Source organism: Alosa sapidissima, chromosome 14, assembly GCF_018492685.1.
Source record: "Alosa sapidissima isolate fAloSap1 chromosome 14, fAloSap1.pri, whole genome shotgun sequence".
NCBI classification, from domain to species: domain Eukaryota; kingdom Metazoa; phylum Chordata; class Actinopteri; order Clupeiformes; family Clupeidae; genus Alosa; species Alosa sapidissima.
This window is the reverse complement of record NC_055970.1, coordinates 31,868,694-31,940,782: the sequence shown is the minus strand read 5'-3', so window position 1 is coordinate 31,940,782 and position 72,089 is coordinate 31,868,694. Positions and strand designations below refer to the sequence as shown.

The following is a 72,089-nucleotide window of genomic DNA, read 5'->3' as shown; positions in this document are numbered from 1 at the left end:
CTAAAGTTCGCTCTAAATATCTACGTGTATCGATTATGCTAACCGTTAGCATCTCTATGGGATTTCTCATATACATTAGCTATAAGCTAACGCATTAGTTTCTATTCTGTAACTTGGAATGCTAGCCTACATGATTTCTCTTAAACAAAACATCGAAGGGAATAACTGAGATGTACTCTGTTGGTCTGCTTAGTTTTATAGTGAATCCTAAGTAAAAGTTTTTGAAACGAACTTCAGCTTCAGACTTTCTCTTGAGAAACTGTTTGGCCTAGTCATCTTCTCTAATGTAGCTGGCTAGACCATGTCATTGCCACACACACAAGTGGGGGCAAAATTGCCCCCACTTTGTCCCCACTTGTGTGTGTGGCAATGACATGACACATCTCCAATTTTGCCCCCACTTGTGTGTGTGGCAATGACATGGTCTAGCCAGCTACATTAGAGAAGATGGACACATTTCCAATTTTGCCCCCACTTGTGTGTGTGGCAATGACATGGTCTAGCCAGCTACATTAGAGAAGATGACTAGGCCAAACAGTTTCTCAAGAGAAAGTCTGAAGCTGAAGTTCCTTTCAAAGGGACAAAAAACAATGGTAACTTTTCAGTAAAGCTAAATATGCCAGGTTTTCCCAAACTTTATCCCCCTAGTTGTTGGTTTATATGTGCAATTATTTTTGAGGTTAAAATAATTCCATAACACAACTCCTGATAATGGTCAATGTGAAATATCATTTTTGCTCAGATTATCCACGTCTGTTCCGTGCTATTTGCCTCCAGGGTCACTCCGCTCCAGTTTGGGTCCATTGCCTTCTATTGAGGATGACACAGCTTCAGACAGACATGAGACAGGAGTTCTGCCCACAGCCAGGTCACACAGACAGCACATTGTGTTCCCTTTGGTTGATTTGGTTAAAAAGTCACAGGTTAGGTTATGGTTATTATTGTATTGATGCTATTCATAAATAATGAGCTGTAAAGTAACTCAGGCTTTTACAATTTTTTTTAAAGGATATCGACTAATTATCGTTATCGTCAAAATCACAAAAAATATCGAGATATTATTTTTTGTCCATATCGCCCACCCCTACTGCAGTGCCTACTGCGCCATCTAGATACATACTCTAGTTTGTCTGCTGATGTTGTGTTGTCCCACTGTGTGAGCTCTTGATCTGGTGTCAGTGTAGCTAATCTAAGTGAGAGGCAGGCCATTACTGCGTAAACGAACAAGCTCCCAGATGCTTGTGGCGTGTGTGACGCAGCTGTCCCTGCTGCCTCCGCACCTGCTGGTATCTCCATGATTCGCTCATTGTCACATGTTTGAAAGACGAGGTGTTTGTCAAGCAGCGAAGCTCAGACATACTGTCCCCAGTAAATTGCAAATGTGCCACATGTAGAAGAGCTTCTGGAGAAACGATTGTCATCTACTCGGTTTCATTTCGCAAATGAAGGTGGTGTCCTGTCTGCCATAGGTTAGATCTGAAAGTACGTCAGCCTTTTACAAACAGGACATCATGAAGGTTTCATCATCATCTTCTACTTGTGCTTAATAAAGTAAATAACTTCACATAGCACAATCTAAAAGCTAATATGTGTCCCTTCAAAACAAAAGAAAAGAAAATGAAGGCATTTTATTAGTTCTTAGTGTTGAATTGTATTTAAAGGTGTAATCACATAGGATAGTGGTCAGCAAAACTACTGACATATTTATCACATCAAAGACCTTCTATAAGGGCCCTTTGGTGCCAGAAAGGTTCATGGAGGGAGGCATAATTTCATCTAGTGAGTGTCTGCGTGAGTCCCTCGTCTTCCCCCTGGTGGGCATGAGAATGCTGAGCCAGAGGGTGCATTAAGACTCGTACAGCTTACTGGAAAGAACAGGAGTGGCTTTAAAACAGTGTACTACTGTGTAGCTTGGGGAGTGGGTGTCTGGGTTTTTCATCCTGTGTGTTTTTATTTCTAATCAATTTTAATGTTCATATGACGTTCTTCATCTACTGAGCTAAGCTGTAGGCTGTTAATACAAATCCACAATAACAATAATAACTCTTAGGAGTCATTAAACAATGCAGCCATTATGCCCACAAGCAATTATAGCATTCTCCACTTCAAATGAAAGTGAAGAGAGCGAAATGGTCATAAATGGGCTTGTACTTGTAGCTGTACACAGCTTAAAAAATGAAATAATAAAAAAGCGACATTTTCATTTGACTGAAGAAAAGAAGCCAGTGGTTTTGGTACACTGCCAAAGATGTCAGAAAGATCTCCTATTGTTTGTGATAGGTACTCAAGAACACAATGTGCTGTCTGTGTGACCTGGCTGTGGGCAGAACTCCTGTCTCATGTCTGTCTGAAGCTGTGTCATCCTCAATAGAAGGCAATGGACCCAAACTGGAGCGGAGTGACCCTGGAGGCAAATAGCATGGAACAGACGTGGATAATCTGAGCAAAAATGATATTTCACATTGACCATTATCAGGAGTTGTGTTATGGAATTATTTTAACCTCAAAAATAATTGCACATATAAACCAACAACTAGGGGGATAAAGTTTGGGAAAACCTGGCATATTTAGCTTTACTAAAAAGTTACCATTGTTTTTTGTATCTAATGGATCACATCTTATGGATCGTTTGTAAAGCCTTAACAACTTAATTGATATTTTAATTATAAAACATTCAGAAACTCTGTATAAGCCTAATTGTTGTGAAGTAGTCCACTTTGTCAATACCAGTCTACATGTTTCAGAGAACATTACCAGCCATCCCTTAAAGAGGCCTTAGCCCAAGACATCTACCATCACACACGTCAACAATAATTAATGATGGACCAAAGATTTGTAATCCTGTAAGTTTAGTCATTTATGGATATTTTTTATTTGTATATTTATAATGGATAATGTACATGATGTGCCAGAGCAAAGCTACAGGTACAGATGGCATAAGCCCAGCCATGCGGGATTCAGCACCAAATATTCAACAGCCTGTGTCAGGAGAAGGTTCCAGTAAAGATCCTTGATTACTGATCCTGCCCCCCTTCAACCCTCACTGGTTCCAGTGCTGTGGAAGACAGTGGAAATATCCAGCAGCCGTGTGTTCTCTACCAACAAGCATTCACACTGCAATACACTCATAAAAACCCTGATGACAACAGTAAATAAAATTAAAATAAAAAAGAGTCCCAAAACAAGCTACTATCATTAGTAGTAAATAATTAATGCACTTCAAACAGGTCCGTTATGTAGTCTTATGGCGGCTGGAACAAATGGCCTCCTGAACCTCTCAGTCCTGCAGCTCATGGAGAGGAGTCGGTCTCTGCAGCTCATGGAGAGGAGAGGAGTCGGTCTCTGCGGCTCATGGAGAGGAGTCGGTCTCTGCAGCTCATGGAGAGGAGTCGGTCTCTGCGGCTCATGGAGAGGAGTCGGTCTCTGCAGCTCATGGAGAGGAGAGGAGTCGGTCTCTGCAGCTGCTTTGCTGGGTAACCACAGTGTCATGCAGCGGGTGGCTCCTAATACTGAGGATGGATTTCATCATGCTCCTCATTCTTACATCCACCAAATCTCCTACAGAGTCCACCCTCCTCCCCAACACTGACACACACTTCCTGACCAGTTTGTCAAGTCGGTTCCCCTCCCTGGCTGTCATACAGCTGCCCCAGCACACCACAGCAAAGAACACTGCACTGGCCACAACCGACTGATAAAAAAAGGTACAGCATCTCATTACAGACTTGACATGCACTGACCAGTCCAGTTTATGGTCCAGGTGAACTCCCAGGTATTTGTACGTCTGGACCACCTCAATGACCTCCCCCTCAATTACCACAGGTAGATGATGTGTCTTACGCCTCCCTAAAGTCCTCTATCATTTCCTTGGTATTGGATGTATTGAGGTTAAGACCATTGCACCTACTCCAAGTTGCAAACTCTGAAATAACCCTCCTGTACTCCTCCTCGTCTCCTCTCCTTACACAAGTAGCCACAACTGTGTCATCAGAATATTTTTGTATGTGACATGATGATGTGAGAAGTCTGATGTGTATAGGGTGAAGAGGAAAGGGGGTAGTACAGTTCCCTGGGGGACCCCAATGCTTGTTTTCACGATGTCTGAGACCGTGTTCCCCATCATTGATTACCTGATGGACAGACTACAGTTTGTATGGCCTTTCCTCTTTACATTATACACCTCAGACTTCCAGCACAACTCTGCAACCTGTCATCTGCAGAAATACTCTGGTGACTCTACAGTTGTGTTAACTGGTGAACAGCTTTGTGGCTTGGTGTGGAAACAACCACCTTCTCTTAAATGAGGCCAAAACAATGGAAATGGTAGTGGACTTCAGGAGGGCCAAGACAACGTTGGAACACTGTTTCCATTTTGGGGGAAGAGGTGGAGGTAGTAGAAAAAACTACAGATACCTCGGTGTATACCTTGACAACGACTGGTAATGGAACACCTAGGCTGTCTACAGGAAGGGACAGAGTAGACTATACTTCTTGAGAAAACTTAGGTCTTTTAATGTGTGCAGCAGAATGTTGAGTATGTTTACCAGTCAGCTGTTTCTAGTGCAATATTCTTTGCAGCCATCTGTTGGGACAGCAGCATCAGAGCAAACGACACCAAAAAAAAAACAAGCTGATAAAAAGAGCTGGCTCTGGGCTTGGATGTAACCTACATTGGAGTCCCTAGAGTTGGTGGTTGAGAGAAGGATGTTGCAAAAGCTGCTTAGCATTATGGACAACATCTCTACTACTGGTGAGACAAGTAATTTCTGCCAACTGCTCTTACAATTCACAATGACTTCCCTATGTGTCAGGAGACATATATAGAGTCATATTCTGAGACAATTCAAAACTAATGAATTGCTGCTGTAACACCATAATTCCCTTTCGGGATGAATAAAGTTGAAGTATTATGGGGCAAAATGAAACATTTTTCAAAAACTGTAAGCATCCATATAAAAAGTCTACACGACTCCAACACTTCTTGTGTCAATTGTTGTAAAAATTTTAATGGGTGGGCCAGCCTGCCAGAGACACAAACAAGAGCAATCCAGGGTGTAGCGGAACTAATTCATTCATGAATCAAATTATGCAAACACACCCCCCGTTGATGATGAGTCTCCCATTATTTCCGCGTCCATTTGTTTTTGTCGATAGCGATCATCTCTGAGGAGGGGAGGGCACAAAACTAGGCCAGTCAGATTGGAATGGATGGGAGTGCTACAGGAAGCTGTGTAGGGGTGAGCAGGAAGGAGACGGCGGGAGGCGAGCGATAACGCATTTACCTCCCTCATTACGCCCTGAAACGCCAAAGCCTCGTATCGGCGACACCTCTTTGAAGGATGATCCGCCAGGAAAATTAAATGAAAATCTGTGGACTGTCGTTCTTGGATCTTGCACAAAGCTTTTCTGAGATGATGCAGTTGATCCACGATGTGTTTTGCATTTGGAGTCGCTGTGAATACCCAGATAGCCGACTAGTTATTGGATTTGGCCAAGATCTGTATTACCTGATTAATTACAGGAAATGAACATCACATTAATTAGTATGCTGAGTTAAGTATAAGTATATATACTCTTTTGATCCCGTGAGGGAAATTTGGTCTCTGCATTTATCCCAATCCATGAATTAGTGAAACACACTCAGACACAGTGAGCACACAGTGAGGTGAAGCACACACTAATCCCGGCGCAGTGAGCTGCCTGCAACAACAGCGGTGCTCGGGGAGCAGTGAGGGGTTAGGTGCCTTGCTCAAGGGCACCTCGGCCGTGCCTACTAGTCGGGGTTCGAACCGGCAACCCTCCGGATACAGAAGAAGTCAGAAGCGCTAACCAGTAGGCCACGACTGCCCCTAAGTTACGAGTTATGATGTGGTAAGACAGTTTGGTGACAGGATGATAGCACAGCTTCAACTAACAAATTTGGCGTGCTGATTACGAATAAAGATACATGCTGTATTATCCTCCACATTTCAGTGATGATTTTGTGTTATTTTGTGTTTCTGAGCTTTTGAAGGCAGGGACCTCCTTTCCACACGTGCCAATATTCCTATTCTGTGTCAGTATACGTACGTCAGGATAGGAATTACAAACCCAAAGTCAGAGGCAATTCAGCTGCAAATGAGCTACTTGTTCGTGAACTAGCGAGGGGCATGTTGAAGATAAGGGTTTAGCTTTAATGTTTAGAAAGCTTAGCACCTCCTCTGCACTGTAATGGCATTGGAGTTATTATTAGACTAATAAGCTACACAATCAGCTAGTGCCTGAGGTACCCGTACATGGCATCTGAATCAGCAGACTCAGCCTTTCTCAGCTGTTCTTATCGGGGGAGCAGCGAATAGGAATGTTTCAGGTAGAATGCTTCAGTGCATTGACTAGTGGCCATTCATTCAGACTGACTCCATTTTCACATCAGCCTCTCTCTGCAGCACAGGTCTCTCCATACCTCCGTTCACTCTCACAAGGCCAATCTGAGACATATACTGTATCATCACTGTCTGTCACAGCATACATCAACAGGCCATTAGGGTCCATTTGTACGCAGGCCAGAAGAGGGTTAACTCAAAGAATGGAAATACTTGGGCCAACCAAAGCAATCATTTGTCCTTTCTATGGAGATGTATGGTACAGAATACATTACGGTCAGGCAGTAGGCCTATATCACTATGGTATGAAAAGATGCTACCAACATGCAGCAGCAAATACAAGCAGGAATATCAACAAGTTCCTATCTAGGTGAATATGGAGAGCTGAAAAACAGCCTCAGTTTGCACACATGGACACAAATGCTTTTTGAGTTGGTTAGTTAGTGAGTGTGTGTGTGTGTGTGTGTGTGTGTGTGTGTATTCCTGTGCCTGCCTGACAAAATGTTGTGTGAGATTCCATTCTCATCAATTCCAGCTTATTGCTGTGCTGCCTTTTCCTTTCTCTGGCAGCTAAGCCCACAGTCCTGACAGAAATTGTCAGTCACCTGAAATGTCATGTTGCTGCATATTTCTGTGAGTTGAATAAGAAATGCTATTTATATAATTTAATTCCTATGTGTCGACCCAAACCTCATCCTCTTCCATAGCAATACGTATACTGCCCTAAGTGGTGCTGGACAATATTGAAAACATATGTCTAAATTAAATAAAAAATCTGCAAAAAACATTCTCCAAGATAAGCACCAAAGACTGTACATAAAATCCATATGTTCGCTGATAAGTACAGTTGCACAGCAGAGGAAGGGCAATCAGTAGGGTACAGAGAATGCAATGAAGGTATGCCAAAGTAATTGCTCGCCGTTATCTTCACTACATAATAAGAATTTAAATATTCTTTTATGACAGAATAATGCATTTCTAGATGTAGCGAGGCAAAGCTTTGAATATTTTATGCAGCCTGGGCACTAGCAACAGGGCTCACATCAACTGAAAAAGACCACTGTGTTTGTATATGGTAAACTCCCTAAAAGCAAATACAGTACTTATATACTGGGCACACAGGGGCATTTTAAGAGGAAATCTGTGCCCCATGTAACCTCTGGCTTAAAAACGGAACACATTTTCACTATCATCATTGACAGGCTAAGCATTTCTACATTAGTGACCTTTACAAAGGAAAGGGACGAGGCACCCACTAATGTCTTCAGTTTAAATCTTCTCATTAAATCGCCTTCATGTCTTTGTTATCATAGATATCTTAAAAAAAAAAAGCTTCTCATGCCTCAGAGATGTCCATTACATAGAATAGTGTTGTCATAGGATTCTGTCTATGGTGATTGTTTTTTTGTTTGTTTTTTGTCTTCAATCACCATGATAGATCCAAGTCAATCAATCCAGATCAATATATTATAAATATATATTGGATCCGGACTTAAGTTCTACTTAAGTTATACCTCTACTGCACACATGAAAAAATGTTAGTGTTTTTTAACATATAAAATGGACTCAAATTAACATATTTATAATTTAATTTTTTTATTAATATTATTTTTTAGGGGGTACTTTTGGGTACGTTGCCATTTGGCAACATTGTGCGACAACGCCTAATGTATTGTCTTCCAAAATTGCAGGAATTTCATAAATGATTACAGACCCCTCTTTTAGAAATGATATTGTTTTATTATTAAAATGTTAAAATGTTATCAAGAGCTTCATCAAAAGCATTATTTTAATAACACCATTTAGAAAACATCTGATGCAAATTCATAAGAACTGTTGTCAAACGGTAAGAGGTAGTAACAGGTATAGTTACATCATAACAGCAAATACATTCACAAAGCATGCATACATTGACATTACATGTGTAAGAATCACTTGAAATCTATTCCAGGTTTGTGTATCATAAAATATAACACACAAAACAACAAACAAACAAAACAACAGCAGCATTCACAAAACATCTGATGCAAACTGTTGTCAAAATGTAACAAATGTAATGTTGTACAAATGTAACAATGTAACAAAATGTAGTATTAGATAGATATTTATAACATGGAAAACACATTTAAAAAGCATATGTACATTTACACTGAAATTCTCATTCTCATGTGTCTTGTCTGTTACTCAATGTGAAATACCTTGAAACAGTTGTTCTCTCCGTTACAGCAGAGGTGCACCTTAGAGCAAACCACTCTGATGATGCCCTTGCAGCCAGGATTCTAGCATCTTCCTTTCGGTGCACCCATCTCTGGCCAGTGATCAAGGCGGTCAAGACGGATGTTGCTTGGTGGAAGGGGGGCCGTAGGTCCTCTGTGCTGCTTCTCCTCAATGCGGATCTCCAGACTCTGTGAGGGCCTCCCTTTTCGTTTCGTGGTTCCTTTGTTCACCTGTGTAAGGCAAAGTGCCACATTGACTTTGAAGTCAAGTAAGCTCAGCTGCATTTTCTGTGGAATTCCCACGGCATCAGAATCCCTGCGGTAGAGCAACCATGCCTGCACCACTGTAAGATCCAAGAAGTGGAATACAATCCAGTGATACCACTTCTTGGATCTGATCTTGGTACGGTACAGGGCAATGAGGGAGTCTAGTAAGTCAACACCCCCCATGCTCTTGTTGTAGACGGTGACAATGTTTGGCCGTGGCACTGTCACCATCTCCTTTGCCTTCTTGTCCCATCTCTGCACTGGGGAAGTAGGGTTTGCAGCAGCAAAGGTGCTGAGGAGGATCACAGAACTATTGTCATACCACTTTACGGCTTTCAGTGTGACGCCATCATGTTTTGCTTCCATTTCCTCAAATGTTTCCCGACCTTTAGCCTTCATCTCTTTGTCATCTGTGAAGACGCAACCGGCTGTTCTTTCTCACAGATTTCTCAAGTGTAACCTGTAGGTCAACCCCACAAAACCAATTGTCATAGAACAGTTTGTGCGACATGTTGGGAGGGATGACTAAGGCCAGTCTTAACACTACATTTCCACTTGCACCGATGTCAGGCATTCCATCAGCAGCAGGAACAGCACCAGTATAAAATTCAAAATTGTGGACAATTCCATGTTGATCAGCCAACACAAAGACTTTGTATCCCCATCGCTTGGGCTTTTTGGGGTTGTACGTTTTCAGCCCACTTCTACCCTTAAAGGGGACAATTTGTTCATCAACACAGAGCATTTCATTCATTGGGATGTCCTGGAAGCTCCTCAAAAGTGCGTTTAAGAAAGGCCTCACCTTGAACAGTCTATCAAATCCAGGTTGGCCCTCAGCAACTTGGTTACTGTTATCGGCGAAGTGTAAGAACCTTTTAATCGCCTCCCAGCGGGACAGGGACATGACATCTGCCACTTTATCAACATGGGTATCTTTGCCCCAGTACATACGGGTGTACGGTAAGCCATAAACAGACATGTAAAGGCATATGCCAAAGAATTGCTGAATCTCCCCTACTGAGGCATTTAGTGGCTTGTTGGGATCTTCTTGTACAGCATATAGATTCGTCGGTGTTGCCATATCTTCAAAAACGTCTCTACCAAGAAGGCGTTCAAAGTACTCAATTGGCTCACGTACCATCGTTGGACACGGTAGGGCACCTTTCCATTTAGGTACGGGCAGGATGGTTCACCTCTTTTGCCACTTCAGGTTCTGGATCTTTTCCACCTGAGGTGGTGCCTCCTCCTGAACTTCAACTGAAATACATGAAAAGAGGCAAAAGATGATACACTGTAACCTTTTTTACCCTAGTGTGCATGAACAATTGGCATTTCAAATGAAATACTAGATACAGCTCCTATCAAGTATAGAATGGTAGAACATGTGTGTGTGTGTGTGTCTGTTTGTCTGAATGGGGACTGCACAATGACTTGTGTATGTGCTTTTTTGTTAACCATACAGATTTTGGAATGACAACAACCTCAAATTGTTGACCTACCTTACACTCTTCCCAACATCAGCTTAACACCACACAAATAACATGTAACCTGAATGCTGAATATACCCGAATAGAACAAGATCCATACCTGTCTCTTTGTCCTCTGACTCAACTAGGCCTAGTTCTGTCTGCCTCTCAATCTCCTCCTCGCTGATCCCTAACTCATCCACACTTTCATGGGAAGGTATAGCCACCTGTACCCTGTACATTTCAGCCCTCCTCTTAGCCTTGCCATACAATACTGCCGTGTTCATTTTCTAAACAAAGTAAGTGTATATTTTACTATTAAACTTTATAAAAATAAACAAAAAACATAAATAAATGAGCAAAATACAACCATCCAACCATATCAGTCCACCTATACATCTAAATGTCTCATTCAAACTGCTAAAAAAAGCTCAAAAAAGCTACTACTCTGCTTTTGCATTATGAGCAAATATGGTTCCATTACCGCACAATGTTACCATATGGCAACATACCTATTTTATTGAATAAAAAGGTAATAATCCTATCAAAACAATGTGACAATGATTAAAAAAAGATAAGAACTTACCCCAGATGCATGAAGTTATTTTTAAATTCTGCAGAAATATGAAATATTGAGGAAAATCTTCACATATTCAGGAGCAGCGACTGTAGTCAAAAGTGTGGGGAAAGACTGACAGTACAAGGCAGCATAGTGTCATGTGATGTAATCAAAGCATATCATTGGTTGCCACCAGATTCTACCATGAATTTAAGACCAATCATAGCTCATGTTTATTTTCAAATTTAAAGAAATGGTAAAAGAAAGGGTATGTTGCCATATGGCAACACCATGCAGTAGAGGGTTAAGATAAGTGATCGAACAGGCTTGTCCTTCAATTTAGAGGAAGCAATATTGCTCCATGCTCTGCAATGCAGTGGGAATCTATTCTCCCCGGCAGGCGTCTCCTTTCTATTGGGAAGCCTGTGATGACCTCTTCGTTCTGACGTGATGCTGGCAGAGCTCTGCATTATGTGACATGTTGATGTGTGGGAGGCCAGGGAAGGTCGTTCTTTCCACAACAGGAAACGTGAAAGTGGAATCTTTTGTCATATTAACACTTTATTTATCTGCCTCACCTAACAGAACTCGAGGGCTGATGGGGGCTCTTTCAGGTTTAAATCAGGTGTGTGTGCATTTGTCTACATGTGTGTCTGAAAGTGTTTGTGAATGAGCATGTGTGTGAGAGAAGCAGGGAAGAGTGAAAGAGAGAATCATGGCAATTTCCCAGAACGGGTGCATTGTGTGACAGAGTAATAAACAGGTTCGTGAGCATGAAAACAATTCTTTGTTTAGGTCAGTCTAAAAAATATATATTTTTTAAAGCAGATGATCACTGTACAATGATTGTATTTCACCAAAAAATGAAGGGATTAAGAAGGTGTTTTATGACTAGACATAAAAAGTGAGTAAAAATTCTCAGGCCCCATGCATCATTAAAGGGAGTGTGTGTGTGTGTTTGTGTGTGTATGGTGATGTACTGTATATGTTCGTTTAAAACCCAATCTGCACCAAACATTCACAGCAAAATGGAAGTGTGGAGGAGAGTGGCTCCAGCCCTGGGAAATGAGATATTGGAAGAGTGCGCTACCAGAGAGACTCTAGAACATATTTCAACACAAGATGATGAAGCTGGGGATAGAGAAAGAGCAGAATATACAGCCTATCTCCACACATGGATTACCATGCCTCTTGACTATAAATGTAATTTTTGGTTCCAGACTAGTGTTAATTTCGTCAGACGAGACGAGAGGAAAAATGTTCGTCAACAACCTTTTTTTCCATGACTAAGACGAGATGATGACGAGACTGCACTAATGTTCTGAAACACTGACTAAGACTATCTTAAGATGCATTATTGTTGACGAAAAAAGACGAGACTAAAATGTTTTGCTTGAAATAAAAACTAAGATAAAATTTCTCTTCCATTTTCGTCTACAAAATGAGAAGACAGAATAGCTGTTACCTTTTCAAAATATTCCGAATGAGTTCATGGTTCATGCGCAGCAGCTTTCCTGTAGGCTAGTCTACATGCTGTTGCTGCAACCCTGTGGCTGCAGCAGGAAACTACATGGAACAAGAACACCGGAGATTTCTGCCAGAGTTAGGCTTTATGCCACAATGCTACATACCCAGAAGTTGAAGCTTCTCTCATACATATACAAATTAACATCCCCCAGAATGTCCATACGAAAATTTTCAGCAAGTAATGTCAACTATTTAACTAGCTACACTGATGATGCAAAGTTTGCTAGCAAGTAAGCTAATATGGAAAGTTCGCTAGCAAGTTAGCTAAGATTGAGAGTTTGTGTTGCGTTTGGGCGCATATCGCCATCTAGCGTGGCGGAGTAAAACATTCATACTTGGGTCCAAGACAGTGTTTCTCAAACTTTTTCAGATGAAGGACCACTTAACTAATCAATAAAAAAGAAACGCACAGACCACCTAGCTAAAAAAAAAAATAGACCTAGCAGTATATTAGCCTACACAATACTCACTGAACCACCTTGCTTATTGTCTTTGCACTTAGTTTAATTGTGTCAGAGGATTCATATGATTTAAACTGGCATATCTGACATAGACAGTGTTGTAGAACAGTTTGAATTTACATACAAGTTGGTTCAATATTGCAAACAACTCATCTATATTATATTTTACCACGTCTGCTCGTGGACCACTTGGGATAGCTTGCGGACCACCAGTGGTCCCCGGACCACACTTTGTGAAACACTGGTCTATAAAGATCATGACAGTGGTCCAGTCAAATCTTTTACTGTCTATGGCCAAATCCCAGCCGAGCTATAACTGTAGCTCGACTTACCTGTGCATGTACTGACTGACAAAAAAATCAGAATGAGTAATTATAACAGTCGAGTAGCCCTGTGGACACATAATATTGTTAGAAAATTGAGATGTGTGAAACACTATTTGACTGAAATGGTTATCAGAAATAATTTGTTATAAAAAAAGACTAAAATGTTTTGACTAAAACTGATTAAGACTAAGATAGCTTTAGTTTTCTTTTGACTAAAACTAGACTAAAATGACGAGACTTTTAGTTGACTAAAACTTGACTAACAAAAATTATATTTGAATGACTAAATATGACAAAGACTAAAAAGGAAATTTCGTCACAAGACTAAGACTAAGACTAAATTAAAAATAGGTGACAAAATTAACACTATTCCAGACCAGCCGTTTTTCTCACAACCACCCTTTGAGAATTTATCAATAAAAAGCAAGCAGCTGTCTGATCTTATTTGCTAATCAAATATTGAACAAGGTAGAGGATAAATAGAGATTAGAATGCAATGAAAGTGACATGAATGAAAACTGAGAAGACAGTTTTGAGAAAATGATCAGTGTTTAAAGGAACACGCCACCCAATGTCAATAGTAATATATGTTCTTACCTTAACTTTCACGAGTTGAGTCATACCTCTCCCGTGTCGGTACGTGCACTCAAACGCTCTGGTGCGCGGCTGGACTGTGTTAGCATGTTGTTATGCTAGCGGGCTTTGCCGTAACTAGCCGTAGAAGTAATCAAAAACATCCACGTTTTCCCGACTTAAATACAGTTGCACGAGTAGTTGATAGAAATGTCTACGGCCACGCAACATGAAACGTGGCGATTTTCCAAGCGAATAAACAGGAGAACTACAATGTGTGGCACAATAGCACTTGGGAGTACTTCGACCTAGCGTAGTAGTAGGATAGAAACATCAGAGATGGCAAAAGTACCTAATTCCCATACTCAAGTATAAGTACAAATACTTGTGTTAAAAAATACTCTGGTAAAAGTAGAAGTACTGATTTAATTTCTTTACTCAAGTAAAAGTAACAAAGTACAGGCTTGGAAATTTACTTAAAGTATAAAAGTAAAAGTAGTCTTGTGAATGACAACCATTTTTTATGCAAAAGTACCTGGACCACACAAATATTACTAGAGTGCAAGAGTCTCTCTTTTTAAATCTTCCCATAACCTGTTGGGCCATTTCTAGGCTTTCCCCCCCAACATTGCACTGCCTACTTCAGAGGGCAGTGTGTTCTTTTGGCTTACCACCAATCAAATGCTGGACATCTTTAGAAAACTAAGATCCTGTAGTTTCTTAGGAAGCACTGGCACAGAGTTACAGAGCCTAGAATATATTTTTTTGTTTTTCTGCCGGATAACAAGCATCTCTGAACTGACCACATTTCAGCCCTCTAGGTCACTTGATATGATTTTAGAAACACAACTGAGCCTTAGGACCAGGTCTTGCGAAGCTGTGTGCAAAAGTAGATCAATATAGAATGAAAAATGAGTACTTTAGACCATACTAACTAATATGCCCTATGCACAACTAATATTGGATAAAACAACATGAATATTTAATTCCTATGGATTCCTGTGAATATTTCAAGACCAGGAATGTAGTGGTAAAATAAGAGGTGGGTAAACTATGAGTTCTGTGATCACGGTAAGGTGGACTGCGCCATGCGGTATGAGATTTTTAGAAAAGGCATTCAGAACATGTTTGATGATGGTGGAGGCTATTGCCCAATGTGTATAACAATACAAGTGGCATTAAGCGGTTCATAGAGTGTTGATGAGTGTACATATTGTTATTGTGGATAATACAGTGTGATTTTTAAATGTTAACAGTTGTAATTGGTGAATAAACTCTTTTGAGAGGTGGATAAACTCTAATAAGAGGTGGATAAATGCTTACTTGCGTTTAGCCTCCACTATATCCCTCTTCAAGACCCAAATGCTGCATATTGCTAAGGATGTAGGCTACACTGCAGTTAGAAGTTAGGGAAGCACCAAAGGCGAGGAGAGGAGGAGGGCATTAGCCTACTAACGTTAACGTTACTGCCATCAATCTGCAATGATTTGCCGCGAATGAATGCCGCCCAAATCTGTCGAGTCATCTTGTAGTGGTGCGTCAAGTGCCCATCCGCTATTGATGACGCGAAAAGTAATAACGGTAGTGAAATTATTTGAAAGTAACGAGCCAATTTTTTAAAATGTAAGGAGTAGAAAGTACCGATATTTGTGTTAAAATGTAAGGAGTAAAAGTAAAAAGTCGCCTCAAAAATAAATAGTAAAGTAAAGTAAAAATATCTGAAAAATCTACTTGAGTAGCCTACAGTAGCCTAACGAAGTATTTTTACTTTGTTACTTCCCATCTCTGGTTAACATGTCTGACCTCAACAATAAAGTGAACTCCGCGGATTTTGCAACAACACGCCAACACACACAGGTAGGCTATGCAGTGGCTCTTCAAAATGACGTAAAAAATGATGTGCTGGAGCATATTTTCGGTGTGCCATAAATGCACCATAACCAGCAACAAAAGCAACGAGTGGCAGGCAGAGTGTGATGTCACTTATATGAATAGCCCAGGCTACTTTGGACTGTCTTTAGACTTTGAATAAGCAAACGACAATTCCAACTGCAAGGTCCTAAGGGACTGTACGATATTTAGGTTAGGTAAATGTTCTGCCTGGCCCTCCCCCCTGGTCAAATTTTTTTTTCCAGGGGCCTCCCGGGGTACACGAAATTTGGTGGGCATGTAACCCTACTTGGATAGCATGGAACCATCGTTTTTCGTTTTGATCTGTAGCCCCCCCGCTGTACTGGACCCCCCGAAAGGAGGGTAGGGCAGACACAGTTTTCTGTGAATATCTTGAGAACCGTAGGGCCTAGGATGACCAATTTTTTCCGTATGTTTGCCTCCAGGGGTCATGTTAACCCATTCCATGTGCACACATGTGCATAAACAGATACACACGCACACACATACATTCACAGTAATCATACGTATGACACATACTCACACAGTAGACATATATACGCATGCATGCACATACGCAGGCAAACACACAAGCACGCACACAAGACAGGCAAGATGGGGGTGGGGTTGTATAAAATTAATTTTACATGTGAAATCTATGAACTAATCATGTTTTGGTACTTGTTGTCTAGCAGATACCAGTGAGAATTGAGTGTGGATAATGCAATTTAGTGAGACAGTTAGAATCATATAGGCCTTTCAGCGTGATTTATTTTTGTGGAAAAAATGTGCTGGACTGGGTGGCGGTCATATTTTGTACCGCTCTGCGGTACATCTAGTTATATTATTATATTATCTGTAGGCCTATTCATTATTGAATGCTTACCTGGAATTATGTTTTTCCCTATCATCCTATTTTTAAAGCAGGCCTACCTGCAGGCATGTAATTGGGATACAGGAATTGCATGTTTGAACGGGCACTGCACTGCACTAGTATTTGTATATTTGCCAGGTGAGTGTTTGTGCTATGATATGCAAAAATTATATGATGCTTGCAGAGGTACAGAGGTACATTTGGGCAGCCGTGGCCTACTGGTTAGCACTTCGGACCTGTAACCTGAGGGTTGCCGGTTCGAACCCCGACCAATAGGCACGGCTGAAGTGCCCTTGAGCAAGGCACCTAACCCCTCACTGCTCCTCGAGCGCCGCTGTTGATGCAGGCAGCTCACTGCGCCGGGATTAGTGTGTGCTTCACCTCACTGTGTGTGTGCTGTGTGTGTTTCACTCACGGATTGGGATAAATGCAGAGACCAAATTTATATACTTATATATATATATATACTTACTTATACTTATACAACATTAATGTGGCTTGTTAAGGTTACCTCAATGTTTGGGTATTATCTGTCACAAGTCTTTCTTCACCCCCCACCCCCACCCCTTTTGCCATTGCTTTTTCAGTGTGCAATGCATGCACTACAGATTACAAGGATGCACGAAACAGTGACAGGAGCACATGCATGAATGTCCCCCCGGAGAGTGCTGGACACCCTGGGAGGGAGCTGTGCGGATGCTGCCTGGGAGACGCGCGTGAGTGGTGTGTGTAATATCCACAGGCTCGGCGTCGCTACATGGTGAGCCCCCCCACCAGAGCTCGGAAAACACCGGCTACAAATCAGCCCTGTCATCTTCTCCCCTAATGTAGGAGCCATTATGGGAGGAATCCACTGCAGTGTATCATACTTACACTGAAGCAGTGGCAGTTAATGGCCTCTGTGTGTGTGTGTGTGTGTGTGTGTGTGTGTGTGTGTGTGTGGAGGAGGAGGAGGAGGAGGGGGTGGGCATTTTATTTCTTCCTGCTCCTTTGAGATGGTTCATGTGAGCATAGCGCAGAGACGTTCCCAGAACAGGTCACTTTCTACTGACCCACTGCGCTATGTCTCTCTCTCATGGGGCCTGCGGCTGCATTGACATACACACTAGTAAAGTAGAATTCCATTACAGGCCAGAGTGCAAGACAGGGCAAGATTCAGTATCCTGGCCACACCACACTATTGATTGACTTTCTTTTTCAGCAAAAGCAAGCTCCTTTCAAATTCTTAAATCCAGCTCTATGCGTTTTGTTTTGACCATGGTGAACACGTCATAGTTACTTGCTTTTAGAAACTTCTTTTAAAGTAAACCTTTTGACTGTGTCCTCTCTTCTCCTGCTTGTATTGTCTAACAGGCACTAACTGAACTAAACCATACAGTAGTTCATATTTTCTCTCTCTCCCTTTAAGTCTTTATAGACTCATACATCTGAATGAGGCGCCAGAGTGGGGGCTCAAATCCCCAGGAACACAATCACCATGGTGATTCACAACATCTTCCGTCCCAGCGAGATCCCTTTGGGACTCCTTCCTGTAATTCGGCTCTTTCATGGAGCTAGTTTGAGCCCAACGAGCTGCTCCAAATCTCCCACTGATCGTGAGGGGACTCTCCTCAAAGGAAAGAAAAAGAATCTCACAAGGGGCTTGTGTGTGTTTTTTATCTGCTGCTGTTTTTTAAGACTATGCAAGATGGATGCTGTCAAGCCTCCAACCAAATTATTCTTCATATGAATGCATATAAGCATCATTCTAACCAGAATAAGAGCAGGTCCAGTAATGGGTGGCCTGAAGGGGTGGGGGGGCAGATTCATATTCTGAAGTGTCACTTTATACCTTGATTGAGTGCTGTTGACAATCCACCATAATTTACTGCCAATCAATGTGTAGGTTTAAGCCAGTAATGTGGTGTGTGTGTGAGAGAGCTGGGTAGTAGATGCTATAACTGCAAAACCTAATAAGTTTGTTTCATTGATTGTACAATCTGAAACAAGAGGTTTGTTTTTACAGCAATAATACATTCATACAGATTTAAAATGGCTATTTAGATTATATCAAAAGTGCAAGTGTGAAAGAATCATTTGACAAAAAATTAATCGGCAGATTGTGGGCCAATGCCCTGGAATGCAGTCTCGTTACCCTGTTATCCTTACTCCAGGACGAGAGGGACATTCATTAAAAACAGTCAATCTCTGTAAACCCTCGATTTTAATTAGATGAAATAGGCAGTCATTCTGTACAAAGTTTGTTCAGAACATGGGCAATCATTGTCATGCTCTTGTGTTTGATTGAGGATTATGGTTTTCAGGGGGACCTGTCTCTTATTCTGACAATTCCACTTGCTCCAGCTCAGTCTTTTCCATTAAGGAAAGCTGAAGGTGCACTATTCCAGAGAGTCCAGAGGGAAAATAACAGAACATTATTATTATTATTTTTAGAACATCTTTGGAGTATGAGTGCATATTTACTATTGTCACAACACAAATGTTTTGGTCAAAACATAGAGTATATGGCTAGAGACACATACAACACAAACGGTAATTAAGTGTGCTTGCAAAGCAGCACACTTATTGTTCTTCTTAAGTTTTATTATTAAGTGTGCTTGCAAAGCAGCACACTTATTGTTCTTCTTAAGTTTTATTATTTTTCCCGTCTCCCTAATTTTTTGTCAGCTTTAGCGCCTAGGCCCTTTGAGACAGAGACACCGTTCCAACTTTAAAACGTCCGGTCAGTACCGGTGTAAGTTGCTCGCGAAGATGACGTCAGGTGGGCGTGTCGTAAAAGTAAATTGCATTCAATTAAATTGCATTTAAAAATCTTTCCAGTAGGCTTTAATGTCACGCAAAAAGTACAACCAAAGCTGAGCTTGATCAACTAGAACGTCTAAAGAACCAGAACTTGAGTGTAGTTTTTTGCTGGGTCCCAGGCCATGTTGGTCTGAGGGGAAATGAGAAAGCGGACAGTGCTGCTAAGCAAGCCCTCAATGAAGAAGTCACAGAATGTCAAATCCCTGCCCCAGACCTTAAACCTATACTGAACTCTTACATCTCAGATAAGTGGCAATCTGGGATTAATGTAACAACAACAAGCAAGGAATGTGAATTTTGGCACATTTTCATGATCCACTGGGTCGTTCTGGGCCACACAAAATACGGTGTTGCTAAAAACGAGTATCCAGCTACATTCAATGAGTTAAGTAAAATACATTCACACACACAAAAAAAAACATCACTAATGTTGTGGACATTCCTTTATTCTGAGATACATCAATAGGCTCTCAAAACAATCCCAAACAGACATAAGGTCTTTATAGAGCAAATCCATATAGATTATTTGTCAAATAAACCAGTAAAACAGAATAACATTCACACTCATAGCTCATATTTTTTAAATAAATCAGTGAAAAAGTATCCTGACAAACAAGCAGCATTTTAATGCCTTAGTCATATTTCATAATTTCATTTTTTTCTCTAGGTTACCTGATAGCCCAGTTTGAGAGGTGCAAGACGCATGACATTATTTATTTTTGCAGCCAATCACTGCTGTTGTTTTATTTTATTGATTTGATTTTAGTCATAGAAGCTAAATTCGAAGGCAGGCCACAGGTAAAATCCAACGAACCGCATTCACCCCGCAAGGCAATAGTTGAATAGAGCTTTTGAGGTATTGCCACTGCTCCAACACTGAAAGGCACTGTTAGAATGCTTGGATCAAGCCAGGTTCAGCATAGCGTATGTCACTGTCTGCTCACGTTGGTGACCGGACCAGGGCAAGCACACTTTCGCAGTTCCCGCCGGAAATGTAGTCTAGTTCATTTTCTATACCTTTCTACACACACACACATACACACACACACATACACGCGCGCACACACACACACACACACACACACACACACACACACACACACACACACACACACCAACAGAAAGAGAGAGCAAATAGGCAGGCATTTAAATGAATGTGCTTATCTTCCATTTGATAAGTCTGATAAGGACTTGACCAGTTTCTTTTTTCCCTGACAGAGGAAATACTACAAGCTACTGCAACTCATGGCACAGCGCCTCCCTCCCTCCCTTCCTCTCTCTCCCTCCCTCACACACTCAAGCCTTTCTCCAGGAGGGATTTCTCAAGTGGGCACACCAAAGAAGGGAGCTTTAGAAAAGACTTCCTTTTCCTTTTTTCCCCCTCAAAATTTCAGAGCCGGCACCTGGTAAAGAGAAACATTGGCAGGGCCGATGCAGCATAGCACATCTTTCAATTAAGAGCCAGTGAGCACGTCGGGCAGCAGACAGGCAGTCCTTCCTGACTCCTCAGCCATCAGTTAATGTCCCTGTTGGTCGCCCTCAACCGAAGCCTTAATCTCTCCACACATTCAATGAGAGCATAATTAGCCTGATGACTAAAATATCGAACAGTGTGTGTGTTTGTGTGTAATGGGGTTCACATGGCTTTGCTCGGAAATTGTTTTCCTGTGCAACAACAGGCAAACCATGTCCATGGAGAGCCAATTAACACTGGGCCAATCCCCCCTAAATTCAGGACTGATAGCACAGTATAGACAATAGGTCCCTTTTCCCCCCTCTGTGGTGTTGCTGTGGGACTCCATTTAGGGTGTCCTGGATGTGGTCCATAGTGTTCTTGAGGCTCCCTGCTGTTGGGCTGTGATTAGTGTTTTAGTCTGATTGTGTGAAAGCAGAGCCAAACAAATAATAACAATCATTTCCACTTACAGTACAGCACAGCACAGGGAGAGGCATTATACAGGCTAATCACGCTCCTTATGCATAATACAGGCCTGCAGTTAGTGCCGCGCTGCAGCAGCAGAAAGGCAGTAAGGTTTATGCTACATTGTAAAATTGTGCTTTAAAGTCAGAGGGCTATGACCAAAGAGCTATTAGATTAGCGATGCAGGATAGAATATTGATCAGATGCCAGGCCTTTGGAGTTCAGTATAAACAGCGTTTTGACTTTAGAGAGGTCATGTTACCCAAAACTTGCTGGAATGTTTTTATAATCTTCAACTGTTTTGATCATTAAAGGTAAACTATGCAGTATTGGCAATTTACTTACTGTTTTCTCGGTTTTTGCTTTTTTTTTTCGCTGGCTCTGTCATGACGAATGTCTGAGAAACTCCGTCGCTACCTTTTTCTAGCCGGTGCCTGGCGTGTATGTTTATTTGAATGCAGTAAAGCAATTCGTTACACTCGTTATACCTCCTGACACTGAGGCCGTCGGCCCGCCGGCCCACAGTTGCAAGGGTGGTTTTTCCGCTCACAGGCGCTAGGGGGAAGCGAGACGGCACCATTCAACCCGAAAAAAGTCATATAACCTTTCCAATGACTCTGAAGCTGTTAAATGAAGGTAAATTAAGCTAAAAAACTTGCATATTAAGCTAACAAACCTGCATAGTGTGCCTTTAACATGGATGTGTTAAGAGGCCGACAACTCTTATTGACTGTTTCATATTTATGCAGCAGCAGGCAGCAAAAGCAGGCTGTCAAAACTTCTACTAATTTTCAGGGATGTTTGTTGGGTGGCATAATATTTTAGTATGTAAGGTATGGTATGAAAAATCCAAGAATATAGTTATGATGATTGTCTGATGTGAATATTAGGGAACCAGCTGTGGCCTACTGGTTAGCGCTTCGGACTTCGGTTCAAACCCCCGACCAGTAGGCACGGCTGAAGTGCCCTTGAGCAAGGCACCTAACCCCTTACTGCTCCCCGAGCGCCGCTGTTGTTGCAGGCAGCTCACTGCGCCGGGATTAGTGTGTGTTTCACCTCACTGTGTGTGCTGAGTGTGTTTCACTAATTCACGGATTGGGATAAATGCAAAGACCAAATTTCCCTCACGGGATCAAAAGAGTATATATACTTATACTTATACAAAAGTCATTTTATGTACTGTATGAATAATGAAATATTGAGCAGAAGCGTTTCTTTCCTAATGAAGACCTTGATAAAGTGGGGATACTTTGCAGTAATGTCTGTCAGTACTGCAGGCTTAAATGAGTTTGAAAGCGATAGGCTGTAATCGATAATATAGCATCTTTAAGTGTTTCACTTGGATAGGTATCAGGATAAGGAAGGTAATCTCTGAATGCAAGTTTGTAACCAGGAATTATAGATGCATTCTGAGGTGCCCGGTTTGGATACCTTCCCAATTCCTTTGTTTTCACAGAGAGGTTTACATATCAATTTATGGATCCTCCTTTGCCCCTGCCTCGCCATGTAAACCTTCCTGGGGCTGATCAATGGCATCGATTAGCAGGAAGGTCCGTCGTGGGAAGGACAGAATCAGATGTTATGCTGACTCAATGCACGTTTCCTGTCTTATCTGGTCAACAGCATTTTTACAAGTTTGCAGTCAGGATGTCTGGTCAGACATTAGGCTCCATCTCTCTATAGAGACCAGTACATTAATACCAAGGGGTTTCTTGACCCCTAAAACACAGATTTTATAGTTGGGTGGGTTGATGATGGTTGGGAAAAAGTGAGCGTGAGGAAATGTTTTGTGACTAGCGAGTGCAACAGCGATACACTGTTAACAAGCCCATAGAAAACAAGAACCAATATCTGAGATATTCATTTCCCACTTGCGGCTCAGGAGATAGAGAACTCTAAATGCTCCAGCCGTGAGCTGTTTTTCTATTCACTGCAAATGTGGTACCGTACCTTGGGGGTTGGAGATGGCTGGTCCATTGGTCACGGTGGAGAGCAGCCACTGCCCCGGGTAAGCCTGGGAAGAACTTCAGAAGCATGGCGCCTGCCTTCGCTCTGCTGAACCGTCTGAGATCCAGTGAGAGTCGGCGGAGCTAATCATGCAGGAGGGTGAAATTGATTCTCGGAAGAAGCGTACAGTATTTAGGCTAGTCCACAAAGTTCAGCTCCAAGTTCTCCAAGTCAGCAGCAGTGAACTGTGCATGAATTAAATTCAGCAATGACAAGTTGGTTGCTAACTATGGGGGGGGGGTTAAAAGAGACCATTTTAAGAGATTGATTTGCATTGAATCCCTGTGACCTGAAAGGAGCCACAACATGATCGGCACTAATTTGAATCGACATACCGAATATCTACGGCTACCATGCTGCAAAACCATGCAATGCAAATAGGCAGCAGTCCTGATCATATCTGCTAACTCATTGGTGCACTTTAGCAGAAATTGGTTGAGTAATATATAGTGGTGTATTTAACATCCAGAGAAACATAGCAGAAGTTGATTATAAATGAGGTTGTTGTCTGTGTTTTTTTTTTTAATTTCATGGAAACGGTATCACAAAGGAATTCTTGTGCTGAGAAAATCCTGCATAGCTGTCTGCACAGCTGACCCACCGGTGTCATTAGAATGCTTACATCTGCGGTAATGACCTCTGCATGGCTCAATCACTCCAGCAATTTTGATCTGCCAGGTGGCATATCTGCAGACAGTATATGGACTGTTTCTGGAAAATCTTTATTTTTTCCATAAAAGCCACATTTTCACATTGTACGCATTGTGTGGAGGGTAACTCGGAAGTAGAGTAAGGCTGGAAAGCAGGCCGTGGAACAGGCTGAGCACTGTGACATGTGTGTGCTCGGGGCCAGGGAACAGTGGCAGTGTGTGTCCCCCATCTGGACAGGTGGGCTTGTTTGGCGTGTGTACCAGCTGGTTTTGGGCAGAGACAGAGCATGCTGCCCGCTGACAGACGGGGTAGATGGGGTCAGAGGTCAAGGCTGCTGATGAGGGTCCAGTGGACACAGACACAAAAAAGGAGATGACAGCACAGCACACTTCTCATGAACACCAGGGCCAATCTCTTTGAAAAGTTTCTCAAAGACTATTGAGCTGAGCTCTGGACACACACACACACACACTGCTGACGGGATAATATTATGACAGGGCTTGTGTGTATTTAAGACAGTGGAAACTGATGGATTAATGTAGAGGACAAAGTGAAGGTGTGTAAGAAAACATGATCTTATCACTTATAAAGTGTAATGTACAAGCAACCAGTCTTGAAGCTGAACTGCAGTGATCAGGAGGACCCCAACAGTAGCATGCTTTTTCCTTTTTTATACCTTCCATTATAAGCAGAACTAAACAATATCAGGTGTGTGTATAAAATATGCAAGCAAACAAACTTACACTTTCATTGATTGGTGGTAGCAAGTAAAAAATGCACTTCAATGGACTGTTATAGAGGGACAAAAACGATAGTATGCTCATAAGGTATATTGTGTGTATTCGATACAGTGGAAGCATATTTATCAGCATCATGTTGTAAAATCACTACGATTAAACAGTGAATGTGCAGAGAGATAGGTGTCTATTTGTGAGATCATATCATCTCTGGTTTCAAATCCAAATTACAGCTATTAAAGTACTCAGAGATGACCTTAGTTTGTATTTGTGAGAGCCAGAATGTTATGAATGAAATTCATAGAAGTCCAGACTGTAAGAGATAAATGCAAAGCTTTGCAGTTAAAACCTAACATGAGGTCATTTTGAACTGTGAATAGCAGTGAATAAAGTGTTGGAGAGAAGAAGGTAGCGGGAGATATAAATGCATTTGTTACCCTGAACTTGGTTAGTGCAGCCTTATTTGCAGGTAATATAATAATAGTCCCATCGTTTATCTCATTGAGCCCTCTCCGGCTTTATGTATTTCCTTAGCTCCTTTCACAGCCATCAGTAAGGTGTTTAACAAGCAAACTAATATCATTACAGAGAATACAACACCAGCAATTTACTGACAGAAATCATTTCAATGCACATATAACATTTTCTTCACAAGTTGTTGCATATCTCAGTGGCATGGAAAGATGATATGTGCATTTCTATTACAGTATTATCTTTTACCTCGACGGATGCATTCACATTACAATACAATAGTGTAAACATTTACTAATTCTACATGGCATGTCTCATGTTTTAAACACGGTTCTGAGGCCTTTGCATTGTTTCAGATAAGATACTGCTAGTTAATGCGTGTGCGTGTGCGCGTGCGTGCGTGCGTGTGTGCGTGCGTGTGACTGTGTGTGTGTGTGTGTGTGTAGGAATGTGTGTGTGTGTGTATATGTGAGGGTAATGAAATATTAAACAACTGCCAAAGGATACAGACCTCAGTGGTCATCCTGAAGGGCCAACCAAACTCAAGTAAGATGAAATTAAGGACATTAATCTCTTAAAGACAGCAATAATTGGAGTTTGGAGCTCACAGCATAATTAGATGTTTGTTGAGGGACAATAAGTTACATTAAGACCCTCCCTCCTGCAATACCCACTGTTATTTCTCATGGGGACTTGTCACATAGTTAAGATGCATATCTACAGCAAGCTAATCATGCACAGCAAGGCATACATTGTGGGTCTTCACACATGCACAGTATATGCAGGTATGCAGAAAGGCTTTGGTGAGAAGGACACATGCACAGTATATGCAGCTTTTTACTTAAGTTGAAATACAGAGGTACTTGCTTTAAAAAAATACTTAAGTATTCAAAAGTACAAGTATTTTGTATTTTTCCTGTTTATCCATGGTTGATCATAGGACTTGAACAGACCTTTAGTTCCTTACATCCAACAAAAACACTTTGCCTATTTCCACAACTTTGCAACTGTTGAAATGGATGCAATAATATAATTTAAATCACTATTCATTCTCTGTTCTCTGCCTTGTGCTCTCAAAAACATGTATTCTCAACAGAGTTGGGAGTAACAAAATAAGAAAGCTGTTTATGGCGATTTTTTTGCTCTAATTGCAATTAGAGCAAGATCTAATTTTTTGCAGATCATATGTGGGGGTCCTGGGGGTTCCTCCACGGTAAAGTTGTGACATTCTGGCTGTTAAACAAACCATTTTAACGCACTTTGGGAGGGACATAAATACAAGCAAGCAAGCAGTCTTACTAAAACTCAGCTAGGTGACGTAAACATTGGCTACTTGCATATGATTAGCCTACTACCTGCTTGACACTACCCTACATGGAGACATATTTCACGTTCATAATGGAGATGTTAGAAAAACTAGCTTTTGGTTAACGGAGATGCCTATCATTTCCCTCTCTCTTTGCGCAACAGCCCACTTTCTGCGTTCAGTCTGGCGATACGAGTGAAATAAAAGCTTTTTAAAGCGGTCATCGCCATAGGCTTGCTACATATTCACCTCTGTTAGGCCTGCAACAAGTCACCATTTAAATTCTTTCGTGCAGTAGGCTATCCAATTGCAATGCTGTTTTCATGAACAGTTACAGGAATCCACTTCATTCTTTGGTTTAAATATCGTTGCTTCTAGCCTAGGGCCTACCCGTGTTATCTCCACAGTGGCTCGGTTTTTCATTTTCACTTGCGCAGAAGCGCACACACATTGAATGAGCACTCATATCACTGCCACCTAATTTTATGCCTTTATATTTGATGACGCCACATTAAGAAGTATTTTCTGATCGGGGAAATATTTAGTTTATGTTTCCTTCGGTCTGCGGTTTCATAATATCATTCAATGGTGCCGCAAATTAACAGACAGAAGCCGGACATAATTGAAATACATGGCTCCGTGGACCAGCAATCTACTCGTCGAGTAGGCTCATGAGACACGCTGCAGATCATAGACAGAGAAAGCATATGCTCTGGAAACAGAATGTATGGTTCTGTTGTATTAGTACGGCGCTGGCTGACCACAAAATCATGGATTATATAGTTTGAGGACGAAACTAATTCTCTTCTGTTTATTTTTCAGTGTGATTTTTTTTAGCAGTTTCTTAATCAAATAATAGGCTACATGATGAGGCATGGTGAAAGGTTATCATTTAAAATTCTAAATTAATAAATAGTTATTTCTGACATTATTTTTTCCCCTTAACATTCTGACTAAACCAAAACATGTATTTCAGTCGCTAACACCTATCACCCATAACTAATTGCCTGCTCTTTTGAAGTATCTTTACCCTTCCTGCCACTTTGATAGCCTGTCTCCTAAGCTGATGGAATGGCGTCTTTTAAAGCCAGACTCCCACATGCTGAAGATAGAGCTAATTATACGGTATGGGACTTTTCCATCCATGATTAAGAGTGAATACCTTGAGCTTTTGAGATATGAAAAAAGACCTTTCCGCATGCTTATCTAAATAACACACTAATGCATGTGTCTGGTTCTGAAAGAAATTTGCGAGGTGGCAATTTGAAATGTTTTTTTTTTTTTTTTTCAGTAAACATGCAAAATCAGTGATAAGCTTGTGTTCCAATGACCTGACCTGAGTTTTAATGAAAGCATCATTTGCATGATAAATATCATCTCTCATCTACATTCTTTGTAGATTTAGTAGGTTAGATATTTGTAATAAATATGACACATCAATTGATCATTTTCATCAGTAGACTTTTAATGTTAATATGTTCAGTCTGTACTCTGTAGTGTATGAATGAATAACTAATGGGTCCAGTTATATGCAGGATGCATATGAACATGGACATGATATGAGCAGGCTCTGAATGGGAATGTAGCTAGGTCTAAATTTGTGTGTTATGCATATGTTATTGTGGGGTCCTTTGCAACACAAGTCTGGGAAAGTCACATGACTGAAATCAGGAAGTGATAAAAGTTTGGTGGCTGTAGGTTATACTCTCTTGGTACTGCTGCGTAATATGGTTTGAGTTAGCTCCCCTGTCATGCAGCTAACGGAAGTGATGGTAGAGCATGTTTAATGCCCACAACTTGAGTTTTAATGCTTCATTTATTTCAATTTTTACAGAATGCATGAAGCATGGAGGACACAGAGGCTACATTGTAAGCTTACCATACAGCACTGCATGTTTTTACTAACTATTCATTCACTTAAGGGATGTATCTATTAATCATTATCTGTTGCACTGTTGTTATACACACTGTGGCAAACATTGTTTTATGTGTCAGTTAAAATTGTGATCCTCTACAGTATGACCTGCTAGGCTATAGATGCGGATGCACTGGTAGGAAACAATATTCATGTTGATTTTATTGATTGTTTTATACTGATATTCAAAAAGGTGTTTACAGTGTCTTTGTACTGTATCTAGAGCATTGGAATGTTCCCTCCCTTTTTGTTACTGTGGTGTGGGAATATTGAGCATTCCTCCAAAAAACACACACACACACACACACACACACACACACTTTCTCTCCACTGTCCTATCAATATAAAAGCAAAACACTTTTAAAACCCTTAAGCCTTAAAAAAAAAACATGTTTTACTGTTGTTAATGTGGCAGAAGTGCCATTGTTCTCTTAAAGTGGGTCAGGGCTTTATATAATTTTTGGTGCCTCCTAGGGATAGGCAGGCATCGCTGGCAGCAAAACCTCTGACCTAGACAGGCAGAGGTTTTAATTGTCGCCTCAACCAGGTATGTAGCAGTACCATTCTCTTTTTTTATGTAGCCTTTATTTATGAATATACTACTACTACTACTACTACTACTACTACTACTACTACTACTACTACTACTACTACTACTACTACTACTACTACTACTACTACTACTACTACTACTACTACTACGGGAGTTGTGGCCTACTGGTTAGCACTTCGGACCTGTAACCGGAGGGTTGCCGGTTCGAACCCCGACCAGTAGGCACGGCTGAAATGCCCTTGAGCAAGGCACCTAACCCCTCACTGCTCCCCTGTTGATGCAGGCAGCTCACTGCGCCGGGATTAGTGTGTGCTTCACCTCACTGTGTGCTGTGTGTGTTTCACTAATTCACGGATTGGGATAAATGCAGAGACCAAATTTCCCTCACAGGATCAAAAGAGTATATATATACTTATATTGTACCTAGATTGCACCAGGAGTTGAATAGAGTTAAATACTTTAAAAACTGTTTAAACTTGTGACTGCATCGTTAGTGGTCCTACATCCCTTAATGCAGGGTACCTAAGCTCAAAGGCTCACAAGTGATTGCCCACCAATACAAAACCTGTCTGCATCTTATGCACCCTGCTGGCATATGCATCCTGTCTTTATTTACAAGGCTGGCATTAGAAATCTATTCTTCTAATCCTCCTCCTATAACGGAATTTTATTATATACAATCAAATTAACACTCACAGGATACACTGCACACATATGGAACACCACACAGGCATATGATCAAGCCTAATGCCTCTGCAGTGCTTATTAGGGGATAGCCAAATCCTTTTTGCTCGACACAAGCACGTCTTGTTTCACCTCTGTGGTTTTCACAGGGATGCCAGGTCCTGTTATACAGCCCTCAGGCCTAGTTAAGATGCTTACGACACACATGGGTATTGCCGCCATCACATAACACCCAATTACTGTCATCTCTGTAGTCTGTCAATACCGTGGCACCACCAAAGCTAAAGGAACACAATGTGTGACACTCTGTGATAATTGCACAGTGGATAAGACCAGCACTTCACCACAAGAACATTGTGCTGCAGGGTTCAATAAAAGTGCATCCATCATCACAAGCTTTTATTAGTAAATGAAAATTTGCCATGTAGGTCACGTACACATTTTAAGCACTGTGGAAGGAAATATTTCTGCTCGCCTTTGAAGTTAAATTGGGGGACACTTATAATGAGTTATGAATGAACAGTCCTAAATCACACTGGTTTTCCCATGTATTACATGGTCAGTTTTGTTATATTATGGGCCATTTGTCTTGATGTATTCATCTCCCTGCTTATTTCCCTCCATTGGAAACAACACAATGAGCAACATTATACAACAATTGGGTTCTATAGAACTATTTATTTGTTTCTGATTGGCCGAGAGACGTTCCATGAGTTGGAATATCCCTGGGCATTTCAACTCAGACTTTGCACAGCTAATAATAAATCACTCCGCGATACAATGCGAAGATTTGACACAATGTTCTCATCCCAGCTCTCCACTATTTCAAGCAATGGGTTACTCCTTAGCAAACCATAACGAAACAGTGCTTCACCACATCTGTGGATTAAGCCACACAGTCAACTCAATGTAAGTAAGATAAACGAGGATGCTAATTGTTCTTAGCATTGCCAGCATTGTGTATAATATGATTGTCACTTGGAGGAGACTAACGTTAGCATAATTAGCTAACCGCTGCTAACGTGCTAGCATCGTCACGTCAGGCTGTGCACAGTAATATAACATTTATTCACCATAAATTAATAAAGTTGAGTGGTTCTGCAATGTAGACAATGTTTCAGTTTTTTTGCAGTACCATGTCCCTTACATGACATGGCCCATTGTCCTTGTAACATGCATTCAGCAAACCTAGATATGAATGTGATTTCAGCCCGACTTTCAACATTTCTTTCAAGAAGACAATGTAAACCACCAAGACCCGTAACGAGGGATCTTGAATGTTGGTTACCTAGCAACCAAGATGCTGTCTATTGAAAAGGGAACTATTTTTGATGCGTAAGAACGATGTCGAAATTAACATTTTTAAACAATAATGGGGTGTTTTCAGATTATTTAGTTTGTTGTAGAATTGTTGTATAAAAGCAATATAGCACTCGTGATCGTGGGATTGGTCATGGATATTCCCACGGCTGTTTCCCCCTCAGAGACACCCATGTTTGTTGTCATTATATCATTCATGGAGTATGTTATACTTTGAGTTCAGTCGAAAGCTGTCAAGGAAACAGATGGAGATCTATGCTTCATAATATACTTTGTAACTACAGAACTAGTTAGCACCCCCACCCTCCCACAAAAATACACAAGAATGCCTTTGATCACCTCTTCATCTTCAACAACCCATGCAAAGTAATCTCTCCTTTTGGCCATTGTTCTAATGATCTTAATATGTACAGGTGTTCTCAGTCTTGGTTTCTCAATTGCCTCACATCCTATCTGAATCTTAATTGAGTACTGTTCATGTTCTCAGCAGAAAATGGCTGTCTGGTTATGGTGTTTAGTTGTGTTTGAATGTTTTTTGTTTTAATGAAAGGGATAGGCACTCCCGTGTCTCATATACAGTGTTTGAAATGGCCAGCTGACAGTGTTGTCCTTTAACAGCGGCAGATGGGAGACCTTTTTTTTTCTAAGCTTCCTCCAAATATCATGAATCCTGGGACCAAGTCAAATGTAGAACTCGGCCTCCGGCCTCGTGGCTACGGCCGAACAACACCCGTTGGAATATCCATGACCAACCCCACTCTCACTCGTGCTATATTGCTTAAGTATCTGCGTGTGAAATATCCTAATGCATGGTTGAAATATGGTTATATCAATTGTTGGAAATGTATGCGATTCCTCACTCTAAGCTCCCATCCTGTCTGTTTCCCATTAGTGGAGTATGTGAATACAAACAGGATGAGAGAGCTCATTTTTTGTTTTGGCGATCAGAAACGGATGGTCAAAGGCGTAAAGTTTATAGACATTAAAGGTGTGGCCAGTCCACATTCACTAATTTAATGGCGCGATTATGTGATCAAACATCGGGCGCTTGGCGCAAAAAGGTTGTTCTAAACCATGCTTTACTAAAACCTGTTTGTGACTAGCAGAGTATAGCCTACACGCATCTGCACTCGTCTATTATCTGATGTGCTGTGCTTTGTATGCGTCTTTCACTAGACCACTGACCAGGTTTTTCTTGGTCAGTGGCGTAATGATTTTTAGAGGGTGTAAGATAGTGTTTTTTGGATTATGCGCCAGACCACACCATATGTTGCTAATTGCCACACCCCTGGGCGCAAGGTTTAATAAAAGTTTAAAAAATGCGCCACTAACTGGGTGTAAGATTAGAATAAGCTCTGCGTTGTGCTTTGCGCCACCTTGCACCGGGTGCAAGATAGGGGCCCATATCTTTTTTTCACTAACTTTAATTAGCATATACAGCTGTAAGCTCAGTACACATTAACAAAAAATATGTGCATCAAAAATGTATAAACAATGTTACAATGTTCATGTGGGTGGTAGAGCCAGGTGCAGACAGCACCTAGTAGTAGTAGTCATAGTAGTAGTAGCAACAACAACAGAAGCAACATCAGTAGCGATAGTCATATATTTTGGCTATCCTCAGCCCTTTATGGGATGTTTTGTTTTGCAATTGAATTCTAAATAATGTCTAAATTCATGTAATTAATATAACACACTACAGGGACTGCACAGTGTTCCGTGACGAGTCTAATTCTGTGTTGATATCAGTCATAATGGAACACACCAGCCACAGTACACACTCACAGGGATCAAGTGAGGATCAAATTATTGATCTGTTGTCTGATCTGTCTTGAGACACATTTCTAAATAACCCAGAGCAATGCTCAGGAATATATATCGCTCAAAAATAATTATCTAGAGGCTGACAATATAGCCTCAAGTTATAAACTCGAATGTTTTCGATGCACTGTTGTATATATGCCAAGGAAAAGAAAATATCTGAGATATCAAACCAAGGAGAAAGGTAATGACAAAAGCAAGTTGGAAATGGAGTAAGAGGTGGGGGGGGGGGGGGTAGAATGAAAAATGATGCATTAAGTTTGTCAGAAAACTTCAGAGAGTGGCGCTGGAAGAAAATAAGAAATGGACCTTTCCTCCAGAGACGAAAGAATACAGGAGAGGAGAAGTGGAGAAAAGAGGAGAGGAAGAGAGAAGGGGAGGAAAAAAGACAGGAGATGAGGAGAGCAGAGGAGAGGGGAGGAAGAGAGAACAGAAGAGAGGTGAAGAGAGGAGAGGAGGAGAATAGAGGAGTGGAGGTAAGGTAAAGCTAAGAGGAGAGGACGAGATGGCTAATTACTCTCTGGCAGTGCCCCCATCCACTGCCTGGAATCACTCAGCTCCTCGTTAGGATCTGCTGCCAACACGTGCACATTCTGCCACGCTCTGCCATCGCTTCTGCCCCCACGGTCAGCACCGCTGCTGCTGTGCCTCACAGGACTCTAGCCGGGGCAGTCCATCTTATTGCTAGGGAGTACTGGGAGCTCTGCTTAATTGTGGCAGTAAATAAGTCTTGCCAGACTGCATTTAACATGAGTGGCCCTCATGCCCCTCTCCCCTCCCCTCACTGATCCCGCTGTTCTCTCCTGGCCCAGGCATCAGGCATCGACTGTCCACGCAGCAGGCTCTTGCTGCCCCTGGTCCAACACTTAATGAATTTCCTGCTGACGGACACCGCTGACATCGATCATCCCTCCATCAATGTCACTTCACCAATAAGCCTAGCCTTGATTATCTGGGATGGAGCTTAGAGTTGCTGCTACTCTGTTGAAGACTCTAAGCAACATTTTCAGTCATTTCCTTGCAGGCCTTTAGAGAGTGCCTATAATGCTTGTAGGTATTACCAAGCTGTGAATGCAGCATACTTTAAGAGTTTGTGGTGTTTGATTATGTCTCTGTAAAAATCTCACTATCATCCTGAGACACCCATGCAGCAGCCTCCAAGCCCGTTTCTGTACCCAGTCTGCCAGCCTGCGCAAGTCAGTGCATTATGCGTCGTCACCATGGAAACCGCCATTATTCACCTCTTTTTTTGTATGGGCAGGTAAATGGAGAGGAGCCCTCTGAAGACATCCACGAGCCGGCAGCTGAACTCCATTACCTTAAGTGAATTCTCATGGAGGATCCACAAGGACCCGGCTTGTGTGAGAGCGTAAGTGCTGGACGGCATGTGTGAGCCTCTTCCAAACCACCCTCTTCAACGCCTAAATTGCATTTTAATGTAAGCAGAGACCTCAGCGAGGACATCTTACTGGACCACCATGTGCAGGGTTAGGTGGAGTGAAAACATTTTTTACAGCCAATCAGATGGCCTGAAATCTTTGACTGGTTAAATATACATTAGTGTCGCTCCAGTGTCCGTTCCTTGGAGGGCTTGTGCTAGTTAACCATTCCACATACTTTATATCAGGGAGTTGAGGACTGTAAGCTGAATATACATATATCATCACTCCAGAGAAATCCACCTAGTGCACTTATATTCTGAAAAAAGACATATTAAAAAAATGCAACAGCTAATATGAGAACATTTTTGAGCACATTTTGAAAATTCAGCACCTGACGCATTGCCTACAAAAGCCCAGCGTGGTGCAGCGCTCTGGGGAGTCCACTAATGTCATGAAAATGAATCCTTAAGCAAGCCTGGCATGCTGCGTCCATCTGATTAATTCTCTTTACTCTGCTGGGGCTTTACCATCCTGGCGTGACAGTGATCTGAGTCTGGCGGGGCTTCAGAGAGACAGAGAGAGAGAGGGAGAGAAAGAGAGAGAAAAGAGATGAGCGACATTGCTGGGGTGTCTCACTCACGACTGTGTTGCTGCTCCGAGCAGCACCTGGCCCTCGCTCACTGTCTCCCACACAGACACAAAGAGCGCCGTTCTCAAAGCAGTGGCAGAGCACTCTGGTATACTGGGAGCGACGCCAGCAATCAAGCGCTCAGTGTAGTGCAAGTACAAAGGCTGTGACACAGTGGACAGGACCGCTCTGATTTACATCACAAGTTTGTGTTAGAATGGCTACTGAGGCTCATCTTACTGATGAATTTCTCATTAGGTTCGTAACATATTCTGTTTAAAAGCTATTATACAGAGAGCAACCTCTCAGTATACAGTACATAATTCATAGGTACATTATTATGAATAGATGGCATGTGATACTCAATGTAAAATCGTAAGTGTTTTGGCCCAAAAAACACATAGAAATCCTCTCAGGTTTAGGTCACGATTATCATCAGAAACACAGTCATGGAATGGATTTGTTTAGAGTTTTATTGACCCAAATGCAGGGTAAAAAGCATACACTAGGACAGGGTTTAGGGGGAGAGGCAAGCTGGAACTGTTGCAGGTAATACTCCAAAAGACTGAAAACACGTGGTTACCACAGATTTAAACATGCAGTAAACTTCCATGATAGGAAAAATACCACCCCCCTCCCCTCCCCCACCACACACACACACACTGAACATATTGCACAGTTCACTTGCTCATCCTAGGACACCCTCTCCCCATCTCTGAAATAGCACACCAGGTTGGAAATACTACTGAGATCCCAGCACACAACTTGACTCAGCACTCAGACAGCATTAAACACTCATGTGAGTAAACATAAATCTTTTTTTTCCATTTTCCTAAAAGGGGGCAGTGGGAGGGGTTGGAATAAGTCCTCAGACATCCATTTTCAGTGTTCATCCACACTGACAGGCCTACGTAAGGGCAGTAGTCTGTGTGGTGTGGCATCTCATTAGTTGGTCCAGTGACTGAGTGGCGGTGCGCTGTGCTGGAGTCAGCCCCAGGCCTGGGACTCCCTGCTAATGGTGCGCTGTTCTCCTCCTACAGCCACAGCGCCTCGGTGAGCGCCAACAGGAGGCATCAGCAGGGGGGGACTTCAGAGAGAGATGCTGATATACAGTCCTCCGAGAACTCATAACACACAGATAACAGTGGGGTAGAGAGAGAGAAGAGGCACACTGCTTGCATTTACCATTTCAGTTAAAATAATGGTTCTTAGACTTAATAATTCCTTGAGGAAATATATGATTTTTTTCTTCTTCATGCAGCTGAAATTAATGAATAAGTTAAAGCAAACATTTATAGATAATTTCCAATTTACTTAAGTCAACATGAAGAGTGTTTGTGAAGCACTGATGTAATTCACTATTCGTTCATAGCACATTTACTCCATTGTCATTCTATACAAAGTCAACGTCCTGTCTGTTTTCCCACTCACTAAACTCAGAGCCTTATCCTGTTCTCCCTTCCTCCGGGAATAGTTTTAAAGGAACCCGTACCAACTCAGAGAAGCACTGAAACACTCATTGTTTGAAGTCAGTATGAGAACACTGGGACATCTGGGCAAATTCTACAGTTCTTGGGCGACAAGAGCCCCTTCATTCTCGATAAGGTGTAACTCATGAGGGCTGGAGTTAAAGGAGAATTCCGGTGTGATATTGACCTAAAGTGTATTGAAACATGATACCGAGTGTGAACGTATGTCTCATAGCCCATCTCGGCTTGTCCCCTGCACTCCAAAATCTGGCGCTAGTTAGCCGATGCTACCAACAGCTTTTTCAATAGTGGTGCTTCGGCATCGGGCTAGCCATGCAAATAAATCACTGTTTTACACCCATTTACGAGGCTCAATGTATCTCCACACTTCATTGGTAGACTAGTAGTTTACTTACAAGACGATTTATACAGACAGTATCTTCACGAAGTTTAGCGTTTGCAGCCATCTTGAATTTAGTCACGATAAGTCGAGCGACGAGTAAGAATGAACAGGTATGATAAGGGATCAGATTCCAAAAATAATTCAGTGGAAATGCATGGATTCCAGTTTCTTCCAGTAGCAGCAACTGGAATCCATGCATTTCCACTGAATTATTTTTGGAATCTGATCCCTTATCATACCTGTTCATTCTTACTCGTCGCTCGACTTATCGTGACTAAATTCAAGATGGCTGCAAACGCTAAACTTCGTGAAGATACTGTCTGTATAAATCGTCTTGTAAGTAAACTACCAGTGCTTTTTCAAAGTTCTCAATGTCTCGTTTTAAATGTCAGGGCCCTCGGAAGTCTACCAATGAAGTGTGGAGATACATTGAGCCTCGTAAATGGGTGTAAAACAGTGATTTATTTGCATGGCTAGCCCGATGCCGAAGCACCACTATTGAAAAAGCTGTTGGTAGCATCGGCTAACTAGCGCCAGATTTTGGAGTGCAGGGGACAAGCCGAGATGGGCTATGAGACATACGTTCACACTCGGTATCATGTTTCAATAAACTTTAGGTCAATATCACACCGGAATTCTCCTTTAAAGGAACCTTATGTAAGATTGTGGCCAAAACTGGTACTGCAATCACTTTCAAAATACTGAAGAGCGGTGTATCCCCTCCCCCTCCCCCCTGACTCAAGGTTGCCAACCCAGATGCCGAAACACTACTGACTTCGTGATTAGTAGATAGGTGGAGGGTGGCGCATCAGGCCAAAACACAACATGACATGACAAAACACAACATCAACATCAGTTGAGGGCTGCAACTTCACTTTTTAAATGACAATATCCTGGCCGGACTACTGTTGTCAGTGATATAAGTATTTGAAATAAACATGATTTCTTAATGTCTAGTGACATATCAGGGCCATTTTATGATTAATTGAAATTTTGTCTTACATACGGTTCCTTTAATAATAAATTGCTGATGGCAGTGACAATCTGAATGTAATGAGCTTATGGGCCATCATCTTCACAAGAGGAAATGAGAAAACTTTTTAAAAGTCAGCCCGAAGCTTCATGAGCTAAGGAATGACAGGAATCCAAATGAGAGGAGAGTTCCTGAAGCCGTGGAATGGCTGTGTGCGAGTTGGTGGCGATGATGCAGCAAAGATAAAAATAAGATTTCAAGAAGTCAGATAAATAATCTGCAAAATCTAACATGTACAATGATGGGTACAGAACAGTACCCTATATCAAGTATGTGTGAGTATAAATATGTAAACACTGTCTGCTGAGTTCATCACATCATTTAACTCAGGGAGTGGTTTTATGCTCATGATCTTCTCAAGTAGTTTGTATGGAGCCCAAGAGGCGACATTAAGAGATTTGTTTTATATCAAGGGAACGTTTCACTAAAATGTACTTCATTTTACTAACAAGTGCGCTCATTTTACAAAAACATGTGTCTGTTATCTTAAATCCTACAAGCTACAACCTAATGTTCACAAAGCCTAAGAACTAGATAAAATAATTGGATAAAATAATTAAAATCAGCACACAATTTAGTAAAACAAGTGCACGGTTTAGTAAAATGAAGTACAAATAAATCTTGCAATGACCCTTCCCATGCTCCATAGGTTTGACACTGAAAATGCTGTGAAATAAATATCATATGCAGTAGTTACATCATCTCAATTACACAGCAAATTTGTATTTCTTGTATTGATAAAATGTTTCACCATACAGTACAACATATACTGGTACCACTCTGTTCCTGTTTCAAACAGGAACCGCTGATCAATGAATTAGCCAGAGAGGACATAGGACATGTCCTTACAATGGTACAACTGTTGCATTCTCTTTGTCAGACAGATACATACAGAGACTCTACCGTGCAATAGAACCACTACAGCTTTCATATAGAAATCCTAGTGCTTTCATCCTTTGAAAAGACTTTCCTTGGAATTCAAAAAGTCTGTCTGAATAAAAAAGGACAGTGTGAACTCCTTGGTACCTATGGAGGCTTGAAAGTAAAGAACAGAGGTTTACAATCAGGCACATTTGTACTACCATAAAGCACTACAGATGTTTGTCAATTATAAACAAGGAAACAACAAGGAAAAAAAACATAAGAAGTAAAATAAGCTTGTCTTGAAAATGTACACTGTATTACGGGGCTATCTTGTTACAGAACAAAAAACAAGTCGGATCTTGCAGGACTTAATCAACATGCGGCCATTGTTAAAATAGTTCCTCAGACGCTTTCTGTTTAGTCATACATTTAGCCATTAACTGAAACGTTCACTGAGGATATTGAGTGAGAATCTCCACAGCATTAGGCCTCAACAGGAAGTGAGAACAGAGCAGAGGAGAGAACGGAGGCGGGAGTGAAAAGAATGAGCTACAGCGTAAAGTCCACAGAGTCCAGAAAGGTCATAGAAAAAAACAGCCACTGTACAATTGCTGTCACAACACAGCTGAGCCTGTGGACACCAGAGGGGGAGGAAAGTGGGGGGGGTGTTAAGTCTGATGAGGAGGAGGCAAAGTGTGGTGGGAGGGCAGCCACGGGACGACCTTTAAATATGACAGCCAACAAAAACAAGAAGCTCCTGCACCGATCAGAACACCAACATGATCCGCTTTAACAAAGACCCCTCTGACCTTAGAGTTTAGAGTGTATGTGAGTGAGAATGTGTGTGAGTGAGAATGTGTGTGTGTGTGTGTGTGTGTGTGTGTGTGTGTGCGCGCGTGCGTGCATGTGTGCGTGTGTGTGTGTGTGTGTGTGTGTGCATGTGTGTGCATGTGTGTGTGTGTGTGTATGCTGTATGAAAAAAAGCTCAAAAAAGCAAAAGGAGAGTAGTTGGCTTTCTCTTCCCTACTTGAGCATTCGTCCTCTGTCTCACCCCTCGGTCACCCCATGGCGTCTGAAGATGTGTGTGTTATTCTGGGGTGGTGGCGATGGAGTTGGGGGTGCTCCTGATGAGGCACATGGGGGCGATGGCCTTGTTGCTGTAGTACTCCACCACCTGCTTGGGCACCTCTGCCAGGACACACTTGGCCAGGGCAGCGGGAGACGCCTGATAGGGGAGAGGGAGCAGTGCATGAGGGACCGACTGTGAAGCTTAGATTAACACACACACACACACACACACACACACACACACACACACACATACACACACACACAAATACACACAAACACAAATACACACACAGTCAGATATAGAAACATAGACACACACACAGACACACACACACACACACAACCACACACACAGGGAGAGGCTTAGAGAGGATCGAAATGAGACAGATGAGCTGCTATTTCTGTCCATTTCTGAATGTGTGGGTCAAAGCCAATAGGGTAGAGAAGAGCACTCGTGGCCCAATGGAATTACACAAATTTAGGATTTTGAGGCGATTAAGAAGTTGTAATTTTTGGCATTTCACAAAATTAGGCATGAGTCTTAGGGACAATTTGCAGAGAGCCTCTGGCCTGTTGGGCTATCAGTGCCTAGGGCAGGTTGGATAGGCCAATCTGTCCAGCCCCATCACTGGCGGCGGTCCCACCCGAGGCTAATGCTTTTCCTCAGAAGCTCTGGAGAATTCGGTGAGAGAGAGCTAATGCACTGACATGACTGGAACTGACGTAGTTTCATCATCCTCATTCACCCTTTTACTCAGCCTCACCTGGTGAGTGAGAGAAAGAGAGAGAGAGAGAGAGAGAGAGATGGGGGAAATCAGAGGAGATTCATGGTCAATCTAGGCGAGGGGGCACACTGACCGTTTTGAAGTCTCTGAAGGGGACAAACTGCACAATGTCCCTGAGGACGGGCTCGCCCTTGGGGGAGCGCAGAATCCCGTCATCCCCATCCAGGATCTGCATGTCGGTGAAGTCGGCGTTGCCCACACCGACGATGATGATGGACAGTGGCTGATAGGATGCGCGGACGATAGCCTCACGTGTGTCGGCCATATCTGTCACCACTCCGTCGGTAAGGATCAGCAAGATGTGATATCTCTGCGATAAAAAGCCACCATCAATGCAGTGCTCTTCTCAACATAATGGGACTTGAATCAATTCTAATCAGCAGTGAAAATATGCCTGTTACAATGAGCTCCCACGGGCTGAGGACGATAGACTCAGTATGTCAGCATGTAGAGAAGCATGCCATAGAGGCTGCTGGGCTAAGAATAGACTTCCTAACGTAGATTGCTGGACCCCGCACCCCTGGGGGGTGACCACACTGAGTGAATTCAGTCCTGAATTCACTGCATTGATCCTGCCTGTCTCATTTACAGAAACCAGATCACTTCTGGGGGAAGGGGCAATCATGAAGATTAAATATTTAATGAAGTCCATCGCAAGGATGAGGCGGAGGAGGAGGAATATGACAAAGCCTGGAGGCGTGAACACCTTCTTGCCATCTTAGATTTACTCAAGGACAAACATTTGCCTTTGAATTAGCCTCAATCCTCCTACCTCATGTACCATATCCCTGCAGTGCACTGTGCATGCCATCAGTAGCATATCTGTGAAGGACACTCACTGAGGCGTCTTTGGTCTCGTCCCCTGCTGCCAGCTTGGCTATTCTGTTGATGATGGGTGCCACATTGGTTGGCCCATAAAGCTGGATTTTGGGTAGGCAGTTCTGGTAGGCTTCCACCACGCCTTGGATCTCTGATTAGACAGAGGGGGAGAGGGGAGAAAGAGATAGTTAGTTCTGCTTGCTTTCTGCTAAGCACACTGCTGTTGCTCATGCACCACAGTGGGCGGGGTCGGGCAACAATGCCAGAGTAGGCAATTTTGGGATCAAAGCATCTGAGAGAGAGAGAGAGAGAGAGAGAGAGAGAGAAGGATAATAGGGGAAGGAAGAGAGAGAGAAATCCTTTGGGAACGAATTAAGATTCAAAGAAGGCCATAGATTTCTGTCTCAGTGCATTCCCTGGTGAGTGAAGTTTCATAGTGGAAATAGCTTCAAAAGAGATGTATTGAAAGAGGGACTGTTAAGGAAACTTCCACAGACATGCACTGCAAAACCAAATCATCATTTATCTACCTTCACATTCATCATCTTCTGGGTTGAAATTGATTGCAAAGTCATGTGATACCTGATGGTGCAGAGAGAACACAGTAGAGAAAAATAAGAGAAAGTCAAGATGAACATCACTTTCAACTGGCTTGGTAATTGCTACTGTCATTTTCTAGGGATATTTGGATGGACGGAAAAGTTAGACAATAAGAGACAACCTGTCAAAAATCACCACATATAAAATGATTATTTCAACGGAAATGAATAATAGTTTGGTTTAATTAAAACTTCATCCTCAATTTACATCTAATTTCATGATACATAAACCAATAGATACAATCTATTTCCTCATGGGCTAATTGCTGAGCCCATACTGTGCTACTTCGCAGAGAGACAGACTTTGAAATTCAGAGTGTCCACAGCCTGAGATGAGCAATTTACTGTAGCTTTAATTTAATATGGGGAGTCAATTGAGATTTCAGCTGGGACTCCGAACAAATGAGCCTGGCTGCAGATAATGTTTCCTTAGCCTCCCTCCCCTCCCTGACCTGCTACCGCCTGACTGCGTGAGGGTTCTGCCGTGCCTCTCCCACAACCCTGTTCATTCGTTTTTCAGTCTGCGTTTCCCCAGGGCTCTAGTTAATGTCTGCCGGCTCTGTTTCAATCTCCTTAAACAAACACTCTTTCCCAGGAATCAAATCTTCTGACAACCGGCTGTCAACACAAGAGATGCCCTGCATGCTGAGCCATAGCTTCGCTTTTATTTTCCCCGCCAGTCAGGGCTGTGCTTCCCCTCGTTGGCAGGTTGGCATTTGGGGAAGCAAAGTGTGGCGGGTAAAAATGTAAGCTTTTGACAGTGTGGATCTGTGTCATAAAGAGTGGCATACTAATCATGCACCCACAGCAAACTCTATGGAGACTCAGAGAGCGGGCAAAAACTCTAGCAGATAAGAACCCATTTATAATTCCAAAAGCCATTAATAATGGAGAAAGCCAAGGACTACACTAGACAAACAAACAAACAAAAACGAATGTTTTCAGGACAGTCATCGATAAACGAAAAATACTGAAGACTGGAAGAAAAAGCTCACCTCATAATTGGGTGGAATTCTTGCACCAAATCCCAGAGCAGAAAATCTTTTGTCGCTGTTGTGGAGAAAAACAACAACAGACAACATAATTAACTCTGTGTTTTCAGACACTCTGAACAAGTCATTACAGCTACAGAAACCTCCACCCAAACCCAGCATACCATGCTGTTGAATTATACTGATCCATCAAGGGTGGGTAGAAATCTGACAAAAACAGAAAAATGAAATCAAAAGAGGAAGAGATAGTAATACGGGGGAGGAAAAGAATCGAGAGATGGGCGGGTGCGACTGAAAGAGAGCATGAAGGGTAGAAGGAGATGGAGGTAAAAACAGAGCGAGAGATAATAAATAAGTCACAGTAGGGCTGCGCTGCCTGTTGGGAGGATGTTGGCGGCTCACGTCTAATCACCCAGCAGGTTTCAGCTCAGGGATCAGCTGGGAGCGGAGGGGGAAACGACGAGCCCCGGCAAGGGTCAGCGCCGCAGGGGACACTCAGCGAGCGAGCGTGATGCACACTGTCACACCCACCACAACTAACACAGGCCCTCGCTGGCCAGGGGGAGATTACAGACACTAAACAGCAGGCTTCAGTTGTTGCTGTTGTTCAAAGTGCTTGGAAAGTTCTGGGCTTTTGTTTTCCTTTTATTGCTTTGGCTGTGCCAGTATAGTTGAGTTCAATATACAACACTAACAATTCTTATAATATGAAGACAGAGGAAGGTCATTAGTGGACCTGCAGGGTCCATGTTCTTTTTCTCCTACGTGGTTTGAAGAGCCCCCCCGACTCTCTCTGTCACTCCTTTTCTCTCTCCTCTTTCTCTCACACTTTTTCTCTCTCTCTCTCACATACACTTTCTCTCTCTCACACACTCTTTCTTTCTCTCTCTCTCTCTCTCTCTCTCTCTCACACACACACGCACACACGCGCACACACACACATTATATTAAGACTATTGCTGATGTATTGCTTAATTTTCATTGCAATGTTTTTTTTCCTGTTTCCTGTTTTGTTGTTTTGTTTCAGACATTTCAGAGTACTCTTTTTCTCGGACTGAGACAAGCATGGCAAAGTCGCAAATAAATCTCCAGCATTCTGCAATCTCAGATAACATCTCCATAATGGCGTTTCAGTTTCAGATGTTAACAAGAGCAATTACTGTTAAATTGGTTTACTGTAGAGAGTGGAGGCAGAGATGAATGATACAGCGCTGCCTAACCGCATGGCCACGGGATGCTTAAATCAGCCAGGGCCGGGAGCGAGGGAGGGAGGGAGGGAGCCGGCATCCCCAGCGAAAAACTTTAAAGCCTCCCAAACTTACATAACAGCAAGCCTCACTGGTGCATTGTGGGACGGCCTCTTGGTGCATTAGGGCGTCCCGACCGTAATAGAATTTATTTAAATGAAGTGATCAAATAAAAGTCACGATGGACACGAAACATAAACCCAGACCCCGAATTAGGAATAAAACTCCCAGTCTGTTTGATTTTGCTTAGAGGGGATGGAATAACATGGAAGCTAAAGAGCATGTCAATAACCGCTATAAGAACTAATATGAAAAAAAGAAACGCTGCAGACAACTGTGAACCAATCTCTCACACACATACAACTTTGGTCTTTAGAATTGGTTTAGTAACAGACGAACGATGACACCAATTCGATCTCTCGTGCACAGACATCAGAGTCATTAGTGCAGATTACATGTCATTACAGACTTAACACATCCCGGTGATATGTGGTGTCAGGGAGGGCGGTGGTAGCGCAGTGGTTAAGGAGCTGGGCTAACATGCAGTGGCCTGAGACATTCCTGCCATCCACTGTTGTGCCCTTGTGCAAGGCACTTAACCCTTGTATGACATATACTGTATATATATCACTTTGGATAAAAAGTGTCTGCTGAATGAATACATGTAAATGGTGACTGAACACCCTCAAAATATCACAAGTTGCTTTTCAAACGATCATATATGTTGAATGTGGTCAAAAGTTATATTCAGTTAGTGTCATCATGACATCTGCATGCGCACACATAAATAAAGACAATCACACAGAATCAAATCAAACCAGTACTGAAAAGTACTTCCACACTTTTGAAGTACAATTGAGCATGTGTGTGGCACAGTAAGGAGGAGAGAAATAATAGATCCCTCTTCCTTTCCATTACCTGTACCAGAACAAGAGGCAAGAGGCTGTTTCTAGAAGCTCTTATTAACTTGTCACAAAAGAGAGCTTTTCTGTCTTCCCCAGATTGCCTTTACAACAGCCTCTCAGAGCAGCAGCTCTTTATGGCCTCTTAGGAGATGACCACAGCCCCTGCAGCAGAAAGGCCCTGTGCCCCACTGGAGAGGATTTGTTGGGCTGCTGTAAGTCACTAATCCAGCTTTTAATGAAACCCCGCAGGACATAGATAGGGAGGACACACACACACACACACACACACACACACACACACACACACACACTGTGGCAGCGGTGAGGCTTGAGGGAGTCAGCGGAGACGTGTGGAAGTGGACACACGCAAGTGGGCAGGACACGCACCCAGCTGCCTGAAACCCATTACCTCTGACAACTAATCTGAACAAATGCACAAATAAACTGCATCAGGAGTCAGCAGGAGGCTGCAAAGTAGTTCATTGTTTGAGGGTCACGTGACTTGTGGGAAGGTGAGTCATGTTACTGTGGGCGTCTGCATCTGCACATCAATCCATCAGCCTCTCGGTGGAATATTCCGGGTGTTAAACACCTCCAGCTAGCTCCATCACAACTTTAACTATGTGTGAGACTGCCCGGACCTTTCTTTTCCATTTCACTCTCTTTTACACACACACACACACACACACACACACACACACACACACACACAGCGCAGCGAAGCGGCGGTCATATAGGTTTAGTCAGATTTTTTTTTTTCTTTTTCGCATGTCCACATTTCCGTCAAGGATTCCCGGGACACTGAAAGACCGGGGTACACGAAACTTGGTGGGCATGTAACCCCATATGGATAGCATGGAACCATCGTTTTTCGTTTTGATCTGTAGCCCCCCCGCTGGACTGCACCCCCCGAAAGGAGGGTAGGGCAGACACAGTTTTCTGTGAATATCTCGAGAACCGTAAGGTTTAGGAGGACCATTTTTTTTGTATGTTGATCTCAAGGGGCCATGTCAACCCATTCCATAACCACTCATTTCATGTATAGCGCCACCTAGTTAAACACAAAAAAGTAAAAATGAGGTGTTGTAATCGCAGGTATCTGTGACCTAACATAGTCAAAACTGCACAAAATTGGAAGTGTAGGATCATTATGACACCCTCTGAATGCACGCCAAGTTTCGTGGAATTCCGTTCATGGGGGGCCACACAATAAATTAATTTATGTTACTATACATTAACTGGCCTGTAGGTGGCCGGAGACAGTTTTCTGTGAATATCTCGAGAACCGTAGGGCCTAGGAGGTCCACCGTTTTTTTGTATGTTGGTCTTAAGGGGGCATGTCAACCCATCCCATTACCACTTATTTCATGTATAGCGCCACCTAGTTAAAAATTAAAAAGCAAAACATTAGGTGTTTTCATCACAATATCTCTGGCTGACATGGTCAAAACTGCACGAAATTGAAAGTGTAGGATCATTATGACACCCTCTGAATGCATGCCAAGTTTCGTGGACTTTCGTTAATGGGGGGCCTTACAGTAAAATAATTTATGTGTACATTTAGTGACCGTACACCAACAAGGATTCCCGGGACACTGAAAGACCGGGATACACGAAACTTGGTGGGCATGTAACCCCACATGGATAGCATGGAACCATCGTTTTTCGTTTTAATTTGTAGCCCCCCCCGTTGGACTGGACCCCCCGAAAAGAGGGTAGGGCAGATACAGTTTTCTGTGAATATCTTGAGAACCGTAGGGCCTAGGATGACCAATTTTTTGCATATGTTTGCCTCCAGGGGTCATGTAAACCCATTCCATATGCACACATGTGCATAAACAGATACACACGCACACACATACATTCACAGTAATCCTACGTATGACACATACTCACACAGTAGACATATATACGCATGCATGCACATGCACACACACAGGCACATAAACAGGCAAACACACACATGCACGCACACACACCCACACACACATAAACATGTACACGCACACATGCACACAATTCAAGAATTTCTCAGAATTATGAACAGGCAAGATGGAGGTGGGGTTGTATAAAATGTATATTACATGTGAAATCTATGAACTAATCATGTTTTGGTACTTGTTGTCTAGCAGATACCAGTGAGAATTGAGTGTGCATAATGCAATTCAGTGAGACAGTTAGAATCATATATGCCTTTCAGCGTGACTTATTTTTGTGGAAAACATGTGCTGGACTGGGCGGCGGTCATATTTTGTACCGCTCTGCGGTACATCTAGTTTCTGTTCATTGGTGCATCAAAGGCTGCATTCTGCTCGGGCATTCAGGCATCTACTTCAATGCGTGAGATTCATCAAATCCAGCTCTATAGCTTTATATATATATATATATATAAAAGTAGAGTTCGCAAGTCTCCCAGATTATCCACAGGCAATTGTGGACCACAGAGATGAAGAAGGAAGTGCTGCTAAGGTCACATCTGGAGATGACACACGCACACACACGCACACGCACACGCACGCACACACGCACACACACAAACACACACACACACACACACACACCACACACACCACATACACACACACACACACACACACACACACACATGCACACACACGCACACGCACACACACACACAGTTTCTCCTTCCATGAGGACAGGCTGGCCTATGCTACCCCAGGAGTGGATAGTTAGTGTTTGGTCTGTCTATTCAGGTAAGGGTTATAGGGTTCATTAGTGCTATTGCTAAGGACTCCTGAAGCACACAAAGCAACAGGTGCCCTGCTGTAGTTCCCTCCACATAAAGTTAGAACTCTCTGCATTGAGTCTGTGTCGGAGAAGAGCAGTCTTCCTGGAACTCAGGAAGCAACTGAACTGTTTTGTAAAGCTCCAGTGGCTGATGGATGGGCCTGCTATTAGACAGACCTAATATTAGATTTCTCATTTATGTCTTGTGCATTTGTCTGACTGGCAGACCTCTCCTTTGCCAAATTGAATTTTTGCATCCTCTTCACAAAACACTGTAGCATTTACAAAACATTTGTTTCAAATTGGTGCTCCTACTGCTCCCGCTCTTACACTGCCTATACGCAGCTATTCTATCCACTGTCCCACTACATAGTACACCATCCACTTACCTGCTGGAGCACTCTATAGTGAATAACTAGGCTATAGTGATGTTTCACTCTATAGTGAATAACTAGGCTATAGGGCCTTTTCACTCTATAGTGAATAACAAGGCAAACAAGCCTATAGTGCTTTTTACTCTATAGTGAATAACAAGGCTATAGTGCTTTTTTATTCTATAGTGAATATAATAACAAGGCTATAGTGCTTTTTACTCTAGTGAATAACAAGGCTATAGTGCTTTTTACTCTATAGTAAATAACAAGGCTAGGGCTTTTTCACTCTATAGTGAATAACTATGCTGTATTTTACAGTTTGTCACTATGTAGCATATGCACAGATGTTTTTCCAAGAATAGCACTAGACTTATTTTGCTGCTGCAATACCAAATTTGTTTTGAAAAATAACTTCCCTTTATATGAGTTTTATCCTTCATATTCCCAAAATGGCTTGTTTTCATAGTCATGGGAGCACAGTATAGCACAGCACAGCACACCTCCACTGTTGGCAAGCAGCAGCTCTGCACCTCTGTGCCCACAGGTATAAACAAACCCACTCCATCCCATCCCACTCCACTCTCTCTACCTGTTCCAGAGATCACCTGGTTTAAATGCTCTCACACCTCCTCAAAAGATAAAGACAAAAAGATTATCCCACACAAGGTAGGTGTTCAACCCTGGAGGGCTTCTTCTTGCCTACATTCTGCCAAGATCTCCGAGAAACACCACAACACACTGCTCTCCTGCCTGTCTTAGCCATGTGCTAGCCATGCGCTAGCATCTGCTTCAGTGCAGAGGCATCTGTAATGCAATAAAGCCATCCGCTATGATTTCTCATAAAACCAGTAGCTTCCCCGTCCCATTAAACATGAAAATCCATTTGTTAAGTGGATCCTCACTTGGCATTGTGCCGTCAGTATAGAGGATCTCCTCTCTGAAACAAATCTAATTTGTAATTTGTAAAGCATTGTTTAGCCGGTAATTAATGAGTTTCTAAAAGGCGTCTGCCTTGAAAACACCCACCAGCAGCGTGCCACGTGTACATTAGCTCATAAGAACATCAGCAGTATAGAAGTAGGCAAACCCAGAGGAGCTGGGGGGAAATCCAGAGTGACAGGAGCTCATTAAAAAAAGTCACAAGCATTCATTCAGATTTCATAGGCTACAAGAAGAAGGTTGGTAGGTTGGAGGAAAGGAACTGAAAAGTAAACTATTTACACTATTCCCACAAGGAAATGTTGTCAACATATAACAAGATTACAGATACACACATGTCATGTCAAGGTATATCACGGGACCAGAGAACATGCAGTTAGGATACAGGTGCAGTCTATTCAGGTAAACACCTCTCCCCCGCCCCCTCATTGTTAGTGTCTGCCTCCCGTTGGCTCTTGTTTGGATGACTGGCTGCTTTGCTGACACGTAATAAGCTCCTGCTCGCTGGCACCCAGAGCTGGGCATCCTGACAAGGCTTTGGCAGTGAGTGTCTTGTCTTCAGCAGGGAGGAGAGGGGCGACCACAGAACCAGGAGGAGAGCAGGAACACGCGGGCACTGGCATTTGATCAGCCCACGCTGCCACTCTCCACCATAGGAAGTCGCTGGCCCATTAGTGACCCGACACTGAAAACAGGGGCACCGACAACAACAACGGCTGGCAGAGACGTGTGTGGGGGGGGGGGGGGGGGGGGGGGGGGGGGGGTGACTCAGGAACACACACACTGTCTCAGATAGCAACACTGCCTAGAGCAGATATAATTGGAGATTTCCCCAGCGTCTGCCCGCGGAGTGATGATATGCACTCTCGTTCGTTCACTCCCAGTTACACAGATAAGTGAGATGGTGCCGTAGGTGTTGGCAGAGAGGCACTCTAGTCCTGGGAGAGCCCATGACTGCTTGCCACAACAGCTTGTTTATCGGTTTGTTTGCACACCATATGGTGAATACCACATACTACAATAGCCTACTGAACCTTCAGTCCCATTAAATGTTTTGAAATAGTAGCACAGACACTCCATATCTCCCAATTTTGCATAAGTAGTAATCATCTTCGGATTACCCAAGATATCTACCTTCCTTTGGGTCCCTCAGGGAGAGTAGAGTTCAGTTTTCCATAGATGACATGTCTGACAGGAAACACTTTTGAGTCCTCTCATTCACTGATCTATATTTGGAGGCATTTATGACCCTGCATGGCTCAAACCAATATACTTTTCCTCAGAGAATTCATCTGAACCAAATGTCACTCAATATAACAATATGTCAAAATCATGAATTCATTTCTTTGATGAAAAATGGTCAGGCACCAATTAATTCACCACTCAGCTGCTGGTCACGCTGGGTCAAGGTGTATCTCACATTGGAAATCTTTATACAGAGTTGCTTTGATACGTCTCTCTCTCTCTCATTCTCTCTCTCATTCTCACTCTCATCTGTATAATTTCTCAGAAGGGATGATGACAATAATGTCATAGTCACATATTCTCATCTTAAACATCTGCAGCTCCTACAGTAAATGGCATGTTGGACAAAAGCATCTGTGTCTGAAGGTAAATGCAGATAAAAGGCACCTAATTTCCATCCCCTTCACTTTCATCTTATTCTGCCTCAGAGATCCAATGCAGTCAGATTCACAGAGTCACCATAAAGGAGGTGATGTACCACACACACACACACACACACACACACACACACACACACATACACTTTCTTTCATTTTCCACATGAGAGGAGTGCACGTCTGTGCTGATAGAGATCTTTGGCGTCTCCACAGCACACCGCGGCTCACCTGTCATAGTCCTGGCAGATCTCGCCGACAGCGATCAGAGCCTTCAGGTACTCGTTTGGCTGGTATGGGTTGATGTAGTGAAGGGAGCAACTGTTGCGTGGGTCGCCATTAGACGCAGTAAAATCCACAGCAACCTAAATAACAACAACAACAGCAACAACAACTTGGTCTGAAGAGCATTGATTAGAAGGCATAAAAAAGCCCTGACACGACTCCATGCAAAGATAATTGCTGCCATAACAACAAAAAGTCATTTGCACAATATTACCATTAACCACAATAGCGGCTGCAGTCACGCATCATGTTGGCAACAGAGCTATGGTCTAACCAACATAATAATGACCAATTAGATAGAATATGCAGGCTTGTGGGAGATGGAGTGGGGTATTCTGTCTGCAGTCACTCCAGTACTATCTGAATAAATCACTTAAACAGGGGCAATATGGAAATTGCCACAGCTGAGGGCAAGTGCATTTACATTTATTCATCAAGCAGATGTTAATACCATGAGCCACACAACTCTGCAAACAACATGTGTAGAGAGACATGCCGGCATACGGGAGTGATCGGCAGTACACAAGAATATACATAATACACACACAAACACACACACACACACACAGGCACACACGCACACACACACACACATCTGGTTGACACATGGGGTAGAGATTAGTTGATGCGCCAATTTCTGTTTTTGATCAATTATGACCAGCTTAGGGAATAAGCTGTTTGGTGGTGGACATCTATAGATGTGAGTCTGGTCTAGCGCCAATCTCCTCCTCCTCCACTATATTTAACACCACCTGATGCCACCTCCTGTCTGAGGGGTCTCCATATGCAGGTATCTCTCTATCATGTTTACGAGTAGGTAAGCAGAGCAGTGGAGTATGTGTGATAGCGGAGTGAGGGGAGCGATTTTTGAGATATGGCTTCAAGTGGGAACAAGTCCTCGGGGAGATCCCAGCCTCTGTTCACCAGCGCATCACACTCATATCTACATGAGCCACCCAGTGGGAGAGATGTGATTTCTCCCCCTAGATGAAAAGCACACTATTCTGACCCTAATGTGTTACATTTAGTAAGTGCCATCTTAAAATCAAACAGCTGCCGCGTGCTGATGACAGGAGCGCTCGCTAAGTGAACACAGGCACAAATGAGCCATTCTGGGGATGGAAAAGACATTCAGGCTCTCCAAAGCAAATCAAATGTGCTCAGCCAGCAGCAGTGCATACAAGACAAAGTCTCAGCATCTCTTCTATACAGTGGTGTGCATGATGTGAGGAGGTTCTGTACTTACTGTAAAGTGAATTTGGCATCCTCCCATGATGTAGTCAAGGAATGTGTAGACTCTGTGAAGCTGTGAGGGACAGAAAATAGAAAAATGTAAATATAAATCGCCCCCCAAATGTTATGACTAATCATAAACTATTCTGTAACCATCACATTCATCCTGGGGGTTGTACATTTTAATATCTTATAATAGAAACATGAGGATCAATGGATCCTCACATTCCAATGAACAAAGCAGAATTTTTAAAATTGAATGACCTTGAATTAAACAGACTGGTTAATGTTGTGAGAGATATAGCACTGCAGTGAAAACTCCCACTAATCAGAGTTATTTGAGTTATTTGGGCTGAATGTAGAACAGGGGCTTAGATGCCCAGTTGTACTAATTGGCCTGTGTGTGTGAATGGGATTAGGCATCTACTGTAGAAATGCCTGGGTCTGATGAGAGCAAATATCTCAATCTGTCAATTAGCAGGATTTTCTCCTGAAAGCCAAGCTCATGTTTGGTAGTGGCAATGAAGGACTACATCTTCTGTCCATATTTACAGTGATTGTAGAAGAAGATAATGATGATGATGATGATGATACTGTGCGTGTGTGTGTTTGTGTGTGTATGTGTGTGTGTGTGTGTGTGTGTCTGTGGTCACTGACAGGTGGGAGTTGATTTTTGCAGCTATCACGTTATTTTATGGCCAGCTGAGCTGATTGCCCCAGTGTGCAATTTGTCCATCATTTTTCATCTTGCTTTTTGTCAGACCACAGGGTATTCCTCTCCTCCTCACCTTCAAGTCACTGAGGATGACCAAGCCAGAGTTCTTGTAGTTCTTCTTCTTCAGCTTGTACTTGGGATTGATGCAGTCCCATGTGACCTTCAGAACAGATGGAGGGAGTAAGAGAGTGAACAGACAGACAGCTGAGCCTTCCACACTGCCTTCCAGCTCATCCTTACCACACACACACACACACACACACACACACACACAGGCATACACACACACACGCACACACACACACGCACACACAGGCATACACACACACACACACACACACACACACACACACACACACACACACACACACACACACACACAAAGACACACAGACACAGAAAACAGCTACCTTTAACATCTCTTTCATTCCAGCCATACACACACACACACAAAAATGGGCAAACTACACAGAGAGCCACACCAAGGGTGACAAACATCAGACACAGAGAAGAGACCGAGTGTGCGCTTTCTGACCTTGTTTCCTCCACCGATTTTCTGCATCTCTTTGAAGGAGGTGTAGAACTCCCCGATGAAGTCGTGCTTCCCCCGGGAGTCATAATCCCACACTAGGCACTGAATAACACAGAAAAGAGAGAGGGAGAGAGAGAGATAGCCATTTGTGCAAATGGGCTAATTATCGATTCATTCAACGGGTCACTTATCGATCCCCCACCTCCCTCCATCCCTCGCTCCCTCTCTGTGGTTATTACAGGCTCTCCTTTATTTCTTCTGGGCGCTGCGCCCCACTCCTGATTGCGCTGGCTGGGGGGAGAGAGAGAGAGAGAGAGGCTGTCCTTCGGGGGAGCTTCTCTCTGAGGCTCAGAGTGGCCAATCATCCCACCATGTGCAGCCGGGGCCGACCCACAGGGCCTCCCCCTTACCTTCAGCTTCCTGTCCTCGTCGCAGCTGCACAGCGAGATGAGGGACACTTTGAAGGGCTCCCACACCGGGTTCAGGTTGTTCTTGATCACCTGGGAGGGAAGGAGGGAGGGAGCGAGTGAGCGAGCAGTAGAAAGATAACATGACTACAGGAACAGTGGAGTAAAGCAACATTACTGCATAGTGAGAGCCAGAGAAGTCTTACGCATTGACCATGAGACACTCAACTGACAGATCTCACACGCCACACATGCCTTTTCTCTCACTAACTAACTCATTTATGAATGCACCACCATTTTACTTTCTGCCTGATGTATTGGTGTCTTAGATCATAGCCTATAGAGGAAATCAGAGACAGACTGAAACAGTGTAGCCCAAACAAAGGTTGAACTGCAAAGGAAATACAGTAATACCTGACGTTTAATTGACTTAATTAATTAATATTTTGACCATTTCACTTTGCATTAATGTAATGATCGATGGATTACCTTTTGCATGAACATGACATAAAATAGCTACCTAAAATAGGCCTAACAAATAACACCATTTTTTTAAGGAATAATGACTTTAATCATCTAACAAGACTACAGAGTTGTAGTAATAAGGCAAGACTACAGAAAGACTAAGTCAGATATATGTGAAATGGTCCTGATAAATGCTCTCCAAGTGACCCTGCAAATGTATTGATCATCTAGCCATTGGCTTTGTCCTTGATGTTATGCTATTCTCTGTTAACATACACCTCTTAAAATCTCTCTTTTCCCCCCTGTCCCTGTCCCCCCCCTCTCTCTCTCTCTCTCTCTCTCTCTGTCTGTCTCTCTCTCTCACACACACACACACACACACACACACACACACACACACACACACAGGTTTTCCTGTATGCATGTTACATGGTATCTAATTATCAATCTTTGGCTATTACTGTAATGGGAAATGAACAAGTTAGCATGCATATTAGTAGCATGTCATCTAATGGCCTATTAAGGCATAACACCAAATGTATAAGTTGGCTTGCATATTAGTCTGCATATATGTCACCTCTCCAACAAATCTCACTCCAAGATAAGCTCAAAACCTGAGAGCCCTGGAGGAGGGACAAAAAACCTTTTTGAACATGAAAGTGACAGGCAGGGACGAGCAATAACAGGCACATATGGCACCCCTTACCTCGGTTCTGTGGACCAGCTGTTCAGTTCCGTCATCGTTGATCCGGTAGATCTCCAAAAATGGATCTGACTTACTGAAAAGATCCTGCAATATGGTCACAGAGATAAAAAAAAACACCATCTATTTAGTGTAATAATGATAATAATAATGTGTGAAATATCAGACCCACCACCAAACAGTCCTTATCGGAGCAGTGGAACATGAGGGGGGCTGTGTTGAGCAAGGCTATCGCATGTGATCTTCAGTGCGGGCAGCTAAATACATTCTGTGCTAATTTGACACGGTTTGTTCCCGGCTGCGGTGCAGCTTTCCCCTCATCGCTGTGACAAATCAAATCAGGAAACTGGTGCGAAACAATCATTTCACACAGGGCGTCAAGTCAGACTCAAAGAGCGGTAAGCACATGGGTCAATTGATTCTGCAGTGTGTGTGTGTGTGTGTGTGTGTGTGTGTGTGTGTGTGTGTGTGTCTGTCTGTCTGTCTGTGAGTGTGTATGTGCATAGACGTGAGTTTTGGTGTGACAGTTATGTGTGTGTGTATTGTGTCCATGTATGTGTGAAAGAGGAAGAGAGACAGAGAAAGAGAACAGAGGGAGGGAGAGACAAATACAGAGAGAGATAGAGTGAGTGAGAGAAAGGGAGACAGAGGGAGAGAGAGAAAGAGAGAGAGGGAGAGAGAGGGAGAGGAGCACAGCAGAGGGCCGCAGAATGAGCCATTTAATGTTCCCATTTCTCGCTGCATTAGCCTGATGCATCTCCACAGGGACAGAGAAAAAAAAGGAGTCCCCCTATCTCGTTGTCAAGGTAACAACTTCCCAGTGGCTTGAGTGCAGACTGATTTAGTCAAGTGATTTGTCCGTATTTAAGCCTCGCCCTGGATGCAAAAGCCCTCTTCCACATCCATCATCGCCTCCATACAGTATACCTCAACAGGTTCAGGACCGCCTGCTTGCCGACTGATTGGCCGGATCCACTCTGAAAACCACAGCGGAAGTGAGGAGGTCACAGCTTCGTTAGCAATAAGAGCCAGCCACAGGCCAGACGATGGTCAATGCCCCATTAGATGAGGCCCCCTCCTGCCTACAGTAGTTTTGTGTGTATTAGCCGCGTTGTGTCTAAGCTGCAGGACAGTGTTTTATGCAAGTTAAAAGAAACAAAACCATATTAATACCATTTTAACTGCCCCCGTGTATTAACCTCATAGCTGAAGTAATTTTGCAAAATAAATGTATAAGCTGCGGCTAATAGTTGGGAAATTACGGTACAGTGGGGGTGCTGACCCTTAAAATGATGTCACTGGGCCTGAATGGGATGATGTAAGAGGGGAAGCGTGGGGAGCCATGTTTGTGATGTGTGTGTGTGTGTGATGTGGGGGCTTTCCATAATGCATTGCCTATTTAAGTCATATCACTTGTCATAACGATATCCTCAAAGTCATTGGAACAGACAGATCCTTTCCAAAGATTGTGGTGCAGTGATTAATCTGCCAATCGGTTTCATCAAAGCTATCTTTTCTCTCTCTCCTCCTCTCCCTGATGTCTCTCTATCACTCACTTTTAGCTTCTCTGCCTCCTTTCCTCTCTCCCTCCTTCCCTACTAATTTTGACCGAAATGCTTTTGTTTTGTTGACAGAGGCCCAGCTCGCGTTTTCTCCCATGCTTTGTGAGCGTTGCTGGTAAGCAGATGGTCTCTTCCCCTTGATGCTCTGGGCCTGGCAATGGAGCTCAGTATTCCAGAGAAAATATCACTCACATAGTCTTGCTCCTCCTCTCACTGACATTAGCAGTGACATCAATGTAAATGACAAAGTTTTGGTAATAATACGGGAAAACAACAGAAAAGAAAACAGAGGATATCTTGTCTGATGAGAGAGCAGACCACATCCATACAGAGCACTACCAAGCTCTTGATGAAGTGTCCATTAGTCAAAGCCTTCCACAGATGAAGGCAATTTGTGGGCGGGGGGACTAGACTAGTGGATGATAATGATGCTCAAATATGAAAAAAATAATTACTCAGAGGGCAAAGATTGGATGTGTGAGGCAGGATTCATTTGTATTTTCTCTCAGAATTTGAATTTCCCATTACTGCCTGTCCAATCTTGTGAGTTTTGATATTCCATCATTTAGGCTGAGATTGGTTTGGCATGGTAGAGTGTTCAGATGTGTTGAGACACAATTCTGCATTTGTCATCAGAGATGCAGCATGCCCAGTCTCAACCGTCATAAAAGTAATGGAGGTTCACATTATGATGCATCCATCCATGCCAGCATGAAAGAGGCCACTTGTGCAACATAAAACTCGCCTGCAATAAGGTCTCAGAGCGAGTGAAAGAGAACAAGGGGAAAGAGAGCAGAGAGCAGACAAAGACCGATGGAAAGAAGGGTAGAATGAAACAGATAGAGAGTGAAAGAAGGGTAGAATGAAACAGATAGAGAGTGAAAGAAGGGTAGAATGAAACAGATAGAGAGTGAAAGAAGGGTAGAATGAAACAGATAGAGAGTGAAAGAAGGAGATATAACTGAATGTGGTTGCGAGAAAAAGAACAAATATTGTCCCAGGCTTGTGCATTATGAAATCACCGCCTGAAGTAGTGTGTGTGGGTGATCAGGGTGTTTGTGTTTGCGCTCCCAAATTCGGAGGCGCTCCGCTCCAAAACAAACATTTCAATCTCAGTCAAGCCACAGTGCTATATCCATGAGTCTCTCCCGTGTTCAGAGAAAAGGCACACTGGATTGATTTCTCCATCTACTCTGAGCTTTATGAGGTCTTAGGGATGACTTGAGAAGTCCAGTGTGTCTCTTGGATATTGACGCTCTTTGTCTGAGCTGCCCTTAAAATGCACAAACTCAGCAATGAGAGGAAGGAGAGAGAAAAACGGGGAGAAAACAGCAGTGTGTTTTTACCCAGTAATACCACAGAGGAAGTCACAGCCCCAGGCAAGAAAAAGAGTGCGAGAGAAGCTGATCATGAAAGGTTGATGGAGGGGGCTGCAGAATGTCTGTTACAGAAACAGAACAGTGGAAAGGGGGGATGTAGCAAAACAAGACACATGGAGTAACAACAAAGGAGGGAAAATCATATGGAGACAGACAGGGAGAAGGAGAGAGAGAGACAAACAGAGAGAGAAAGAGAGTGATGGAGAGACACAGACGAGAGGAAATTGCAGAGAGAATGTGTGGGTGGTGAAGTGCAGAGGCGTTTGTGTAGAGCGGGCAGGCGCCAGGGGATGAACAGACACCTGCGGAACTTCAGGGCCAGTGGTGTATTGTGGGAGGCCTTGTGTGGGAGGCGCTGTTTGCACACAGAGTGAAGTGCCAGCCAGCTACCTCACCATGCTCATCTCGTAAGACTCAGACTCATCTCTTAAGACATATATCAATACACATGCACAAACACACACACACACACACACACACACACACACACACATACACATACACATATACACACACACCTTAGCTTGCTGATGCAAAGGAACAATCACCTGTGTGTGAGCTTGTAAGGCAATCATTTGACGGCAAAGGAAACTATTGCAGGAATAACCATCAGAATAGCATAAACATATATAACCAAATCCAAAGAAATACTAGATGTAGAAAAGCTTTGCAGAGGATGCTCACACTACAGTACTGTACTGTATCAGGAAATATACTGTAGGACCAAGAGTGAAATAAAAAATAAAACATGACTCAATTCCAATCTGGCTTCTGTCATCAAGTGCTGCCAATCTAAACTAAGCCCATTTGCAGGACTGGGCAAAGTCCCCACTCTAAATCTCATCATCCACACTGAGTGACTCAAAGTCCATCCACTGTCCATTTATCAGATGCTGCTTGGCACGGAGCTCCTGGGATGGAACTCAGACACTTCTGCACTTCATTGTCGAGTAATAAATTATCAATGACCTGAAGAAAAAGGGAAATCAATTCCATCCTCATTGTAGCCCTGGCTCATTGGTATGTGGTGGTGGTGGTGGGTGGGGACGGGGTGGGGGTGGAACTGCACTAAGCAGGTGCTTATCTACAAATAACCTTGCCAATTGTGTAATGGCAGGGAAGAAAGAAAGTGTCTTGCTCTTACTTTATCATCCAGCTTCTTGGCGCAGAACGAGAGCTCCACGTAGCCGTTGTTGCCGGAGATTTCCTCGGCATGAACCTAGATGTGGAAACAAGGCTGAATGAGAAGTTTCATCAATGCTTTCATATGATTCATCTCTCTCATACTGCGGATGGAGCATCTGTGCATGCCCCAACGGTACCACTGCAGAATGCTGCTGTTAGGTATTATGAATATCAGATGCACAGAGTATGAATTCTTAATTTGGGATAAAAAGTTCTTAGCCTCAGTCTAGAAAATCATTACTGCTCTGTTGTTCCTGTCTTTGCATGTCTTTGGGCTCATTTGAGGACCGGCTGTATTACTTCTGAAAAAAATGTAAAGTGAACAGGTTCGGGGGTACATGAAAGCTTTGCTATGCTAATTCAGTTATTTGGATGATCAAAGAATCGATTCTCCCTTCTTCCAACAAAATACCTCAGACAAAAGTAAAATGTAGAACACAGACATGAGACATCTGAATACCCAGCAAAAGTCATCCTACTTTGAGGAAATGTGAAAAAAAGGTTAAACATTACAGTTATTATCGAGGTAAAACAAGAAGGGATGAAAGAAGGAAGATAAGAAAATGATGGAGAGATAGTAAGTCAATCCCTTTCCCATTTAGTAGGCTAACACATTAAGACCGGCCAAAAATAATGGCCCAATATAATGTGAGAAAGAAATACTATTGGTCCACCGATTTCAATTACAACTATAAAAATATCCGCTTCTGAATGGCTGCATGGACTCAACTGCTCTTTGATGTTCTCTCCCATTTTTGGGAGTGTGCCAGAATATTTGTACACAGTCCAACATCTGCTCCTATGTAGACTACTGCCTAACAGGCGTTACCATTAATAACAAACAACCTGCCATGTGCCTCCCATTTCTGATCAAGAAGGATTCATCACACAGCACCACAGGGAAAGAGTTTGGAGTGGCTAAGAGCATTTGGTGCATGTGGACTTCTCTTATTTTATTCTTCTTGAATATGAATTGTCCAAACTGGTGATACAGTGTTCCATGGTTTAACAGGATTATACTGAAGCACTCCTTTGTGGATCAGGCCATTCTAAAACTAAATATGGAGCTTGAGCCATGATCAAATGTACACTGAAGGGATTTAACTGATGTATTTAGTTATTGTAATTAGTGTATGGATAAAAATATATTTTTTTATTTTACGTCACTGTAATTGGATGTATTTTCTGTGATAATGAAACATTTCCAGACGTATCTGGCAAAAAAAAAAAAAATCATTATTATCATCATCATCACCACCACATCCACCATTACCATCATCATCATGGAGAATACAAATCTGAATTAGAAGAGCAGGGATGAGACAGTGGCCTGATACATACAGAGATGAGGAGGGAAAGGGAAAAGACAAAGACAGACTGAAACAGAAGAAATGTGACCCATCAGTGAGAGTGAGAAATTAGTATAAAATTCTGCAGAGGGAGCTGGACTCAGCCGTGTACTGTAGATACTGAAGTCTACTCATTCAGTCATATCACTGAGAGAATATAAAGCTATTAAGAGTTGAACTGAGGACAAGAAGTTGTCTGTGACGTAGGGAGGAGGCACACAAACGAGAACTCTGAGACTTTATGTGGCCGGTAAATGGAGCAACCAGAGGAAGGTGGATAAAACTTTACAGTCTAAAATATGCAGAAATATTAAACAAGCTGTTGTTTGTCATACATATACATATAAACCATCGGTTCCTTATGTGCTCATTCATCAACTCTACATAAAATCTACAGAGCAGAACCCATTCGGTGTCTAAAGTGCTGAAAAAAAGTTTGATTTAATTTGCAGTATGCCCAGCATACCGTATTAGCTCAAGATAGTAAGAAACATTGATTATACACTGAATTATATATGAAGCATATCTGCTGAGTTACCATAAAAATAAATACATTAAGAAATCACATAAAATTAGTCCTATTTGAAGGGTGCCAACAGTGACCTGGAATCTTACTAATGCTTTGGCATGAGTACGAGTTAGCACCTCACAATATAAATGGACCCGCCACAAAATAACACTCATGCTGCTTCTAGCTGCACCTGCTGTGCATGATATTCGTCAGCATCTTCCACAATTATCTTTAGCCTGAAATACCCAGCCGGCCAATGTCACGGTGGGCTCGTCAGCCCTGTGGAGGCAGAATTGAGACGCAGCATCCGTGCACCCTCACTTATCCGAGTGCCATTTTCCAAACAGCTTTTTCCAAATAGCGACAGGAGCCACTGTACCTGTATCTCCAATAATGGCATCTTGTCGGCACATGAGAACGATCAGATACATGTCTTCAGCTAGGAGTGTACTCATATGTAATGACAGGGAGACCATTATGCTCATTATGCGTCAGATAAGCTGCGGGGCACATTGAGGCTCAAGTTCAACCACGGTGATGAATCACCTCGGCTTCTTTAATCGGAGGCTTATTATCAGGCCCGAGAAGAAAAGGCACATTAGGGGGGGGGGGGGGGGGGGGGGGGAACGACTCGAGTTCGCTCTAATCCCTGAATTCATTAACCTGACTGCGTGGGCCCCTGGTTCAGTTCCAATTTGCTTTGATGGCTTCCAGCTAACCCTGGCGCGACATCCTCCAAAACCAGCCACCTCAACAAGAGGGGTCGATCCCCAATAACAAATCCGCGTTTGGCCCCCGCTCTGAGTCTGCAGCTGTGTGTTTCATGGGGAATATCTGATTCTGTCAGGCGCCATATTACCACATGTTTAATCAAGTGTGCTAAAGGCTACATATCTGCTTCCAGCTCTGTCATGGGGGACTTTGAATAAGGTGGGGTGGGGTGTGATGGAAAATACAGACAGAGAGGATGAGCGAGAGATAAAGAGATAAAGAGAGAGAGAGAGAGCACCTATATTACAGGAGAGATAAGGACTCCCCTGTGATTACTCAAAGGCATACAAAGGCCTTGTGAAAATCCATGTTGATTCAGTGTCACCTTTTCCATGCTGACATCTCCTCCCTGATATATTATGTTGATTCAACATCAACTTTTCATCGTTGGAAAGCTCCTTGCATATTGATGGTGACTCCTTGCCTTTTTCCATTATATTTTTAGTGACATTTTTAACAACCTCTGGAAAATCTCTCTCCATCTCTCTCTTTTTCACCAGTCATTGCATAGAGGCTCTCTACGACTCACTCCATCAAGGTCAAGACAAGTCAATGAAAACCAAACCTACAGTGATTGTGGATTTTCCAGCATATTTCCCATACTTCAGTAACAAAGGCTTCATCATCTTCTTCTGAGCCACGATCTGTAGGTCAGAACACACATCTTCTTTCAATCGAAATCTCAGCACATATGTCTTTCATTTGTGTTCCCTTCATGATCAAAGATGACAAATCACTCTCTTTTTTAGGTGAATTATAATTTGAATTTGAAATTGACTTTTTGAGAGTCTTGTTTCTGGCGTAGCACCACTATGGAATAGACCCTTCTGACCAATAGGACCCTAGGGGACCAAAAAAGCTTAAAAACAATGTTATGTCCCCTAAGCTTTTTAGGAGGAAACCCATCCATTACTCCCCAGTGCCCCACAGGATGTTTTTAAGTAAGGAAGAACACTGATGTTTACCTGGCTACAGAACAGTTGTTTCAAGTAAGACACCCAGGTAAGGCTTACCTGGCCTAGTGTGCACTCTACTCCTCCGAGGAAGTCATCATCACGGGTGCCGATGCTGTGGGTTCCGTGGATGTCATACACCTCAAAGCGCAGCTTCTGCACCTCCTCAAAGTAATAGTCCAGCGAGAACACCTTGGCAAAGACTGGGTGCAGGTTGCTCTTGATCACCTCTGTGCGGTCGAACTGAAACATAGACGTCAGATTCTGTGAATATCACCGTTCTTCTCAATTATTCCCTAATCAAAATACACTACTCACAAAAAGTTAGGGATATCTGGCTTTCAGGTGAAATTTAATGTTTCAGTGCAGAAAGTACTGAAACATTGAACTGTTGGACATTCAAAAGTTTAGAGAATGTCACATTATAAGTTCACCTGTAAAGGTTATAGTGGATTTTAGGTTCATCCTGAAATTTCACCCGAAAGCTGAATATCCCTGACTTTTTGTGAGTAGTGTATACCTATGAAATGTCTTTCCCAGCTTTTCAATGAAGGTATAACAAAAGGGGAAACAGCCTGCTGTATTCATTCATAGCCTTCTAAATCAGTTCACTCAATGGCAATCTCCATATGGTCTTGCCAGAGAGAACACCTAATCCATTATCATTCACACCACACTACGTTCACAGACTGCTCGCCTGCATGTGTTTGTCAGCCACATTTGTTGAATGATGAGGCCTTAATCTTGTGAACATTCCTCTCTCACAGCAGGGACAGCGGGGGGATAAAGGACGTCTTAGGGTGGGCTTCTGGAGAGCTTAGCATGTAGGGGTGAGCCAGTCACCGCCGGCGGTCCTCCTGTCTGGACCTATGTGCTGTCAGGCTTCCCTCATTGACCTGTCTTTGTGTATTATTGCCAACCAGGCAGCTAGCCTGGCACAAAGGAGGAAGAAAGAGAGATGGAAAGAAGGAGATATAAAAAGGAGAGAGAGAGAGAGAGAGAGAGAGAGAGAGAGAGAGAGAAAGAGAGAGAGTGCAACAAGGCCAGAGGGTAATCACACAATTTCGCTGCCAAATGTGATTGGGTCCCACTGGATTGTGTCACCAAATGTTCCTGATTAAATTCCAAATTTTGCCATGGAAAAAAACATTTTGTTGGTGAATTTTATGCAAATGACTTTGACTACTACATAACTAATAGGCTACATATTTCACATTATACACTTTAAAACATCTATCTAACTAATTTACATCACTCTGCAGAAAAACAGGAATGCCTTTTTCCACAACTTACTCAAGTATTGCATATAAACAACGCAATAACTATGTTTTGGAAAATTATTACAAGTCTATCAGATGGGCTGTCAGATGCTTTCAGAAAGGCCATTTGCTATCCTCTCTATGTCTACATTATAGTACTCAGTGGACTGCTCGGTCCATTCATCTCACTAACGGCATGACTGCTACACCATCAAATCCCCAACGACTCTCTTTAACTGGCATCAAGAAGAATGAGTCTCCTCCATCACACCTGTCAGTGGTCACAGCAGCCTCTCTGGACTACGCAGTGTGCCCCATACATGGCTCTCTCCAATAGAGGCTCGACTGTATTTGAGCGCAACAGTATTTCTCCCAGTTTCATAATTGGACAGTATAGTGTTCAGTATACACTGTGTGAGAGGATGCAAAACTGTGTGTGTGTCTGTGAATGTGTGTGTGTGTGTGTGTGTGTGTGTCTGTGAATGTGTGCGTGTATGTGTGTGTGTGTGTGTGTGTGTGTGTGTGTGTGTGTGTGTGTGTGTGTGTGTGTATGTTGTGCAATAGAATGCCCAATTTCTAACTGAACTCATGTCAGTAGCACAAGAGAAGGTTGCTCACTCTGAGTAGCTTGTGTGTTTGGAGCACGGACGCTGCACTGACACAGCCTGGAGGGTGCTCTGCCCTGTTATCAAACAGGACATGTTTGCACTGGATATGCTACAGTGGAAGTAGGCGGTGATTAAAAAAAATCACTTTGATTCTGCATTTTAATTAGAGAACTGGCATCATCGGAGACCAAATTCTCCCGCCCACATCTGTTATGTTTCTGAGGATAATTGCTTTTCTTGCACACATCCGCTTGAATACCCTTAAACTTTATTAGAGGACTTTTTTGTCACCAGTGAGAGGCTTCTTCAGACACCGGTAGCTTTTTTTCCCATTTCCACCACATGTATCAAAATAGCCGAAGATCCAGGCAAGGATGGAAACTGAGATCCTGAACTGAAAACCAGAGGAGGGGAAAAGTGGTGTGAAAGGTGTGTTGACATCAGAGAAAACATGAATGATCTCTCTCTCTCTCTCTCTCTCTCTCTCCCCCCCCCTCTCTCTGCCAACCACCAAACCCATTGTAACTCCACAGTCATGTCTGTGTGATGTCCAAGCTGGCATAAGCGGCTCTGTGAAGCCTGCAGCCCGCGGGTGGCAACAGCAGCAGGGAAGGGTGTGTGTGTGTGTGTGTGTGTGTGTGTGTGTGAGTGTGTGTGTGTGTGTGTGTGTGTGTGTGTGTGTGTGTGTGTGTGTGTGTGTGTGTGTGAGTGTATGTGTGTGTGTATGTGTGGCTGACGCGGGTTGGAACCTCAGGGGTCCATGTGAATCGGCTCACGTTCGCGGGCCCACTGGCAACTTCAAACACGGCAGCCTCATTTTTGTGTGTGTCTCTGGATAAGTCAGAGCTTACAGAGCTGAGTGGTGTCAGTTGAGAGGGTTTAATGAGGAGAGTCACGTCAGAAGACTAAAGCTATGCTGCTGACGAAAGTGACTACAAAGACAAAAGAGGGAAAGCGATCAGATACGGCAGAGACAGCTTAGAGACACAGCTCTCTCTTTCTCTCTCTTTTTAAACTTGATTCAGTCATTTACATCACAACAACAGTGCCAAGTGGAACAGTGAAACAAAGCATACGACTGTGAAGCTTGTGTTGTTCTTGCAATCCCAGTGGAAACACAGACATTCACATTCATACATAAACACACAACAGATTCACATACAATATACAGATACACACATGCACACACACACACACATACACACAAACTCACAAACCACCCCCACACAAACACACACCATATTCACTACACATATTTATCTCAGCATGTTCTCTTCAGTCAGCTTCAGGATATCACAGATATAAAACGCCCGTCTGCTTTAACACAGAGATTAACGGACACTTTCACTGTGTTTACAACTTGCACCATATACTGTAGATGCACACATGCATCCTCATGCAGCCATTGAAGAGCGCAAGCTCCAGGCCGTGGCATTTTGCGCTGATCGAGTTAGCTCGCCCGCGTGTCTCCATGTGAATAAATGGCACCAGTCAACAGCAGCTCACGCTCCCTTTCCATAGTGCCTCTTTCCCTGTGCTGTACACATACAAATGATTCCACTCCACTCCGTCACGCTCCTCATTCCCCCTCTCTCCTCAGCCCACAGCCTGGTTCATCAGACATGTATGTTGCTCAGCTACAATAACAGCCATCAAACGCCATTAAAATGATGTTCAATAACTTTGACTGAAGGCTCCTCTGCCCTCAGCTGGGAATTTGCCAAAGCCCCAAGCATAACTCCCTCTCAGCCTTAAATTAATTTCTCTCTGATTCTCTTTCTTCAGTGTTTTACAGTATAGGAAAAGACATCCACACATATCCACCAAGCCTCTGCATAATCAATTGAATGCAAAAACACCAGTGAATGCTTGTTAATAGCAGAATTCTGAGGACAAACTGTGCAATAGCACTGTGTACAGAGCTGCTGAGATACTCAAGTCTTATTTCAGTAATCCCTTGAGAGCTCTTGCACAGGGTTATGAGAGTGGCCATGCTGTATAGAGAGTGCAGAGCGGAGAGGAGGGGAAATGCGAGCGAGTGAGGGAGCGAGTGAGGGAGCGAGTGAGCGAAAGATGATCTTGGCACTCTCACGCTGTTTGATTCGGAACTCTCGGCACCACAAGGCAGCAATTCCTTTAACGATAATCACACACCCGGCCATTACACTTACACTAACCTCTGCCCGAACTCCGCTGCCTTAAATATGCACCTGTTACAGAGGCACATCACCCACTCCAGTTCCAACTGCGTGCTTTTGTAAATCATTATCTACACATCGTCTTTATCATCACTGGTGTTTTCATAGTTAACTGCATCGCCTACTCAACAGAGGGTGCATAGACTGCCATTTATCTCATCAGTGGACAGTGTTACATGCAAATCAGTGGATGGGACAGGAGGTTGCTCAGGCGCTCAGACACATACCTGACTCCAGTCATTTAGTCAGCTGATCACAGGCTTCACATGATTAATTGGTTGTAATCAGATGTGTTACTGCTCAGTGGATATGAAAGACCACAGGCTCACCAGCCTCATGTGACCCGCCCCACTACCTGACATTCAGTTATGCCATGAAATATCAAATCAGTCGTGGGAGGGGGGTGGCCCTACCAGTTGAACTGTTTTTTTTAATTATCTTCTGGAAAGCATATGCTAATTTGAAAAGAAAATGTGTTTATATAGACAGGTAAGGGTTGGAAATGAGCAAATACAGCTGTGGCAGTGATTGGAGGTTCTTTAGAATGGGGCCAGGTGGCTCCTGGAATCTGATTATCCTGCTCGGCTGACAAGCGTTGCTCCACTGAATTGCCACATTGTCTATTTTGTTTGCTTACAGGTTCATTTTCTCCATTTCGTCATGTTGGGAGTCTTATTATGATCAAGCGAATATAGAATGAAGTCATTACTCATCCCACAATGCACTAGGAGACTTTCCCGTTCACAATTCTCCCTCAGAGCCCTTGCTCATTTAAATTCATTAAAACATAGAAGTTCTAGGTTTGGAAAAAAGACCCCCACAAACTCCAGCTATTGGTCAGAGCTAATTCCCAAGCTACATTCCTCAGCAGACGTTGCTTTTTGAAACCTAACTGTTGGGAGCCCACTAATTGCCACGGCTCATTATCTCTCTCCCTCCAAACCATGCCGATTTACATACATGCTGCTCTACCTGAAACATGGCCCAATTAATTGAATATTGAGACACACATTGCAATTCATCTTGTTTGAGATGTAGATAGAGGTTAGAGGAACAAAGCCAGTCTGTGGGGCCCAGATATTCCAAGTGGGAGCACAGGAAGGTGACAGCCTATGGCATTCCCAGGGGAAACTACTGCGTGTTGTATAATCAGGTATAGTGACAAATTATGGAGCATGCCTACTGTTCAGACTTAGTTATAGTGTTATACGAAGGAAACTTACAGAGAGAAACCAATCTGTTTGTTATTCATGATACTGACGTAAGACTATTGCTAAGCCATTGTTAAGCCATTTCTCGTTAAGGAACTACTTAATATTCATTCGACAAGTGATGGGGGTTACTGGAGTGTCTGAGATGGGGGCAGGGGTGGTGGTGATGGCTCTGTTGTTCAATTAATTGCAGTTGTGATGTATTTCCAGGGAGACATCAGAGAGATATACTTATCCCCCACCCAGGGTGTCCATTTGGAAAGCATATAAAGGATGACCACTGCCTGACTCTCACAACTTCAGAATGTCCTCACTTGAAATGTCGAAGCTTAAAATGTCAATGGAGAAGTATATCTGCATAAACTTGAAGGACACCACTGATAGAGAAAGACTGAATGTGGTCATCCTCAATGCATTCTGAAGGGTCCTTTGATTTGCAAATGAGTATATTTAGAGATGTGTGCAAAATGGGCATTTCAGTGAGAGCTTTTTGAGTGAGAGGAAAGAATATGTATTCAGAGAGAGAGGAAAGGAGAGAGAGAGAAACAGAGAGTGGGATGAAGTGGCCAGAGAAAAAGAAAGACAGACAGTGAGAAAGAGAGGAAGAAAAACAAAGACATTGTAATTGCCACCGGGCTCCAACTCAAGCCAGGCGAGGTGAACCAAACCGGAGATTTAACCGGCTTTGTAAACCTGGCTGACAATAGGCAAACTGCTGTGCCACTTTGCTGACTGAGTTAGGTGCATCACTTGTGGGAAGTATGAATTTGCGGAGATAAGTGGGCATTCCTTCAAGCCCGAGCTGGCTGCCACTTGTCCACGGTTCCACCATGTTTTCTGTGCACTATGGAACAAGGCACAGCTGCTAAAATAATGGGAGTAGGATTAAGACTTCATCCTTCAGTCTGACGTGCCTCGCAGACGGGCTCGCACTCCAAATCTCAGTTCTGTCTGTTATCCACCGCAGCACACAGTGCAGACAGCACGCCTCGAGAACGTTGTGACTGCTCTGACATGGCACAACAAAATATGAGCAACCCACTTCCACCATGAGACTGCCGACTAAGCCAAGTGACAATGGCATAAACTGGCATCTACTTAGGGGAATGAGTGGGTCGCCACTCACCCACTCATGCACATTATGTTAATATCAATGTTACTCATGAATTACACAGTTCTGCATAATGTAGACACCTAATTTCTGCTGCCACAGGCCAAATGTTCAACATATTTGAACATATACCCTCACTCACCTCTGTCCACTGCCCCTGGTTCTGAACCATGATGATGACACAAGGATCAGATTTGTTGAGGGTGTCCCGGTCGAGCAGGGCTTTGCAGGAGACCCGCAGCTCTACTTTGGACACGACGGCGGAGGGGACGCCGGTGAGCGCAGCGCCAGGGGAGGTGGCATCCGGTGAGTCACTCATCCTGGATTAGGCAGGGTGGAGGAACGGTCCAGCGGGGGCTGAGAGGCTCAGTGTTGTGTAACGGAGAGCTCCACTCAGGGGCTACAAGGGATCTAGTAGGGAGCCGGTTCACTGATAGGCTAGAGGCTGAGGAAACTTCACTGACTTACATGCAGAAAGATCCACAGAGTTTAAAGGGGGCAAAAATCAATTGCTTAATGGAGGCAAGGGAGAATGTTGTTAATTTGAATCTTCCAAAGAGGTATTAGTCTTCATTGAAGTCATTCACCAGGATGGCAAACAGGTGTCATGTCTGTTGACGCTTAATTTAAAAGTCAATCATTTAAAGTAGAGAGTGGTCTTGGGTTCAGCAAATGCAAAGCAATGATGACAACAAGAATCTCAGATTAGCAGCAAACCTTCTGCCAGTTTTGGGAACTCAGATATCCGTTATTGGCAAGACAAAAGGAAAAGGCTCCATGAAGCCTAATAATGGGTATTCTCCTTGGACTGAATCCACAGATGGGACCTGAACATTCATTCATGTACAAAAACAAAACAGGCATCAGCTTGTTAAAGATGGTTATAAAGAACGTCTTATTTACATTTAATTCGTGTTTTCAACAAGCAAAAAGAAACCTTTTCACCCCAAAAAATAATCTGTTAAATAATCTGTATCTTTGACACGGATCGCCGTATATTTAGCATAATTAACATTTTCTTTACGTGAGCCATAGTTGACACGAGGGTATTAGGCATAGCCTACGTGCAAAACTGCTGAAATCAATCACATTTAAAAGCAGGCGTAAGGGCTAACCACCCTCTCGCTCAGTAAACATGTGAAGGCTACACATCTGCAGTACATAAAAAAATAAAACAACCTGTTTACTTGCGATACGCCTATACACATTTTCAAAATAGTAGTCAAAGCCACCCTAGACCTACAGGCGAATTGGAGAGGGCGTTATCGCTATTTCAGCACCCTACGGGTAGACAGCTCCCATCACTGCCTCAGTGCTAAAAGTCTTTATCTGAGCACTGCCCATGGGTTAATGTTATATGATTCCCCTCTGCCCACCATGGTATGTCAAATGAGAACTTAATCTAGTTTAAATCAGACAGAAACAGAAATGCCACTTTGTATTCTGAATGCAGCCTACAGCTCTTGCAATATGTAACCCACATTGATACTACAAGCCAGAGCCACATGCGTGAACCTGAACGTTGTGCCCAGCCAAAATGCATTGAGTATAACTGTCGATTAAACTCGATTAAAACTTATCGTTTGACGAAGGAAGAAAACTTTTGTAGTAGCCTAAAGGACGGCTGTATGATTGCATTTAGCGTTCCTGAACAGCGGTGGGTAATTTAAGTCATAGCCTAAGTCAACGAAATGGATGATGGCATGTGTAGCCTACAAACCTTCTTTGCATAGTTGGATATAACCTGAAAAAAAAAAAAAAAATCCTTCACTGCGAAACACTTTCTAGATTCATTTCAACATCATCAAGTTCCTGGTTATTTTAGTCGATAGACCTGCTGACTATATAGCCTTTCATGCACCCTAGTCAAAGTCCTGCATAAGTGGTTTACAGTGACATTGTATAAAAGCATCTACAATGTATGCCTCTCAACTGCACGCTATTTCATTCCAGAATTAAAACACATCAGTAGGACATACCGCATTGAGTAAGTGGAATTGTAATTCAAACATAATGACCGTTCGTTCGCTTCTGAATAATCAACAGATTTATTAACAATTACAGTAACGTTGAGCACCAACGCTCATTTTGAATAAAGGCTATTATGATCTCCATGTAGAAGTTTCCAAACAGTGCTTACCTGCTGCCGTCTCCACAACTTGCACTTGTTTAAGAGCTTTCCAACAGCCCTGTGATAATGCAGAAACTCAGTAGGGAAGAGGAGAAAAGGAGAAAGGGGTGTGTGACAAAACCGAAGCCTGGGAGTGAGATGCATCCACAGTGGTGGTAGGGTGGTGATGATGATGCCTCTGTCGTCATGCTTCGCTGGAGGGCAACGTTGAGATTGCGTTGACAATGCCATATTAGCTACGCCTTAGTCTGAATAAAGGACAAAATGTTCAAAATATATGGAAACGTTTTCGCTTAGGGCTTAAATATTTAGCAGCATAAAATTGCCAATAAAACCTTGTAATCGTGCTTATTCAGACACATAGGAATGCTAAAGGAGGGGTTACCTAAAGGTCATCCTGTGCTGAGATAGTGATGTACAACCCTATGGGTTTTAGTCTACATTGCTTGAATAGTGGAGATGAGTGACCAAAGCAAACGTCTCCACTATTCTCACTGTCTTCACAGTGGATTTCAATATGCAAAGGGAAATTCCGTCTGTGTCTGAAGGTGATTCAAGAACTATTTTGTGTGTGATGTGATGATATTACATGCTATCATTTCATTTCTACATTTTACATTCAGTTGATATACCAACTAACTCTGATGCCTTTTTTGGCAGGTGACCCTATTTTGATGTCACAAAACATTGGTGACCCCAATCATTCACAACATGTTGTGAGAGCCCGCATCTCATCTCTGCTGTTAACACCCAGTCGGGTACGTTGATTTTCAAGCATGCTTAAATCAATCCAACCTACATAACTAGATTGTAATGAAGGATCCCTAGTTTTATGAGGTTTTTGATATTTGATTCAATGTATATTCTTATGTAATGTACTGGTAAATTTTAAGGTACCCAATATCTCAGCCAACCCCATTTGAATTTCAGGCGAC

The 72,089-nt window shown here is 42.8% G+C and overlaps 1 protein-coding gene and 1 long non-coding RNA gene across 2 annotated transcripts; one reads left to right on the top strand and one right to left on the bottom strand.

The window, feature by feature from the left end:
• The first annotated feature begins 28,152 nt into the window (after positions 1–28,152).
• Positions 28,153–34,382, top strand: LOC121681919. Its single transcript, XR_006022349.1, has 3 exons — positions 28,153–28,285; positions 28,806–28,878; positions 33,971–34,382. It is a non-coding gene; the product is annotated as an uncharacterized LOC121681919 (long non-coding RNA).
• Positions 34,383–38,340: 3,958 nt separating this feature from the next.
• Positions 38,341–71,277, bottom strand: cpne7 (copine VII). The gene is made up of 16 exons (XM_042062284.1): positions 71,164–71,277; positions 69,166–69,850; positions 62,697–62,879; positions 62,253–62,327; positions 59,012–59,086; positions 54,930–55,013; positions 53,762–53,851; positions 53,355–53,453; positions 52,893–52,979; positions 52,118–52,177; positions 50,818–50,951; positions 42,758–42,812; positions 41,694–41,745; positions 41,184–41,314; positions 40,418–40,654; positions 38,341–39,713 (listed from the first exon to the last, which is right to left on the bottom strand). The coding sequence occupies exons 2-16, from the start codon at positions 69,340–69,342 to the stop codon at positions 39,576–39,578; spliced, it is 1,677 nt and encodes a 558-aa protein (XP_041918218.1). The 5' UTR covers positions 69,343–69,850; positions 71,164–71,277; the 3' UTR covers positions 38,341–39,575.
• Between the last annotated feature and the right edge of the window lie 812 nt (positions 71,278–72,089).

Bases quoted from the DNA above. Each gene is read 5' to 3' on its own strand.
- cpne7 (XM_042062284.1), bottom strand. From the start codon at position 69,342: ATGAGTGACTCACCGGATGCCACCTCCCCTGGCGCTGCGCTCACCGGC. The intron at 62,880-69,165 runs GTGAGTGAGGGT...TCTATGTTTCAG, and splicing joins ACCAGGGGCAGTGGACAGAG to TTCGACCGCACAGAGGTGAT. The intron at 59,087-62,252 runs GTAGGTTTGGTT...TTCCACATCTAG, and splicing joins CTGGAAAATCCACAATCACT to GTTCATGCCGAGGAAATCTC.